General features: G+C 47.7%; 2 protein-coding genes, 1 long non-coding RNA gene and 1 other non-coding gene across 9 annotated transcripts in view; all 4 read left to right on the forward strand.

Moving 5' to 3' along the window:
* PEDS1 (plasmanylethanolamine desaturase 1) overlaps positions 1–11590 on the forward strand; it is a 22359-nt gene extending 10769 nt beyond the window's left edge. Inside the window, exons 3-6 of the mRNA XM_024750266.1 lie at positions 4822–4913; positions 6137–6281; positions 7858–8070; positions 10529–11590. Of these exons, the coding sequence (XP_024606034.1) occupies positions 4822–4913; positions 6137–6281; positions 7858–8070; positions 10529–10650 (572 nt within the window). The 3' untranslated portion in view covers positions 10651–11590. The remainder of the gene's footprint in view (positions 1–4821; positions 4914–6136; positions 6282–7857; positions 8071–10528) is intronic.
* Positions 11591–19901: 8311 nt separating this feature from the next.
* On the forward strand, positions 19902–51870 carry UBE2V1 (ubiquitin conjugating enzyme E2 V1). Of its 5 annotated transcripts, XM_024750270.1 has the most exons (5): positions 19902–19947; positions 20159–20466; positions 38808–38956; positions 48696–48821; positions 50100–51870. In XM_024750270.1, the coding sequence occupies exons 2-5, from the start codon at positions 20445–20447 to the stop codon at positions 50244–50246; spliced, it is 444 nt and encodes a 147-aa protein (XP_024606038.1). In that variant the 5' UTR covers positions 19902–19947; positions 20159–20444; the 3' UTR covers positions 50247–51870. The 5 variants fall into 5 exon arrangements, with proteins under 5 accessions (XP_024606038.1, XP_024606036.1, XP_024606035.1 ...); XM_024750271.1 differs by lacking the exons at positions 19902–19947; positions 20159–20466 and adding an exon at positions 20642–20776 and having other exon boundaries at positions 50100–51868; XM_024750268.1 differs by lacking the exons at positions 19902–19947; positions 48696–48821 and having other exon boundaries at positions 20326–20466; positions 50100–51868.
* An 873-nt stretch (positions 51871–52743) lies between these two features.
* LOC112403102 (uncharacterized) overlaps positions 52744–70281 on the forward strand; it is a 23189-nt gene continuing 5651 nt past the window's right edge. Inside the window, exons 1-3 of one of the 2 annotated variants that reach the window (XR_003003842.1) lie at positions 52744–52802; positions 54146–54240; positions 68706–69203. This is a non-coding gene — a long non-coding RNA (uncharacterized LOC112403102). Of the gene's footprint in view, positions 54241–68705; positions 69204–70281 lie in introns of both variants that reach the window. The other variant, XR_003003841.1, reaches the window with a different exon arrangement.
* On the forward strand, positions 69489–69561 carry TRNAG-UCC (transfer RNA glycine (anticodon UCC)). Its single transcript has one exon. It is a non-coding gene; the product is annotated as a tRNA-Gly (tRNA).

Consider the following 70281-nt stretch of genomic DNA (forward strand, 5'->3'; position numbering starts at 1 on the left):
CTAAAGCCCACATCCCTCCCTGCTCAGCAGCCTGACAAGGCCAGGGGCTTGAGGCTCAGAGAGAGGAATAATATTTAACTACTAACTGTAGCTACATTCGGGGAGCACTTGCTATGTCCCAAGGATTAGCCCACTGTTATTAACTGACTGCAGTTAAGTAAGTACCATTAATGTCCCCATTTCCCAGATGTGGACGTGAAGGCTCAGCATCGTCATGAATGGCCCTCGCCTTGGTCTCTGGCCACTCGCCAGCAGCCCTGACCACGCAGCCCTCACCCTTCAGGTCTCTTTTCCTCCTCTGGCACGTGGGGTGTGGTGGGGCCTATCACAATGGACGTGATGTGAGATGATACACGTTTTTTTTTTGTTTGTTTGTTTGTTTTGCCACATCTAGTGGCACGCAGGGTCCTAGTTCCCCGACCAGGGATCGAACACGTGCCCCCTGCAGCGGGGGCACGCAGTCCTAACCACTGGACCTCCGGGGAAGTCCCGATACACGTTTTTTTTAAATGGACTTTATTTTTTAGGACAGCTTTAGATTTATGGAAGACGAGCAGATAGTACATCGAGTTCCCATATATGCCCTGCCCCCAATTTCCCTTATTATTAACATCTTATCTTACTGTCATACGTTTGTTACAATTAATACACCAATATGGATACATTATTATGAACTAAAGTCCATAGTTTATTCAGATGTCCTTAGTTTTTAGCTAATGTGCTTTTTCTGTTCCAGGATCCCATGCAGGATTCCACATCACGTTTAGTTGTCACGTCCCTTGAGGCTCCTTAGCTGTGAGAGTTTCTCAGGTTTTCCCTGTTTTCAGTGATCTGAACAGTTTGGAGGAGTGCTCGTAGGATGCCCATCTGCTGGAATTCGTCTGGTATTTTTCTTAGTGGGTTATGTGTCTTGGGGAGGAAGCGCTCAGAGGTCAAGTGCCATTTTCATCACCTCGTAGCAAGGGTATGTACCGTCAGCATGACTTATCCCCATGATGTTGACCTTGACCACCTGGCCCAAGTGGTATTTGTCAGGTTTCTCCCCCACCCCCGCCCCGCTTCTGTACTGTATTCCCCTTGGAGAGAAGTCACTGTGTACAGCCCATATTTAATCTGTGGGGAGTTATACACCTGATGATGCACTTTTTAACACCTTTGACAAAGCACCCAGCACACAGGAAGCACCCCAATGTTAACCGTGATCACAAAACGTTTTTCTAATATTGTTTTTATTATCACTGTTATCATCTGTAAGGATTAAATGCTTAGGACGATTAAGGAGATAAGATGTATAACCAGCTTAGGACTGGCCTGGGTACAGTTTAGGGATTAAGGGAGATAAAACGTTTAAGGTTCTGGCACAGAGCCTGGTAACTATAAATGCTCAATAAATGTCCAGTAAAAATAAATAAATAAATGGATGGATGGATGGATAGATAGATAGCTGACATCTCTACCCTAAGAAGATGAGGGCATAGATCTTCACACAGGCTTGTGAATGCATGTTCACAGGAGCCTGAGTCATACCAGCCCCAACCTGGAAACAACCTAGTCATCCAAGAGCAAAACGGACAAATGTCCTGTGGTACATCCAGATGGTGGAATACTACTCGGCAATAAAAAGGATGAACTCCTGAGACACACAACCACATGGATGACTCTAGAAGCATTATGCCAGGGAAGGAAGCTAGACCCAAAAAAGCACATACCATGAGAATCAATTTGTATAAAGTTCTAGAATTGGCCAAACCAAAGTATAATTATGGGAAGCGGATTGGTGGTTGCATGGAACAGGGGTGGGGAGGCACTAGGGGGACTGCTGGGGGGCTGCGTTCTCCTGAAGGCAGCATTTAGGGGCAGGATTAGTCCAAGCTGTTGGGACAGGGGCTCAAGAGGCACCTTAGCTGACCCTTCGCTGTGCAAGTGAAGATGCTGAGGCCCAGAGGGGGCAAAGGGCTTGCCCAGGGTCACACAGCAATATGGTAGCAAGAGATGAGGCCCCCGACCCTTGATCTAGCTCCCCCTTAGCTCTTGGCCACAGTGCCTCTAGTCCCTCCTGGTAGACGCAAGGCAGTGTGTCCACAGCATCCTGTGTAGTTTGCAGTAGGAGCTCTATTAATGCCCCTGGACCTACTGAGGTACGGATTAAGGGCGTGAAAGCATGCTGGTTTTGGAGGCTGGTAGACTCACCTCTTCCCATCCCATGGCTGCCACTTCCAAGCCATGGGACCAGGGGTGATGCTTCAACCTCCCTGAGCCCCTTTCCTCATCAGAGAAGTGGGGAAAATAAATGAGGCTGTCACCTCAGATGGTGACAAGTGCTGTGAAAGAAGTAAAGCAGGGAGATGTGACCGAGAGCACCTGCCTGGGAGGAGGGCTTCGCCAGGGGGTTGGTGATGTTTGCTCTGAGCTAGAAGGCTGAAGCGGAGCCAGCCACTCGGGGATCTTCAGGGAGAGGGTGGGGTGCCAGGTAGAGGAACAGCAAGTGCAAACGCCCTAGGCTTCGCCAGATTCCCCAACCCCTTCCCCAGCCCAGGTCCACCCTCCCAGCACCGTCACTAAGGAGCATGACTCCCTAGCCCTGGGCGGGGCCTTGTGTGCACTGGCCTTTGAGCCCTGCCAAGCCCTCCCCTCTCCCCAGCCCAGCCACCCATGCAGTGTCACCCCCTTCCCCGCCCTGTCCTTCGGCTTCTGCATGCCAGGAGGTGCTGTATGTCTCCACGTGGCGGCCCACTTGTCACCAGGAACTTGCAATGTATGCAGCTGTATCTCCCCTGCCCCCCGCCATCCCTCCCATGTTTGGCATATGTGGGGTGGATGCTCCAGGGCCTCTGGAAAGCCTTCATTCACAGCCACCCATGACTCGGGCCCACACACCAGAGCTGCACGTCCACAGTGACCCACACACTCACTCTTGCTCCCTCGCGCATGAGTCCTGCTCTCCAGGGAGGCATCTAGGGGATTTTCTTAGCCTTCACAGTACCTCAGGGCCCTGGCCCCCCGTCACCAAGGGGCTATGGGACCTAGCAGAATTCGAATAACCTTTAAATGGCCCAGCTGGCCCTTGGACAACCAGTTCACACCGAGAAACAGTCTGGGAGGGGAGGAGGGGGGTTGCCTGAAGTCACGTGACCCAGTGGGCTGCATTTACCAGCACTTAAAACTACATTTGTTTTGTGTATTTGTTTACAACTTCCTCCCCCCACCCCCACCCCCATATCTCTGTCCCAACGACATGAGCTCAATGTCTGATGCACCTCTGGCTCTAGAGCTTGGCACACAGTAAGTCCTCACAGAATGTCGCTTGATTGAATGACTGAATGACAACAATAATAATATGTATTGAGGGCTCACTATGTGCCCCACACTGTACTTAATGCTTCACATTGATTCATTCAACAAATGTTTACTTACTGAACCATATTATGTGTGAGTAATTGGAATGTAGCCAATGTAAATGCAAGACTAAAATCCCTGTCTTTGTGGAGCTGATATTCTTGTAGGGGAGACAGTAAACAAACAGAAATGAAGTCCAAGGTGATAGGTGCTTGGAAAAGAAGATAGGTGCTAGGAAATGCTGGAAGATGGGAATGGTTACAATTTTAGATCAGGTGTCCCCGGAGGACCTTTGAGGCAAAGATCTGAAGGAAGTGAGGGAGTGAGCTGTGTTACCTCTTGGGAAAGAATGTTCCAGCAGAGTGAAGAGCAAATGCAGAGACCCAGAGGCATGTAGGGGTATGTAAGGGAAGGGGAATATGCCAGTAGGGCTGAGACACAGAGGGAGGGGAGCGTGATGGGGGTGGCACTGGTGTGTTACCTTGGGCAGCTTGCTGGCCACTCCACCTCGGTTTCCGCATGTGGACAGTATCGTGGTGCATCCTTCTGTGTTACATTTGGACCCCAAAGCAGGTTAAGAGCCCAGATCTGCCACTTGCCATCTATGCGACCTCAGTCTAGTTATTTCTGTTCTCCAAGCCTCAGTTTCCGCCCCTATAAAGTAAGAGTAAAAATGGTACCAACTTCTAACAGATTGTGAGAATTCGTTAAGATCAAGCATGTAAAGCACTTGTGTCTGGCACTGAGAAAGTGCTCGATAAATGGTAGCTGCTGTGGTTTTTTTAATCATCATCATTCGTATCCATCTAGAGGAAACTGGGGCACAGAGAGGTTGAGTAACATGCCCAGTGTCACACAGCTAGTGAGTGACAGCTGGAATGTGAGTCCAGATGTAACAGCACGTAACCTCTGTATTATACTGAACCCTCAAGTGAGCGAATGGTTTGGGGGTCTCTGAGGGGACTCCACTCCAGTTCTGAACAAATTCAGAACGAAGACAAGGAAAAGGCTGCTGGAGGGCAAATTATCACACTTACTGTTGATAAAAGTTAGGTTGCGGGGAACGTGGCTTCCATGTGGACCTAAGGTACTTCCCGACACCAAACCCCAGAAGGACATTTTCATCTGGTTACCAGCAGCACTGGGGCAGAGTGGGCTTCCCTACATGGGGCGATTGGGGGTCAGAGAGAAAGGGACAGTTGGCTCTTAATAGGGAAAGGTTGGGCTGATCTGAGCATGCCCGGTTTACTCTCTCCAGACTCACCGAGCAAATGAGGCCCCACATCTCCCTGGGGAAGAGCAAGTAAAGGGACAGATTGAGGCCAGGAATGTTATTCCTGAGACTCCATTCACAGGGAACAAAGTGTCCCAAGTAGAGAAGGGACACCTTCTGCCCCAATAAATGAGTGAGCGAGCAAGTGAGTGACTTCCTGATTTGGGGTGGGGAGTGGGCACCCCCCCAGCTCATGCTCTTCTTGTCCACAGTTGCAGGGGCTCTCATTGCTGACTTCTTGTCTGGCCTGGTGCACTGGGGAGCCGACACCTGGGGCTCCGTGGAGCTGCCCATCGTGGGGAAGGTGCGTATGTTGACCCAGTCCCGAAGCCCAGCCCATGTCCTCCAGGAGGAGGTCGGGCTGTCTGACCTTGGGTGAGTCCCCTTTCCTCTCTGAGCCTGTTTCCCTATCTGAAAGATGGCAACTGTGGTTCCAGCCTGACCCCCATGCCCCTCCTCCAAGACTAGAACAAGAATCCCCTGGGGTTTTCTGGAAGCATCAGGCGTGGGACAGAGAGCTTTGACACATGTCCACCTCACCGGAACCCCTTGAGTTTGGGGACCACGCCACATTTTATTCTCCTTTGCCTTCCCTGCCACACCTCACTGTTTCCATTGAACTTTATCTTGAGTCAGTCTGACTTTTTTGATTGTGGTAGAAAATCTGGTACAGACTTAACCAAAGGAAGGTACTGACTCATGTAATGAAAATTTTAGGAGTAGAGCCAAATTAGGGCATGGCTGGGTCCAGTGAGACGGACAGACCATATTCTTTGGACTCAGTCCCTCTCCATGTCTGTCTCCGCTGGCTCCACTCTCGTGTAGGCTTTCCCCTACAGTTCATACAGTTAAGGTGGGGAAAGTTGGCCAGGATGGCTCACAGCTGCCTAGACTTCCGTCCTCCCAGCTCAGTGCCCCCAGTAGAAGAACTCCCCTTTCCCATAGTTTCGGCCAGAGTACCATGGCTCATTCCCATTGGCCCAGCTTGGATCACACACCCATCCTTCATCCAGTCACGGTGGCCAGAGGGATGGGGTGCTCTGATTGGCCAGGCCAGGGTCCCCGTGCTTACTCTTAACTAGGGGGCGGAGGAGTCAGCCCATTGGAACAACTGGTACTAAAAGAAGGGGAGGCTGTTACCAGAAGGAGGGGCCTGGACGTTGGAAAGAAAGAAAGGGTCCTGCCTGTCACTGGGAGGGGCCTCCTCAATTGTCTTAGGGTAGGAAAGGAGGGTGGAGATTGTCTCCAAACACCCCCATAGCCCAGGTCAGGAGACTGAGGCCCACAGGGGGGCAGTACCAGCCCAAGGTCCCCACCAGGTCATTTCGACCCATCTTGCACTAAAGCTGTTAGACCCAGACCCTGAAGGCTGGGTGGGATCTGCAGCAGTGACGTGGTGGGACAGCATCTCAAAGGCAAGGAGGTGAGCCCGTGCGGAGTGTGTGCAGGAAGTCAGGGAGAGTGGCTGACCACCATAGGCGGACTGGTCGGATGGATCCCCTCTCCCGCCCCCCCTACCCCACCCAGGCTTTCATCCGGCCATTCCGGGAGCATCACATTGACCCGACAGCCATTACGCGGCACGACTTCATCGAGACCAATGGGGACAACTGCCTGGTGACGCTGCTACCACTGTTAAACATGGCCTACAAGTTCCGCACCCAGAGCCCAGGTAAGAGTGCCCCCTGGTGGGCCTTCAGGGAGCCATTGGGGACAGGCACACACGCACCCCTCTCATGAGCCTCCTGTAGCTTGTGTGTGTGTTTGCCCCTCACTGTGTTAGAAAAATTTTTAGTTAGTTTCCATCATGTAAAATTGGGATATTTGACATAAAGATCTGTGTTTCCAGCTTCTCTTGAACAATCCGATCTGGCCACCCTGGGTCTTTGTTCCCACTTGGCTGTACTGGGCCAGAGCTGAGCCGCAGGGGCACCCCCTTAGACAGAGATGCACGCTTTCTACTTTGCCACAGTCCCCACTACTCCCTGCTGTCCAATGCCTGGCCTGCCTTGCTCATTTGAATTACCTCCCTGGCCCTGAGGGCTTCTGGTTTTGCTGTCTGGGCTTAGTGGAAAGAGTATATGTAGCCTGCCAACCCAGTCCTGAGTTCAGACCTCTGCCCTGACTACTATCTGGGGGAGGAAACTTGTGCCAGAGCAAGTCACTTCACCTCTCTGAACCTCAGCGACCTCGTCTGTCAGGTGGGGGATGAGTCCTTCCCCTGTGCCAAATCCTGTTCTAACCAGTTGACACGGTGCTGATCTTTAGAGCAGCCCCGCTGCGGGGAGATGTGATGAATGTCTGTGGTGTTGGGGGTGCTGCCCCGCCCACCTCCTCTTCCCCAGTGGGGACACCCGTCCCCCAGCTGCTGTGAGCATCCAGCTGCCCCTTCTGAGAACTGCCAGGGCAGGTCCCGCCTCTTCCCTTGGGATAAGCCTGAAGCCAGTGACAAAAAAAAAAGCCTGCGAAAGCGAGCCCCCTGGCCTCTGAGTGGGACCAACTCTATGGAGTCATTAATATTTCAGACCCCCACCCCCACCCCAGGATCAGGCTGAGACAAGACTCCCCCCACCCCAAAAAAAAGACTCCCCCCACCCCATCTTTGCTTAACTCTTCCCCTGCCCTGTCCTGCTTTCCTCACTCCCTCAGATGTTTTTCCAGAAGAGAGGATTTCCCGCCCCCCGCCACCCCCACCAGTCAGATAACTCATGTGCACATGAATCCTTGTCTCAGGCTCTGCTTCTAGGGAATCTGGACAAAGACTTACTCTCATTTCGTTGTTGAGGAGCTTGAGACTCAAAGAGGTAGAGTCGTTGACCCAAGTTCATACAGTTAAGAAATGTCAGAGCAGGGGGGAATTCCCTGGTGGTCCAGGGGTTAGGACTCCGCGCTTTCACTGCCGAGGGCCCAGGTTCAATCCCTGGTCGGGGAACTAAGATCCCACAAGCCGCGTGGCATGACCGAAAAAGAAAAAGAAATGTCAGAGTAGGGATCTGCACCCAGCTCTGCCTCATTCCAGAGCCCGCATTCTTAACTATTACCTATGCTTATTCCATTCTGCCCACTGAGCAGAAGAGGAGACTGAGGCCCAGAGGGGAGTCTGAGCTTGCCTGTGTCCACTTGGGAGGTTGGAAAGAGGCCTGGGTGCTATCCTGGGAAGGGAGCTGGGCCAGGCTGGCAGTGGGCCCCCACCCTGTGGACAGCTCTATGGGGCCTATGGTCACCACCCCCCTCTACCCATGCTGCAGAAGTCCTGGAGCAGCTGTACCCCTGGGAATGCTTCGTCTTCTGCCTGATCATCTTCGGTACCTTCACCAACCAGATCCACAAGTGGTCACACACGTACTTTGGGCTGCCGCGCTGGGTCGTCCTCCTGCAGGACTGGCATGTCATCCTGCCTCGTAAACACCATCGCATCCACCACGTCTCACCCCACGAGACCTACTTCTGCATCACCACAGGTGCGGCTATAGGGTAGCGTGGAATGGGCTGCCCCCACTCTGACTGCAGCTCCATCCTTAGGATCAAGGGGCACAGGTCACAGTGGGAGGTGGTGCAGTCCTGCAGGAACATTCTCTCAGAACACACGTTTCTTGAGCATCTACTACGTGCCAGGCACTCTTCTAGGTGCCAAGGACACAGCAGTAAACCAGACAGACACACACACACACACACACATACCCCCTTCATGGAGTTGTGATTCCAACCACCCATCCATCCAGCAGATATTTATTGAGCACCTACTATGTGCCATAGCACTGAACAAAACAGGCAAAAATCCCTACCTTTATAGCATTCACATTCTAAGAGGGGACATTCCAAGCACTAAAAAACAAGTACTATATCTGATTGTCCTAACTGCTATGGAGGAAAATAATGCAGAGGGTAGGAGAGGGAAATGGGGAGCTTCACCCTTTAAATAGGGTGGTCAGGGAAGGCCTCGCTGAGAAGGTGACATTTGAACTGAGGAAGAGAGTCATGCAGATCTGGAGGAAGAGCTCTCCAGGCAGCAGGAGCAGTAGGTGAAGGGCCTTGGAGGCAGGAACCACATGCCTGGTTTGTTTGAGGAGCAGCAAGGTGGCTAGTGTGGCTTCAGTGAGAGGCGTGAGGGGTAGAAGGGTCGGAGAGATGGCAGAGTCCAGGTGTGAGAAATGCTGTGAGGGCAAACAAAGCAGGGTGAAGGGCAGAGAGTCATGGGGGAAGGGGGCATAGCTGTTGATAAAGGAGATCAGAAATCTGGAAAAAGGGGGGTTCCATGCAGATAAATAGGGACAGATCAGTCCAGGCAGAGGGAACAGCAAGTACACAGAGGCCCTGCGGCAGGAACAGGTGACCCAGGAGTAGTAAGGAGGCCCACATGCTGTTGGTAGTTAATGGGCCAGTGCCAAAGAGGTGAGATGAGGTGAGGCGACCAGGTTTTCCAGGGGCAGCTGGGTATCTTTTTAAGGTTAAGTATACCACACGTGCTGTTAAGTCAGACCAACTTGGGTGTAGCCTTCAGCTCCTCCATATGTGACTTGCGGAGGCTTACGAGCCTCCCTGGTTATTGTTTTTCTCATTCACGAATAAGATGGGGCTACAGCTACCTCCTTCACATACCAGCTCCCAGGGCTGGGGTGTGAGTGGTAAGGTGGCAGATGCAAAGTGCTTGGCACATAGTAGGTACCCAGTAAGCTACAGCTACTGGTTTGGGGGCAGGGGTTGGGGTGTTTGGTTTGGTTTTGGGGGGGTTTTGTTTTGTTTTTGTTTCTTGGGGACTTTTGCCTTTCTGGAAGCAGAACTGAGAGCCACAAAAAAACATTTTTTGTACACCCTAAAGTCATGCTTTCTAGGAGCAGTTGGAGGGGTTAGAATTTAGGCTGTTGTGGAGATCATTTAACTGCTCAACCAGAACTGGGATCAGTCTTGGCTTGGCCATATACTAATTGGGAAACTCTCTTCCAAGGCTCAGTCTTCTTTTTTTTTTTTTAATTAATTAATTAATTTTAATTTTGGCCGTGTTGGGTCTTCGTTGCTTCGTGTGGGCTTTCTCTAGTTGCGGGCAAGCGGGGGTTACTCTGTTGTGGTGCGCAGGCTTCTCTTGTTGCGGAGCACGGGCTGTAGGTGCGCGGGCTTCAGTAGTTGTGGCTCATGGGCTCTAGAGTGCAGGCTCAGTAGCTGTGGCGCACGGGCTTAGTTGCTCCACGGCATGTTCATCTTCCCAGACCAGGGCTCGAACCTGTGTCCCGTGCATTGGCAGGCAGATTCCTAACCACGGCGCCACCAGGGAAGTCCCCAAGACTCAGTCTTCTCATGTGGAAAGTGGGACTAACAATAGTATGTACTTCAAGGTTCAGGTGGTAGACTGTAATACAGATTAAATAAGATTATGAGCACTGTTCATTGAGCACCTACCATATGCCAGGCATCATCCTAGGCAGTGGGATCAACAGTGAAACAACATGGGGTTCTACTGTTTGGAGCTGACATTCTAGTTGGGAGTTGGAGATAAAAACCAACACAAAACAGGGAGGCGACGAATTAATGAGATTGGTTACAGGTTATCATAAAAGCTGTAAAGAAATAAGAAAGGGTGACGTGACAGGACAGGAGCACTGCTAAGCGGTAGTCAGGGAAGGCTTCCTGGAAGAGGTAGCATTAGAGCCAAATGATAAGAAACATTGCCTCCATGCCTGGCATATAGTAAGCACTCAATAAGAAGGTGAATGAGGGGATGAAAGCATATCTGAGCAGCCTCTAAACCCATTGGTGGGAAGCCCCTGTCCCAAAATTCCTCGTTCAGTCCTTGTCCCCTGCACCCTGCAGACTTACTCTGTTCCTCCCCTGCCCGAGGCAGGGCCAGCTCTCTCTCTACGTCCTCTCACTACTGCTCTCCCATTCAACCCCTCCGCACACCCCCCTGCCCTGTTTCCACTGCAGGCTGGCTCAACTACCCTCTCGAGAAGATGGGCTTCTGGAGACGCCTAGAGGACATTATCCAGGGCCTGACAGGCGAGAAGCCTCGGGCAGACGACATGAAATGGGCACAGAAGATCAAATAACTCCTCCGGGCCACCACCTCGTTGCCAACCTTACCCAGCTCCCCCAAACCGAAGCCATCTGCCAAATTCCAGCCTCCTTGCGCTGGCCCATCCAGGTGGAGAGGACAACTCCTGGGCTGGGCCCGGGCACCCCCAGCCCACCCCTTGTGACACAGAATACTTGAGCCACTGATTTTTTTCATTTCCTTTTTTTCGTTTTCTTTCCTTGACCCCTCCCCAGCCACCTGAACTGCTCTGTCTGCCAAACCTGACTCTGCAAAAAAAAAAGAAAAGAAAAAGAGCCCCACCCTGCCAGCCATCCCTTGGGTTGAGGAGAAGTTCACCAACTCCCCACACTCCCACCACCCCTTGCCCCACTGGGCAGCCCTTCAGTGTGGCTGGTATTGGGGCACTGAGTCGTCTGTTCCTCTTTGCCCTCAGTGGTCTAGGAGCCCCCAGGCACACCTAAATGTCCCTGGAGCATTACCCTGCCATGGACCTGCAGACTGACCCCCAAGGCCTGGGTGGATAGACAGCCCCAGTCACCACCTTCAGCCTAGCTTGTCCACCCAAGGATGGCAAAGTGCAGCAAGGGTCTGGGGGCAGCTGGCCAGACGAGGCTGGAATTTCCTGATCAAGTCTGGATCCCCCTTCTTCCCCACCCCTCCCCCATCTGCCAATGTGATTTCAGCCAGAGCTGATGTTTCTAATCAGAGGATGTCTTCGAAGGGCACAGCCCCTGCAAAGGGTCTTTGTCATTTGGAAGGGGACACAGTGTCCTCTCTGGCCGGGGGTATGTCAGAGAAGGAAGAGTGGGGCTTTTTTGTTTCGGTTATTTTTTTTTTTAACGGTGCTTGCTTGTTTAATGTAAATAATAGAAAGCCTTAATATCTTTTCTGTAACACGGAGTAATATTTTAATGTCATGTTTTGGATGTACATAATATATTTATAACAAAGCAGCAAGAGTCTACTTAACCTCGCTGCCTCGTATTTCCTGGTTGCCTGGGGGAAGGGAAGTAAGGAGCCTGGAGGGTGAGGGCCCACCCCTACCCTATTCCCAGCTTCCCTTGCAACGCTGGGCTAAGGATGAGGTCTTTGTCATCTAAGACAGTGAATCACTGTCGACATCTGCTCCAAACACTTTTGGAAGGGACCCGTGATTTGATGAGGAATGGTCTTCATGCAGAAAATCATGGTGATAGAGTAACAAAGGCTGATCCTTATGGGTGAATTCCTTTGGCAAATGTTTATCGGCACCTAATGTGTGCCAGGCTCTGGCCTGGATACCGGGGCATGGAAGTGAACAAACAAGGATTTACCCTGATGGAGCTGACCTCCTGGGGAGAGAGACAATAAACTTAAATAAATGCACATGGACATTCAGACGGTGATTTGTAAAGAAAATTAAACATCTTGGGATTATATCAGAAAGGCAGGGTGAGGCTGCTTTGGCAGGGTGGTCAGGGAGGGCCTCTCTGAGGAGATGACATCTGAGCTGAGACCTGGAGGAGGAGATGGAAACAAATGGGGAAAGAACTGGAGGGAAAGCCTTCCTGGCTGGACAAGTGCAAAGGCCCCGAGGCAGGAACAATCCTGGGGTTTGTAAGAGAGTGTGGCTGGATGGGAGTGAGCAAGGGGAAAGTGGAAGATGAGGTTTGAAAAATAGGAACTAGTTGTATGGAACCTCACAGACAGGCAAGTCGGGAGACTGGACATTTTAAACAAGTATCTCATTCATTCATTGAACAAATATGAGGCATTTCCTATGTGCCAGGCACTGGGATTCAGTAGTGAACACAACAGATTTACAATCAATATCTAGTCTGGGCTAGATAGTTGCTATAATAGTAACCAGGAAAAACAAAAACTTGTTGGGGACAGAGAAATGATAAAAGACTCTTTAGAGCAGTCCCAGATAAAGTTTTTTTTTAATGTGACCCATAACTTCATTTTAAAGTTTGCTCGCCACTAGACTTGATTTTTAACTGTCTGAGGGGACCACAAAAGGAAGGGGTATTAGAATTCTTCAACTCTAAATGACAGAAACCATAACTTAAGCAAAAAATTAATAGCTAAAGTAATTTTATGAACTCATATAACTGAAAAGGTCAGAGGTGTTTCTGACTTAAGGTTTGGCAGGACGCAGGGGCTCACGTGACTCATCAGAACCTGGTCTCTCTGTCTAGCTCTGTTTTTCTCTGAGTTGAGACTTGACATTGGACCAGCTCAGCTCCTCAGTAGAAAAAGTCTCCCTTCCCAGCAGCTGCAGCAAAAGCCCCAGGGCAGGCTCTTATTGGCCTGGATTGGGTCATGTGCCTGTCCCTGAACCAACTCTGTGGTGGTAGTGAAGTGTTCTGATTGGCCACGGCTGAAATATCCACCTGGAGTTGCAGAAGTGGGATCAACACTTCCCAAGTCACAGGATGAGAGGAGGGAGGGATGGTTCCCAAAAGAAAAGGTGCAGTGGGTGGGGCAGACAGCCAAAATCAGTACCAGGTAAGCAGCCTTGGGGCTGCAGGGTTTGCTTTCCTATTCCCAGGCTCTGCTGGGGGTATATTTCTAGGCCCTACCAATGTTTTAGTTCCCCCAGAAGCCAGCAAGAACAAACAGCGTGAGTCCAGAGAGGTGAAGTGACTTGTCCAAGACCACACAGCTAGTGAGGCAGAGCCAGGCCTCACACTCAGACCATCTTGCTGCTCCTGAATCCCAAGGACTGGAGAAATACTTTTCAAAACCAGAGGGACACATGTTTGGGGTCAGGTCTGGGAAAGTTGGGGTCATTTGTGAGATGGGAAGATTCCAAAAAGTCCCTATTGAGGGCCGGGGAGCAGGAAATGCTAATACCTACTGAACACTTACTACAGGCCAGATGCGGAGAGCTCCGTGCGTGGGTCCCCTTAAGCAGTCCCTGCAGCTCTGAGAGGTGAGTACACTTAGCCCCATTTTTTCCAAATGAGGAAACAGGCACAGAGGTCAAATAACATACCAAACGTCACACAGATGGTAGGTAGCAGGGCTGGAATCTGAGCCCTGATCTAACGCTGAGCTCTAGCAAGCTTTCACACGCACCTGCAGCCCCAGTGGAGGGAGGGAGGTGAGGAGGCAGGTGGCCAGTGAGAAACGTGTCTCCTATGAGAAAGCAGCAACACATCAGGATGAGAAACAGCAGCTAACACTGAGGACTGAGATGCCCTGGAGACATCAGGCCCCAGAGGGCAGCTGCTACTCAGATCAGTTGAGTAAAGAGGAGCCAGAAAATCCAGATTTGTTCAATGCTGGCTCCGTTCTTTAAACATACCGTGGGCAAAACAGAACAGGTATATAGGCCAGTTTCTGCCCGTAACTTCCCAGCTGGTGCAGGGACGGCCTGATTTGGGGCGGATTTGTGCTGCTATCTGGTGGTGGAGTGGGGCAGGTGGCAGTGCAGAGCAAATACATGGGTTTCCAGCTCCACTGGGAAACGTCACGCATCGCCCCCCCCCTTTGCTGACTTGTCCTTAGAGGGGGTCTGGGCAGGGCGCCTGCTCCCAACATTAACCCCACCCTCTTCTGATAAATCTAAAAATTTCAAGCTAACCTTTCAAACATGATTTTGTAATAGGTAATGCATGCACAAGGTAAGGAATAATAAACAATACAGGGGTCAGCTGACTGGCCAGTAGACCAGATCTGTCCCACCTGTTTTTCTACTGTCCCCCATTAGCATTTTCTTTTTAATAGTGGGGGGAATAAAGAATATTTCCTAACACACGACATTCAAATTCAGTGTCAATCGTAAAGTTTTACTGACACACAGCCATTCATTTGCATATTGTCTATGGCTGCTTTTTCAATACAGCAGCAGAGTCGAGACCAAACGACTCACAAAACCTAAACTATTTACTATCTGGCCCTTTACAGAAAAAAATTTACCAACTCCAGGTCTAGAGTGCTCCCCATGCATGTTCCCCCAAGCCCTCATTTCTCTTCCCCATCATTTTGATAAGACCCTTGCAAGTCGCTTACATAGGCACAGAGTCATGTCTGTCCCCCCTCTTTTCACACAATAGGTAGAATGTTATATACACAGTTCTGCACCTTGCCTTTTTTCATTTAATATGTTTTGGGGATAGTATATATCAATGCTTCCTTATTACTTTATACAGCTGTATAACATTCCAACTTCAGGATGGACCTTTCTTTTTTAACTCATCGCTCGTTGAATTTTGAGATAATTTTCGTTTTGGGGTAATACAAACTGCTGTTTTGTGCATCAGAGAACTTAAGTGTTTGCTCATAAGGGCCAGTAGACCTGAGGGGTCAATTTCTGGGGATCGAATTGCTAGGTCAGGGATGTCTGTGTGCTGCATTTTGATAGCTCATGCCAAAGTTGCCTTCCACCAAGGCCGTGCCCATTTAAACTCTCAGAACTTTTGAGAGTGCCAGTTGCCTCACACCCTTGCCAACAAAGAGTGTTATCGAGTGTTTTGTTCTTTGCCAATCTGATAGGTGGTTTTAATTTGCATTTCTCTTACTGTATTTCATTGAATCTAAGATATCATTGATTGTACCATCCATCCTGATTTCAGAGATGTTTGAATATAAAAATTTGCGTCTTAGAATCACGGAAATACAATATGTTGAGTGAGATTGGGTATCTTATCACATTTCCTTTCTCTGTACATGTTCTTTTCTGATTTTGCGGGGGAGGCAGGACAGTAATGGTTAAGAGCTTACGGTTCAAATCCCAGCTCTGCCACTTACAAGCATGTGACTTTGGGCAAGTTACTTAATCTTTCTGTGTCTCAGTTTCCTCATCCGTGAGATGGGAACCTAACTCATAGGGTCATTGTGAAGATTAAATGAATTAATATACGCAAAACACTATGTTCCTGGAACATACTAAATGCTCCATACACGTTTGCTATGATTATCATCTTTCCTTTGGGATCTCTTTTTCTTAATGAGTTGCAAGGGCTCTTTATAAATTAAGGAAACATCCTTTTGGTTTTCCCCCCATCCCAGACCCCTGGTTTTTACTCCTTTTTCATTGACCACAAAACAGATGATACAAAATTCAGACATTATAGAAATAAATTGTATAGGAAGAAGCCAATGGAAATGACCCAGATGTCCATCAATATAGGAATAAATTAATTGTACCATTACCCCCCACCTACCCACTCCTATCCCTTTTTGGTTGTGTATTTTAGCAACTACATCAAACATTAAATATCTTAATGCTATACTTCAGACACACCCCAGGGGGGCATAACTCCATGTATGTGCCATGAAATGCCACGAATAAATGTGTCACACATCCCATCCACCACAGACCCCTCCCCAGGGATTCTCTGTCTTCTGGGTGCCCATGACCCTTCCCGTCAACAGTTCCTCAGCTTTACTTTCTGTAGTTTGTATTATAAAAACTATAGCATGAATTTGGGGTTTTTTCTTAACTATGAATTGGAAATATAAACATAAAACTTTATAATGTTATCCACAACCTCGCTACTCAAAGTGTGGTCTGTGCCTCAGCATCGGCGTCCCCTAGGAGGCTGTGGGAAATGCAGGATCTCAAGCACCCCTCACCCCTACAGAATCAGAATCTGCATTTAAACAAAACTGCTAGTGACTTACCTGCACATTAGAGTTTGAGAAGTATTGCTCTAAAAAATGATATTGTAGGTCTTGTAAAGTATATTGCATTTTTTACATTTTCAATATACTTTTTCAAGTTATTCATGCCTTTCACATCTCAGAGATTCCAGAACTCCCCGGATGTTTTCCCACCTTGTTGAGAACAGTGTTCTTGAGTGAATGCTGTGAACAGTCCAAGTCCATATATCTCTTTCCTGGAACACTGTGCCAGCTTCCTTGGCTGTAGATAACAACTTACTTTTAAGAGCAGTTTAAGCAGTAATGACGTTTATTATCACGTCTTAAGAAGCTTACAGGTAGGCAGCCCTGGGATTTGTTCAACTGCTCAACTACATCATCCAGGTCCTATCTAGCTCTTGCCATCTTTCTGTGCTGTCATCTTTGGTGTGTTGGCTTTTCAGCCTCAGGCTTGTGCCTCATGGTATCTATATGCTTGCCACAGCTCCAACCATCATAACCTCATATATAGGAAGGAGGAAAGGGGACAAAAAAGGCTTTCTCCCCAGCTATTTTCAGAAGAGGGAAACTTTCCAAACACCTCCTCCCCAACTCCACTGGCCAGAAAGAACTAGATCACAGGCACACCCCTGGACCAACCACTGACAAAAGGGAATGGCAGTGCCTGTGATTGGCTTGGATTCACACCTGGACGTTCAGCCTACTAAGCAAAATCAGGCTTCTGTGAGCACGGAAGGTCATGACTGGACTGGCAGTCAGTAGTGTCCAACACACCTCCCCTCTGGACCCCTCACCTCCAGTCTTGCTGCCGCCCAATTCAATTTCCTTGAGGCAGCAGGCTGCACTTTGTAAAAACGCAAACCCGCCTACGTTTTGCTTCAAACTTTCAAGGCTTCAGCTCCCTCACCACACAGGAAACATCAAGTGCCCCAGAGTTAAAAGAACTGGATTACAAACCTGAATTTACTCCTTTCTTGTGTGACCCTAGGAAGGCCATCTTACTCCACCGAGTCTCAGTTTCCACATCTGACAAATGTGGAGATAACAACAGCTACTTTGCAAGGGTCATTGAGGAAATAATAATATTGTAGTAATAATGGCAGCAGCTAATACTTATATAGCACTCGCTCTGTGTCAAGCCATTTTCTAAATTCTTTAGTTCTATTAGCCATTTTAATCTTCCCACGAATCCGATAAAACAGGACTCACATCCGCGACAGCTGAAGCTACCAGCTCAAGGGCAGAGAGGGAATGGGGCGCAGGGGCCAGAGGAATCCCGCTCTGGGGGCTGGTGGCGACCACCGGGGAGGGGGCGGAGCCTCTCCGAGAGCGCTTTAGTACGGGGAGGACTACAACTCCCAGCAGGCTCCGCAACCCCGCTGGCCTATAATTACCAGCATGCCTCGGGCTGCCGTGCTTAATCTAGTCTTCCTGCGAGGCGCTCTGTGTAGAAATTCGCTTTATCGTCAATTTGCTTGACAGAAATTCCTCAGGGGAACCACGGAATCTACGCAAGTAAACATTTATGAGCATCTTGGATAAGAGGCTTGTGTTTTAATCGTCACTCCTCCACCTGTTATCTCTGAGTCTGTTTTCTCACCTCTAAATTGGGGATATTCCTAGGAGTTGTGGTACAGAGTTGTGAAGATTAAAAGGTGGATATGACAGCTTGGTAAATGTCAGCTCTTCTAGTGTCCCCTTCTCTCTCGGTGCCAAAGCGTTTATCAACGCATTTTATCCCCACAGCAACCCTATGAGGTTGATACCGTCATCCCCCTTTTCAGAAGGGGAAATTGATGCCAGGGGGGGTTCAAGTCCCTTGCCTCAAGTCACACAGCAAAGTGAGTGGTGAAGGAGGACTCGAACCCAGAAAATTTCACGCCAGAGGTGAGTCCACCTTAGGAGCCCAAATGCTTCCCACTTGCTGTATGACTTTTTACAGTGACCCAAAGTCCAGGGCAAATCTCTTCTGTGCTCTTCAAGGTAAACTTGAATCACGTGATACACGGAATAATGTCAAGATGATTCCATGTGGCCAGTGCTGGGAAGAAGATACACGTGGCACTTGGAGCGTCAATTATGGCTGAATTTGACCTGGTGGGAGAAATCAAGGAAAGTTTCCCTGAGCGGGCAATGACTGGGCACAGCACAGGCAATGGCCGTGAGGAGGGAGAGGACATGTGTTTCAGAGGCCTTGAAAAGGGCCAGTGTAACTGGAGAGGTACAGCAAGTCTCAGAGGTGCAGGCAGTGCCAGGGAAGGGGGAAAGTGAGGCACCCAGGGTGCAGATTTTAGGGAGGCTCGCATTTGAAGGGTGGTGCAAGTGCAGAGCCTGGATCGGAGAGTGAAAGCCTCCTTAAATTTGGCGCCCTAGACCCCTCACTGACCCCATCCTAGTCCTGGCCTAGGTGCAGGGCATTGTGGGTAGGGTGGTTAACCATCCTGGTTTGCCCTGGAGATTCCTGGTTGTTGTCCCAGCAAGGTCATACTAGGCCCCCTTTCAATCTGCTGATTGTCATTGTTGGATGATAATTCTTTGGTCACTCAATTTGTAGAGTCTGTATTTTATCCCATGGGAATGGGGAGCTACTGAAAGGTTTAGGTGAATGGAACATGGGGGCAAGAATGGAGGCTACTGGGATCATCCAAGTGGGAGACAAGTGGATGGAGTAGAGAGATGCTTAGGAGGCATTCTGTAAGAACAAGGTGATGAATTGGATGCACTGGGTGAAGGCTTCCAGCTTCCTTGTTCCTCTGTATTGAAAGTCCTGGTCATTTCTCAGCCAGTGTTCAGCTGTGTTGCCTTGAGGCAATCCTTTCACCTCTCTCAGCCTGTTTCCATATCCATATAAGAGCTTCTCAGACCATTTGTCATAGAGGAGTCACTTCTTGGATTTAACATTTGCAAGTATATGTTTCCAGGGCCTTTGCACATGCCATTCCCTCTACCTCCTTCTCATCATTCAGGTCGCTGTTGAAATGTGACTTCCATAGGAGGCCCTCCCTGACCACTTCTTCTCTGGTTTACTCTCTATCCTATTATAGTTATGTTTTCCCCTATTTGTTTATTTGCTTCCTATCTCCGACTAAAATCTAAGCCCATGAGAGCAGGAGCTTGCTTCTTCAGGGATGTATATCCATCCCCAGCACCTATGACAGCATCTGGCACATAGTAGATGCTTAGTAAATATTTGTTCGATGGAATGAATGGATTGAGTGAAAGAGTGAACGAATGAATGAATGAGTGAATGCTTTCCCTGCCACCTTAATGCCCCAAATCATTTAGCTGCCCTTCTACAAGCCCCTTCTGGCCTGGGAGCATCGATCTTGGAAGCAAGACATCTGGCTTGGGTTCAAATTCTGACTCAGTCATTTAACAGCTGAGTGTAGATAAATGGCTTAACCCCCCTCGCCTTCATGTTTCACTTTAAGCCCGACCTGGTAGAGATGTTGTTGTGAGGATCCAACTAGATAGGAAAATGCCCCAGGCAAAATAGGTGCTTTTTATTCATTTATTTTTGCAGTACGCGGGCCTCTCACTATTGTGGCCTCTCCTGTTGCGGAGCACAGGCTCCGGACGCGCAGGCTCAGCGGCCATGGCTCACGGGCCCAGCCGCTCCGCGGCATGTGGGATCTTCGCGGACCGGGGCACGAACCCGTGTCCCCTGCATCGGCAGGCGGATTCTCAACCACTGCGCCACCACGGAAGCCCGAAATAGGTGATTTTTAAAAATATTATAAACTTGCATCTATTTATTTATTTATATTTATTGAAGTATAGTTGACTTACAATATTGTGTTAGTTTCAGGTGTACAGCATAGTGATTCAGGTTTTCGGTTTTTGGTGGGGATTTTTTTGCAGATTATATTCCATTATAGGTTGTGACAATAGGCGCTTTTTAAAAGCTTTCTTTTCTTTTTCTTTCACAGTCACACCCTTCCAAGTCTGATCCCCCTTGCCCTCCCCACCAAGCACCTCAATACCTCCCTCGCACCAGAGCCTGCAGGGCCTTGCAGGTTGCTGGGCCCTCACGCACGCAAACATTTCCTCTCTCTAAAAGGGCAGGAAAAAATACCTTCCCGGCAACGGGTCGCGCAGTCAGCGGAGCGGGCGTCAGCGGAGGCGTCTGCGTGTGCGCACACGCATGCGCGGAAGAGCCCGGAGAACGGGTGGGGGGTGAAGAAGGGGCCGGCCTTTGAGCGACAGCGACGCAAGATGGCAGCCACCACGGGCTCGGGTGAGCGGGGGCGCCGGACCCGGCCGGCCGAGGGGGCATGGGCTCGGGCCGGGGGCCGGGGACCCGCGAAGGCCCTTGCTGCGGGGCCAGGGCCTCTGCGATGCCTCTGTCCCCTGGGCCCCGTGGCGGCGACTCAGGCGGCCTGAGTGGGGAGGAGGAGCAGGCGGTGGCCGGAAGCACGGGCGGGGGCCTGAGGGGCCTGTGGGGCCTGTGGGCGGCGCGGCGAGGCCCAGAGGCTCCCCCGGGCGGCGTGAGGGCCCTGCTGAGAGGAAGGGCCGGGTCCCGCGGCGCAGCGGAGCGGCCAGAGCGGGTGAGGGGCGAGCCCAGAGGCACTGCCGAGGAGATCGGGGCTGGCGGCTCTTTAGGGGAGATCGAGGGGTCCCCTTGAGAACGAGGAGGCGCCCCAAAATGGATGGAAGTCCTTTATTTGGGTGCTGGGTGTCCGGGTGGGGGGAGGAGCCTTGGGATGTCCGTTTGGCGGGGACTTCGGAGAAGCCCCTCAGGATGGATGAGGGAAGAAAACAGCATCCTGAGGGGTGACTGAGAGGATCCCCCATTGGTAAAGGGCAGGGCTTCAGTGTTAGTTTGGGGGATGGGGTTAGCTGAGGAAATTTTTATGTTGATTAGAAAGGAAGAGTCTTGGGGTGGCTACTTTGGGGGGAATGAAGGGCATCTCCATAGGATACGTGAGAAGAGGAAAGGGATTTCTCAGATTCCAGAGGGATTTGGTTGGAGCAGCTGAAAGTGAAATGACCCCATCGTTACCAGGCCCCTAGTTTTGGAGATAGATGTTAGGTTTTAGGAGGCAAGCTCCGAGTAGGGCGGTTAGTGGAAGCTTGCGATATTGGGTGAAGAACAGATGAGTTGGGAGCCCTGGAGGTGTCTGTCTGGGGAAGGGAGCCCCATGCAGTGGGTGAGAGTGGGAAAAGGTCAGGTTTCAGAGATGTTCTTTTTAGAGAAGAAAAATCTCCTTTGTTGGGTGAGGAAAGCGTACCCTAGGAGTGTCTGTTTTATGGAGACTGTCTCTCTCCCACTCTTTCGGGTGTTGGTAACATATGGGAGTTCAGCTCAGAAGTTCCCCAGTGGCTGGATGGGTTATGGGGAGAGGAACAAATAAAATGGGAAGTTTTGGGTGACTGGAGAAGAAAGCTGAGGTACGAGAGGGAAGGAGGGGGCTACGCTGTGGGCCAGGGGGAGTTCTTCCAGGCCCTGGTAGGTAAAGGGAAGGAGCATTGGTTTTGAGACTGGATTCAGTGTCCCTAAGATGCACCAGAGGATCAAATCCTGAAGGATCTGTTTCAGAGCTAACACTCACAGCTGGGCATCAGGGGGTGGACTCAGGTGGCCTTCTGGAAGAGGCAGGGTGATGATTGTCTGGGGAAGGTCCCGCAGAGGGGCTCATGAGGCAAGAGAGTCGGATTCTGGGAGTGCAGAATTTGGGAGTAACAGAGTGTCCCCCTTTTGGTGAGGAGGGTGTCCCCTGAGGTGCCTGGCAGTGAAATTGGCCAGTGAAGTCCTCCCAGATGAGGTGACAGTGGGTGACGGCTGATGGAGGAAACGAACAGGCCCACCTGCCTGGGTGCTGAAATCCTCCAGCTGTTCAAGGCCGCAGCAGCACTGTTAGGAGAGGGTTGGTGACCCAAAGCGAGCAGGGTGAGGGGAGTCTGTCTTTCCAGGATGTTACTCCTCTAGTATCCCAAGGGGCCATCTTTGTTTGATTGTTAGAGTGGGAATTGAAGGAATTGGAAGTAGGGGATCTGACTGAAGTCACCTACCCCAAGCTGCCTTTTACACTCGAAGCAGTGGGGTCTTCCTGGAGGATGAGGAAACCACACATCTTTTTCCTAGGTTTGGTTTCAGTTGGAACAGTGCTGAGTCAGTTCATTTACAAAGAGACTGCTACAGACATTCTCAGAAGAGAGAGGCTGAGTCAGGCCAGACTGCTGTGGGAAACGTCTCATGAGAATAACACCCCTGCCAGGTTGCTCTGAGCTGGGGGTACACTGTGCCTGCAGCAGCCAGCGTTGTGATGGCTTTGCAGCTCAGCCCCTTGGCAATCACTTGAGATTGGCTACCTGTAATCCGGTTTAACAGCTCCTTAATTCTAACTTCTTGAAGCCCTGCCAGTTGAAGAGTGCTTCATAAATGCTGTGGTGGTCAGATAAACCATCGTCAGCTGCTGTCTAGTGGCATGCAAGAGCACTTGGCATGGTTTAGATAACATGGAAGAGGTTTTGAGGTGCCTTAAAATGGGCTTCCCAGGGGCTTCCCTGGTGGTGCAGTGGTTGGGAGTCTGCCTGCCGATGCAGGGGGCGCGGGTTCGTGCCCCGGTCCGGGAGGATCCCGTATGCCGCGGTGCGGCTGGGCCCGTGAGCCATGGCCACTGGGCCTGCGCGTCCGGAGCCTGTGCTTCGCAACGGGAGAGGCCACAACAGTGAGAGGCCTGCGTACCGCAAAAAAAAAAAATAAAAAAAGGGCTTCCCAGAACTCCTTTGTCTGTTTATTCAGCAGGTATTTATTAAGAATTTGCTGTGAATAGTGAACAAGATGGACATAACCCCTGTCCTTGAGGAGCTTCTATTCAAGTCAGAAGCCCATTAAAGGAGTAAATAATTAAGATTTCAGATAACAGTAAACGCTATGAAAGAAATTGTGTGATGTAGTATCTGGAGAGGTGGTCAGGGAAGGCTTCTCCAAGGGGGGGTATTTGAACTGAGACAAATGATGGAAGGCGCCAACAGTGTGTGTCACAGGCAGGGGATGGGGAGGCTGAGTGGAAAGGCCCTGTGGCAGGACTGAGCTTGGCATGTTGAAAGTACAAGCTAAAGTCCTCCGTGTGCAAGGGAGGCTTGTTAAAGAGATGAGTTGGAGAGAGAGATGAGTTTGGATTTTATTCAGTGTGGAAGAAAGCCATTGAACAAGTACCTGGTCTGAAGTAAATGTTCAGTAAATGTTTGTTGAATGAATGAATGAGAGTCTTAAAAAGAGAGGAATGACAAGATCTGACCATTGCTCCCAGGCAGTAAGAGGAGTGCAGAGTGCTAAGGGAGGGAGCAGAAAGATCATATTTGGGTTAAACTAAAATGAGTGTACAGGCCTCTCTGCTTTCTAACCCTGAGAAGTCTTTCAGGTGTGGTCAGGGGCCCTGAGGCCTTCCTTAGGTTTAGAACAAACCTCTTGATTAATCTGTGCCCCTGGTTGCCAGGAAACAGCTGTGAAGCCTTTGAGTTCCTGTAAGGGCTGAACTTAGTTTTTTGTGGTCACTGCTTTCAACACTTGGTGACAGCAGCTTCCCACCTCCTTTGCTTCTGCAGTGTGTGATTTCCCCATAGATCTTAGAGGGGTGGAACTGTGGAAAACCCACTGGAATCCTCAGGATGCTTGTGTTGTGACAGGTGACTTCCTCCTGCCTTGGCCAGGATTGCAGGGCCTCAAAGAGTAGCCCTTGGCTACCAGATCTTTCCTCTCACCCAGCATCCCACAGGCTGCCCTGACAGTAAACCAGAAACGGAGTGCCAGCAAAGTAAGCCCTTTACATTTTAAATTCGCATACGTTGGAGTGGCCGCATACACTCACTCCTCTTATGAACATTTAACCAGATGGGCAGTGGAGGTTAGTAGTCTTCCATTCCATTCAAGGGAGTTGCCTAGAAAGAGCTGGAGCTGGCAGATGAGAACCGGTAGTCTCTTAGCTGGTCTCGTTCCCGTGTGTCTCACTGTGTGAGCATCTTCTTGTGCCAGTTGTAGCTAAGTGCCTTTTGTACAACATGGGCCCTGCTTTCGTGAGAACGTCTTCATGTTGTACGCAGCTGAAGAAACAGCAGTCTGCTCTAGTGATCGAGGGGAAACGCTTTGTTGGGCCACTACAATCTGTTGTTCCTCTTATGGATTGCCAGGGTCAATTTGATGATCATGATTTTCCCTTTCACAATAACTTTAAAACCACCCTCTTCCCCCCACCATATTCTCTTCCTCCCTCCCTCTCTCTCAGCTGAAGTGTAGCTCTACAGTAGTTTGATAAATGTAGAATAGAGAATATAAAGTCAGAAATCTTTTTTCTTTCTTTCTTTCTTTTTTTTTAAAGAGTAGACACCTTTATTTATTTATTTTGGGCTGCGTTGGGTCTTTGTTGCTGCGCTGGGCTTTCTCTAGTTGCAGTGCTCGGGCTTCTCATTGCAGTGGCTTCTCTCGTTGCAGAGCATGGGCTCTAGGCGCACGGGCTTCAGTAGTTGCAGCATGTGGGCTCAGTAGTTGCAGCATGCGGGCTCAGTAGTTGCAACTCACGGGCTCTAGAGTGCAGGCTCAGTAGTTGTGGCTCACGGGCTTAGTTACTCCGCAGCATGTGGGATCTTCCCGGACTAGAGATCGAACCCTGCATTGGCAGGCGGATTCTTAACCACTGCGCCACCAGGGAAGTCCCAGGAATCCTCTCTTTCATTCTGAAAGGCCCTAGGGAAGTATAGAGCAGCACATTTGGTGAAGTAGAGATGTTAACACTGTTACTTTTATATTACGTAAAGTGGTTTAGAGGTTTCCTAGTACTTCGACTTAACCTGCTATGTCATCTCATCCAACTCTCCACAACCTAGTGAGCTCACCAGGGGAAGTATTGGCCCCCCAATATTCCTGAAGGAGATTGATGGCTGCCTGAGGAGTGGTGACACTCAGATTAGAGCCCAGGGGCTTTTGACTCCAGTTCCTTCCCCAACCTGCTCCAGTGCCTTAGGAAGGAAATGGAAAGGCATGGATTCAGGCATGTGCTCTTCCTCAGTCTTGGCGTATTTAATCTTGATGAGAGAACAGGCTTTAATGAGAAGCGTCTGCCACCTGTAGCAGGAACTCTTTTTATAGCATCCCTGGCCACATTTTACCCATTCTGGGTAATGTACTGTCTAATGAGAGTGAAGGCCACTTCTTGCTCTTGCTTATACTTTACACTCAATAACTCAACACTCGGGCTTAGGGCCCCCTCATGTCATGTACAAAGTCAGTCCTTGTCTTCATTGACATGCAAGCCCTTCAGACTTCTTCTTAAGCTGCACTTCTAAGGCTAACTATGGGTAGACACTGTATTAAATACATCATCTTGTTTCTGACAGCAGCGTTTTGAAGCAGGTATCTATTGTGAAGGTGAGGAAACTGAGGCCCAGAGAGGAGAAATGACTTGCCTGAAGCTCAGAGCCAGTGACTTGCAAACCAGGGTACAGAACTGGGACAGCTCTGCTCCAGGACATATGCCTTTGTCCATATTAGCATTTTTCCAGCCCCCCGTTGCCTGTTCTCCAGCTAGGCATCTCAAGTTCCTTCAGCCATTGGCAGGTCTGTTGACATTCCTGCCTTGGCGGATTAGTTCTTTCATGGGTGGATAGTAATGACACCAAGTATGATTCTTTCTTCATTGTCACGTTCACCCCATACAAGTTCAGTAGGTGTAACCCCAGAATAGATACCAAATCCTCCTCCTCTCCATCGGCATTATTGTCGTTCTTGTCCTACCAGTACCACCTTTCGCTTGCCTAAAAGACTTCAAAAGCCTCCTGCTTCCAGTCTTGCCCTTTTCTAATCCATTCTCTGTAGAGGAGGCAGAATGGTTTTTTACAGACAAGAAAACAGAAACTGCCACTCTCTGCAGAAAGCCCTTCCTGCTGCACTTAGAATAAAATCCATCTCTTTCCCATGGCCCACAAGGGCCTCCATGGCCTTGGCCTTGCCTACCCCTGAGCTCACGTGATGTGCACACCTGTGCCCTTGCTCTTCCCCTTTTAGGAATGCTCTGCCTGCCTGTGACTGCCTGCTTCTCCTTCTTCAGGTCTCAGCTCTCCAGAAAGTCCATCCCTGCCCACCCCTTTCAATATCGTCTTCTCACTCATTATCACATCTCTGTTCTGTTCTAAAGTGCATAACCTTATCTGAAGGTTCCTTGTTTGTTTTTCCACATTTCTGTGCCTTTGCAGTAGGGCAGGAATAATCCTTGTTCTCTGCTATGTCCCTAGCACCCACATAGTCCCTGACATAGAGTAGGTGCTCAATAAATATTGAATGTTGCAATGAATTAATCCAGGTTCTCATCTTGATGTAGCCAAATATATAAATTTGACATATTTGGAGAAACATTATATCTGATAGGGCAGAAGCAAAAGTGCCTGTTCAGCTTTTCAAAAAGGAAAGCTCTTGTCCTGATTAGTTGGCATTTATAGACGGACTTCAGCATAGAATTTACTCTTTCTCTCCTTCCCTGACTGTCCTGAGGCACTTACCACACCCTATTCTTTGTCTCCACCCCTTTCAGATAAAATTTGATCTTTGGCCTTGGTCACCCTAGCAGCAGAGAAACACAGGGTCTTGCATCTTGTCACCAGCTGTTTGTTGTCACATTGTCTAGACTGTAAAGAATGATAGATTGCCGCTGTTTTTTCTCCCAGATCAGTGATTCTCAAACTAGTATATATTAGTATCACCTGGGGGGCTTGTTAGATTGCTGGGCTCCACCCTCAGTTTCAGATTTGATAGTTCTATGGTGTAATGTATTGTAGTGTTCTGGTGTGTGGCCTGAGAATTTACATTTCTAGCCGGTACCCAGGTGATGTGTAGGCTGCAGGTCTGGGGACCATACTTGGAGAATCATTGTTGTGTAGAAGGAGAGAAGAAATATGCTCCTCTGGACAGGCCCTAACCAGGCACCCAGACTGCACTGCACTTGCCAGTTGCTCAGAAACAAAAGTTACCTGCCCCTGACTTCATGCCCACTTTTCGAGAACGTTTAATCCAGGTGCATCACCTTCCAGGCCTCCTTATTTTCAGAATGGTAGCAGCACCAGACTCCTAGCTCAGTTCACTGTCTTCCCTGAATGGGCAACCAGACCAGTTTCAACTAGCAGCTTTCTTTCCCGGAGAGACCTGTGAGGCTCTGCCATTTTAAATCAAGACCCAGGCCAGGCCAGGGTTTTCCAAGATTGGCATGCTGTAATAGCCACTGCTTTGTGACAATGCTTTTCCCAAAAAGATGTTTTAAAGGGCTTCAAAATCCTTTTTGTACCACAGATATTTTAATATGTTGCTGTGTTTCAAATTACTGCATTAAATGTTTTACTAGGACATGGTGTAAAACCCTATCAAATATTCATACTTTTTTAACCTGGTTGTCATATTTTCTTTGTAATATCCTGCAGCTGCTGACTTTTCAGTTTATATTTAGCCAGGAGAAAAACTGGCTGACTTTTGATACTGACACAAATCCAGGAAAAATCCTTCTGGAAAAAAGAATTCTGAAGTAACAGGAACAAATGTTTTCTTTTTAAAAATCTTGGGTTACTGCGTTATTTTAGCACCTTGGTAGAGTTATCTTAACATTTTCATAGCTAACCTTTTAATAGTTATAGTTTATTAAGATTAACAAGAGTCCATTTTTACATCCTCTATTGCCTCTTGAAGCTGTTCCTTCAGCTGCCTTTTAGGTGTCAGATTAACACACAAATTTTAGGAACCTTAAAATTTAGCTTGATTCAATGGATTAAAGTGCCATAGGAAGAAAATATGTTAGAGTATCACTGAGTTTTTTTGATCTGTTATGCTTCTGGTTTTTGACATATCTGGATTTAATTTTTAATATATTCACTGAAGTCTTTTGTTTAACGTGTCATGATTTTGAGCTTATTCTCTCCATTTGGGATGGAATGAAGTCCTCCCTGTGACTGATACACGTACAAGGTCTGCAGGAGCTCTGAACTCCACCAATATTTGGATTTATGTCCCTGGGGTAGCCCCTGAGGTTCTAGAACAAGGGTTATTTGGAGTCAAATGTTCTTGCTTTGTAGAAAATATTGGAGTTAGGCCATTTGGAGTTAAATGCTCTTGCTTTGTAGAAAATATTGATGTATTAACTTTGTATGCAGTTTCTAAATGGTTTGAAATATCAGTAACATGCTTTCATATATATTTTATGAAACAAAGTTCAATTTGTAATGAAGAATCCTTGACTTGTGTGGTGTGGGGAAAAAAAACAGTTTTCCCGCATTAAAAAAAAGTTTCTCTAAAAGTCTTGATCACACTTCATTAAAAAATAAAACTACTTATCAAATTTTAATTATCTCAAAACAAAGAACCTTATCTTTGTTAAGGTATCTCAGTTATATGGTATTTTGGCCACAGTAGACCATATGAGAGGTTACAGTAGGAAAGGAAGAGGTACTGCCTTTTCTTCAATCAGGAAACATTTATTGAGTACCATTACATGCCAGGTAGCATGCCAGATTCTGGGGAGGTAGAATTGAATGAGTCACAACTCTAACTTGAGAAGCTCCAAGAGTGAGTCAGACAACAAAAAAAGAAAGAAAATGAAATTTAAAGAAGAAGAAAAGGTACAGCACAGACATTGTGTGAACGTAAAGGAGCATGGGGCTGGGGGTAAGGGGGCTCTTAGAGGACCTCCGCAGACTGCCCAGCTCCGAGTTGAAGATTTGTGTTTCTTCTTAAGATCATCATGTTTAAAATTTAATGTATAACTTTTCTTGGGCTATTTGAAATCCATACTAAGCCCCTTTGATAATCTTTTTAATATTAGACTCCCTTTTAATAGTGCTATGAATGTTTCCCTGCTGTATTTCCAGAAATAAACCAGAGTTAGAATTTTGTGACATTGAGCATTATTCATTCTGAAATAACATCCCTAGCTAACACCTGGCCACCATTCATTTATTCAGCAAGCGTTTGAGTGCATGCTTTGGCAAAGCACTCTTTGACGTATTGGAAATTCAGCAGTGAACAAAACAGATGAAGTTTTATTCTCAGGGAGTTTATGTTCACATGGGAGAGACAGACAGTAAACAACTAATGAAGTGGAAGAGAATACACTTAAAATGTCAAGTGGTAATGATGCTGTGAAGAAAAATAAAGCAAGATAAGGGAATGGGAAGTTGGAGCTTAGATGAAGAATAAGGGAGCCAGCCAGCCAGCCAGCCAGCCAGCCATTCCCAGCTCGGGGACAGAGAATTCTGGGGTGAGGCAACATCAGGTGCAAAAGCAAAGTCAGGTTGCCTCTTCAGGAACTTCAAAAAGGATGGTATGGCTGAAGGAGGGTGAGGAGCAAGGGAAAGGGTGGCAGGAAATGATGTTGGAGAAACAGGTAGGGCTCTGTAGGTGAGGTAAGGAGTTTGGATGCTAGTTGTAAGGGAAGGCCAGTGGAGGGTTTTGAGAAGGGGAGTGATGGGATCTAACTTAACAGTGGTTGCAGTGGGAATGGTGAAGATGATTGTATTGGGGATATATTTGGAAATGGGTTAGGTATGGGGTATAAGAGAAAGATCTCTTATCGTAACTCCAAGATTTCTAGCCAGAGAAATCTGTTTGTGCTATATACTGAGATCAAAGAGTGGGTACTTTTTGTTTTTTGAGGAGTGCAAGGGAGTTTTGTTTGGAATTGTTTTAAGTTGGAGAGGCCTATGAGGCATATAAACAGAGATGTGTAGAAGGCAGTTAGTTGGAAATATAAACTGGAGAGTTATTAAGCTTCCTTGGTCTGGGTAAAATCACTTGGGGAGTAGATAGGAAAGCAGCGGTCAGTGGGCTGTGCCCTGAGGCCTGGCAGCCAGTGTTTGGAAGTCAAGGGGGTGAGGCCGATAAACTAGTGAGGTAGGAAGAGAGCCTGAGGCTAAGGGAAGAGAGTTACAGGAGGGAGTTATGGGTGCTGCTGAGAGCTCCAGGAACTTGAGGTAGGGGCTGAGAACTAACCACAGAATTTGGCTAGAGGGTGCTGCTTGGTGCCCCTGACAAGAGCAGTTTGGGTGAGTGACTAGCTAGAAAAGCCTGATTGGAGTAGGTGCAAGTAGAGTGAAGAATTGCAAACAAGGGGTCTAGACAGCCCTTTTGAGATTTTTTGCTAAAAATGAACAAAGAAATGAGTTGGTAGCTAGAAGGGGATATGGGATCAAGTGAGGGTTTTTGTATTTTATACTACGGTGGATAGGACAGTGCTGATGAAGGTGATTCAGCCTCTGTCCCAGGTATTACACAAAGTGCTTTTATAGGTTTTACCTCATTGCTTCTTCCTCACCACTTGTAGAGGTAAAGAGTATCAGGATCCCTGTTACTCTGAGGGTCAAGGATAACTTGGCGTAGTCACCCAGCTAGATTGCTGGAAAGTTGCAGAGCATGGATTTGAGCCTAGGTTCCTGGTCTTAACCCTCTGCTGAGAGATTATAGAATTTTCTCTAAATTATATTCTGACTCTTATTTGTGGGAGGTAACTTCGCCATTCCTCTGACCAGCCTTTTTAAAATAGAGTAGTCGGGACTTCCCTGGCGGTCCAGTGGTTAAGACTTCACCTTCCAGTGCAGGGAGTGCGGGTTCGGTCCCTGGTCGGGGAGCTAAGATCCCACATGGCTTGCGGCCAAAAAAACCAAAACATAAAACAGAAGCAGTATAGTAACAAATTCAATAAAGACTTTTAAAATGGTCCACATCAAAAAAAAAATCTTAAAAAAAAATAATAAAAATAGAGTGGTCAACTAGGTATCCTTACATTTGTGATTCTACTTCCGTGGCATCTAAAGATCGTTTATGTGAGTATACACATACGGGGAAGCATGGGTTGACTTTGTGTTTATCTTTTATAAAATGGAGTGTACATACCTTTTTATCCTTTGCTCAGTTTTTTTATTTTTCAACGAATATTTATCTAAAGACTACCATGTAGAGGCCAGTTGTTTTAATGTTTTTTTTATAAAAATGGGAACTATCACCACAGTCATGCAAATTAATATGTGCTGCCTTAAATCTCTTTAACATCCCACCTACCTCAGCTTGTAAGAAGTTTGATAACTTGTTCCGTTGTCACAAGTATTTGCTCTAAGCAAATGCTTCTGGCTTTGTATCCTGAGATGTTAGTAGTAACACATCCCTAACCTGGCCTCTAATCCTTCAGCCCATCCTGAACATTACCTGGGAGATTTGCCTTATTTCTTGCCCTGCTCAGAGCCTTTTGCAGCTCCCCACTAATTACCCTCAGGATAAAGTCCTCTTAGTAACATGGCCCCACCTCTTTAGCTTTCATCACATTCAGAGGGGTCTATGACCCCCTCAAAGATTAAGAAACGTTGCCCTATGATTATATTTCTCTCATACATTCTAATACTGTTTTGTTTTATTGAACTTTGTATGTGTATCTTGTTTCCATAGTGAGACTTTATACTCTGACTGGGAAGCTCCTGTTTTTATTTCTTTCATAGCCCCAATAAGGTCTAGCATGGTGTTGGATAAGTGTCTGATAACTATTGTACTGAAAGAAAGTGTGTGTACATATATATTACTAACAAATTTATGGGTAGGGAAATTTTGACAAACAGGTAACAAGCGTAGCTAACATTTAAAAAAATTGCAGTCCTGAAATGTGTGGATTTTGCTTGTAAAGGTGGAATGAGCTCAGTTTTACACATATTAAACATGGTGAACCCTAGATAGTTCCTTACTAGATAGAGTTCAGTATACCAGCTAACCAGATGGTTCCTTACTAGATAGAGTTCAGCTACCCAGGTGCTAATCAGCCACTTCTATTTAAATATCAAAAAAAGCTAAATGAATCACTGCATAATTTGTAAATTTTTGGAGTTCCTGATTTCTGCTAGCTGTAGTTATTCCCCAGACTTCACTTTTAATCAATTTTTGAGTGAAAATAAAAGTTTATGGCTTAGGAAAAATGAATTAAAAAGTAACAGTCCTCTTTAAAAGCTATCCAGGGACTTCCCTGGTGGCGCAGTGGTTAAGAATCTGCCTGCCAGTGCAGGGGACATGGGTTCGATCCCTGGTCCAGGAAGATCCCACATGCCATGGAGCAACTAAGCCCATGCACCACAACTACTGAACCTGTGTGCTGCAACTACTGAAGCCTGTGTGCCTAGAGCCTGTGCTCCACAACAAGAGAAGCCACCACAATGAGAAACCTGCGCACCGCAACGAAGAGTAGCCCCCGCTCACCGCAACTAGAGAAAGCCCACGTGCAGCAACAAAGACCCAATGAAGCCAAAAATAATAATAAATAAACAAATAAATAATTTTTAAAAATAAAATGAAAAAAATAAAAGCTATCCACTTTGTGGACTTAAATTCTTCGAGATTTTGCTAAATAAAGGTTAACTGAGTACTTAACTGCCCAATGCCAGATTACAACGTTTATCAACCTTTACTTACCCTTACCCTCAGAGGGTTTAAAATATCCTCTGAGCTAAACCTAGGATATTAGGGCTTAAAGGGATTTTTGAGAACAATCAGGTGACCTCGGATGTTGCAAAGTGGTGTCCCATAAGCAGAATCTGACCCATAGACATTTGACCAGGGCAAAGGCGTGACTGTCCCCTTTAGAGAGGATGTGTATTCTCCAGCTCACCTCAGTTCTTAACACTTCCTGTTGTTTTGAGCCAGACATTAAAGAAATCTGCAAAGCCATACCACTCTTCTCACTAGTTTAATTCTGTTCTTTGGAAAATATAGTTATATGTTATTTATCTTAGCACGTAATGGTTGGTTGTGGTTAGTTGTAAATGAATTAAGTATTTTTATAATTTCTCAGTTGTAATTTTCTAATTTGGTCAATATCAATAGCTATAACCCACATAAACAAAGGCTCTTTGAAGTCTTCAATAATTTTTAAGAGTGTAAAAGGGTCTTGAGACCAAAAAAGCTGAGAACTGCTATTCAAATGGAATAAATGCTTATCATAATTAATCAGTATATAGTACAATTATTCTGATATTCATATGTATATTCCAACTCCTGCTTGGAATATTTCTAGACTGCCTAATAGATGCTGGCCAATCCAGAGTTTTTCATTTATTAAGCTGTTTTGATGCCTATTTTATAATTGAATCAAATTGAATCATCCTGTAATGTCAGTACAGAAGTAACAACGAAAAGCTGACTTTGTCCTCTGTGGTGCTCATTTACTGTTCCAAATACTAACCTAAAATAAGTTTAAGTGACTCATTTGTTGTTGTGCAGTTGTGTATATGAGCTTTGCATGCTTTGTTTTTAAGTAATTAAATGTCTCTAATCCAATGGAAATACCTGTTGGAAGTGCAAGATTCATTACTAATATAATATTTTCCCCTACTTCAGAAGTAAAAAAATCAAGCGTCAGAAAGATATGTTGAATTCACTACCTGTTTTGAAACTAATAGCAGTGAGCTTGTGATATTTGGATTAAGGGGGACTTCCCTGGTGGTCCAGCAGTTAAGACCCTGCTTCCAGTGCAGGGGGCGCGGGTTCGTTGCCTGGTCGGGAAACTATGATCCCACTTGCCGCGAAGTGTGGCCAAAAAATTAAATTAAAAAAAAAGATTTCCTAATCAGACCTGGTTGTTAGATGAAGAGGGAACATTTCCACCTATAAGGATGTTCTTTGCTAAAGTTTACAAGAGGAACAGTTACACCTGAAATAATTAATCCAACCTGATTTAAAGATCTGACACAGGGCTTCCCTGGTGGCGCAGTGGTTGAGAGTCCGCCTGCCGATGCAGGGGACACATTCACTGCTGGGACCCCGGGTTCAATCCCTGGTCGGGGAACTAAGATCCTGTAAACCGAGGAGCAGCAAAAAAAGAAAAGAAAAGGAAAAAAAAGCACATTTTTTATCTTGCCAAAGAGAGCAACTTGAAATAGAGGTCACATGTATAACTTCATTCAAGAGTGAAGGACTGGGCTTCCCTGGTGGCGCAGTGGTTGAGAGTCCGCCTGCCGATGCGGGGGACACAGGTTCATGCCCCGGTCCGGGAGGATCACACGTGCCGCGGAGCGGCTGGGCCCATGGGCCATGGCCGCTGAGCCTGCGCGTCCGGAGCCTGTGCTCCGCAACGGGAGAGGCCACAGCAGTGAGAGACCTGCGTACCGCAAAAAACAAAACAAAACAAAAAAAACAGTGAAGGGCTGGGCTTCCCTGGTGGCGCAGTGGTTGAGACTCTGCCTACTAATGCAGGGGACACTGGTTCGAGCCCTGGTCTGGGAGGATCCCACATGCCGCGGAGCAACTAGGCCCGTGAGCCACAACTACTGAGCCTGCGCTCTGCAAAAAGAGAGGCCGCGATAGTGAGAGGCCCGCGCGCCGCGATGAAAAGTGGCCCCCTCTTGCCACAACTAGAGAAAGCCCTCGCACAGAAACGAAGACCCAACACAACAAAAATAAATTAATTAATAAACTCCTACCCCCAACATCTTCTTAAAAAAAAAAAAAGTGAAGGGCTTAGCCATGGGAGCTATTGTACTTTGCTGTTGATCATTTGACTTGAACAAGTTTTGGTAACACTAAAGAACACAGACCACTTAAAGTTAGTCACTTAGGGAATACTATGAAGTGAGATTCCCACTCTCAGAGAATCCTTGATCCTTATTTCAATCAGGTGTCACATAACTGAAGCCCTAGAGAAGGTGAGGAAGCATGACTGATGTAACTTATCTGGGGAAGAGTGTTCCAGGCAAAGCGAATAGCAAGTGCAGTTTGGTTGACATGGTTCCTAAGTGTTGTGTTGATCAAATGACACAATCATGGTTGTTTGTTTGTTTTTTTAACATCTTTGTTGGAGTATAATTGCTTTACAATGGTGTGTTAGATTCTGCTTTATAACAAAGTGAATCAGTTATACATACATCCCCATATCTCTTTCCTCTTGGGTCTCCCTGCCTCCCACCCTCCCTATCCCACTCCTCTAGGTGGTCACAAAGCACCGGGAGCTGATCTCCCTGTGCTACGCTGCTGCTTCCCACTAACTATCTATTTTACGTGGTAGTGTATATATGTCCATGCCACTCTCTCACTTTGTCCCAGCTTACCCTTCCCCCTCCCCCTCCCCATATCCTCAAGTCCATTCTCTAGTAGGTCTGCTCTTTATTCCCATCTTGCCCCTAGGTTCTTCATGACCTTTTTTTTTTCTTAGATTCCATATATATGTGTTGGCATACAGTATTTGTTTTTCTCTTTCTGACTTAACTTCACTCTGTATGACAGACTCTAACAACCCAATCCAAAAACGGGCAGAAGACCTAAATAGACATTTCTCCAAAGAAGATATACAGATTGCCAACAAACACATGAAAGAATGCTCAACATCATTAATCATTAGAGAAATGCAAATCAAAACTATAATGAGATATTATCTCACACTGGTCAGAAAGGCCATCATCAAAAAATCTACAAACAATAAATGCTGGAGAGGGTGTGGAGATAAGGGAACCCTCTTGCGCTGTTGGTGGGAATGTAAATTGATACAGCCACTATGGAGAACAGTATGGAGGTTCTTTAAAAAACTAAAAAAACTATCCCACCCAGCAATCCCGCTACTGGGCATATAGTCAGAGAAAACCATAATTCAAACAGTCATGTACCACAGTGTTCATTGCAGCTCTGTAAATAGCCAGGACATGGAAGCAACCGAAGTGTCCATCAACAGATGAATGGATAAAGATGTGGCACATATATACAATGGAATATTACTCAGCCATAAAAAGAAATGAAGTTGAGTTATTTGTAGTGAGGTGGATGGACCTAGAGTCTGTTATACAGAGTGAAGTAAATCACAATCGTGGTTTTTTAAAAAAATCGGAAAATATGGAAAGGGGGGGTTGGAACCACCCATAATCCTTGCACCTAGAGATAACCAGGTTGCACCTAGCGATAATCTAGCCAGGTTTCTTAAGATGTCACTTAACATCTATATTAGTTTACTAGGGCTGCCATAACAGAATACCACAGACTGGGTAGCTTAAACAATGGACATTCAGAATTCTGGAGGCTAGAAGTCCAAGATCAGGGTATCAGCAGGTTTGATTTCTTTTGGCTTGCAGGTGGTTGCCTTCTCACTGGGTCCTCACATGGTCTTTACTCCATACAGATGTGCATACCTGTTGTTTCCTTGTGCATCTAAGTTTCCTCTTCTAGTAAGGACACCAGTCATATTGGATTAGGGCCCACCCTAATGGCCTCATTTTAACTTAATCACCTCTTTAAAGGCTCTGTTTCCAAATATAGTCACATTCTGAGATGCTGGGACTTAGGTCTTCAACATATGAACTTGAGGAGACACAGTTCAGCCCATTACACCATCTGTGAACAAGTACGTCAGATATCTATCAGTCTTCCTATCAGTACAATTCTGTGCTATTTGGATATTCATTTTTATTAGTGCAGACTTATAAAGTAACCAATAGTAACAGCAGTAGTAATGCACAGTGATTTTTTTTCTCCTAAGCCAAATTAGGATTATTAAAGATTTAACTCTTTCTAAACAAAAGGCATTGAATTGTCTGGTTTTTTGCTTATAATGTCACAAACAGCCTTCAGTTTCGCATTTGCTGGAGGAGACTTAATCCAGTATAAGTGAATAATCCAGTTGGCTCTTCTGTGGATAAAAAATGCCAGTGTTTTCCAAACGGACCATTCAAGAATGCTTTCAGATTTTTCCTGTTTCCTTTCAAGTACCATCTGTGCTATTTAATATTTTTCTTCAGTCGGCTGACTCTTTTGCTTATGTTTATTTTAGAAGGAAAATTTTAACATAATCATAAAGGGGAAATTAGTTTAACATTACTTGCCCTAAAAAATACATGACTGTAAAATGAAGTGTTCACTCATGTACCACCTAAATAAAGCCTGGTAGCAATAGTTGACTTCTCTTTCTCTCACACTTCATAGGCAATCTGACAGCAAATCTTACCAGCTCACACCCCTGAAATATTTAAAACTCTGCTACTTCTCACCACCTTCACTGCTATCACCCTGTTCCTTCACTGTTAACACCTGTGATCTTTTGCTGGGATTATTGCAATAGCCTTCTGGCTGTTTCTGCCCTAGCTCCCTTCACTGTACTCTTCATACAGCAGCCAGAGGGATCCTGTTAAAAACAAGTCAAAATCCTGTCATTCTTCTATTCAAAACTCCAGTGGCTTTTTAACAGTTGGAGTCCCTAATTTCCTACTTCCATCTCACTGACTTGGTTTTAGCTCACTTGGCATCTTTGCTGTTCTTTGACACTCTGGGCAAGGTTGTACTTCAGGACCTTTGCACCTGCTCTTTCCTCTGACTGGAAGACTCTCCCCTCAGCTGCCAATAAGTCATGTTCCCTATTTAAAATTGTAACTCCCCCCACCAGTACTCTCTGCTCCAGAACACCACCATCTGTCATACTACATAACTTGCATAATTTGTATTTGTTTCCTTCTAGAATGTAAGCTCCATGAGGGCAGGCATTTTTGTTTTGTTCACAGCTTATTTCTTGGTGCCTAGAAAAGTGCCTGATTTCCTCAGGTATTTATTCCAGTTGAATTAATAGTAAGATGTGTTCCACACTTTGGGAAATACTGAGATACACAGAGAACACCACCCACAGTCTTGAGTCCCTCCAGTGGGTCTTTCTTCATAATCATATGTTAAGTGCTGCTTGGCTCTGAGTCTGGCCAGTTGGAGGCTCAGTAAAGAAAGCTTGTAACTTGCCTGGATCCTGAGTTTTTTCCTGAGGAATAGTCTAAATGCCAGGGGAAGAGGTGAGTGCGGGGAGAGGTAGGCAGGACTGGTTGGGAGAATAACATCCCCATCTGGGCCCAGTACCTAGACTCTGTTCTGGAAGACACCCAGAAGCGGTGCAAGCCTCAGCCTGAACTTAGGTGCAGTGGCATGAACCTGTGAGATGTGTTCGTGTGTTTGCTTCCATGAGCTACTTTGCAGGCTTTGGGATTTTTGGAAACAGGTAAAGCAGAGAACTGCTACCCTCTTAGCTTTTCACAAGAGAGAAACTATGACTTAAATATTTGCAATTTTTCATCCTTGCCGCCTTCTGTTGACTCTGAGTTGATCAAGAGGACACTGTTGTTACATGATAGGGCCAGGGCGTCTGTTCCTCCTAAGGTAGTTTGAGACTCGTTCCAACAAATGAGCATGCCCTTAGATTCAGAAATGTAGAATAAGAACAAAACAAAAGAAATAGCCTCTTTTCTTCCAAGGCACTTTTGTTAGCACTTTAATTTTCATCTCAAACTATTGGGCCCAAATTAATCAACATTTCGGCTTGTAAACCCTTTATGAAGTTCGTCAAAGCTCCAGGGTTGGGGGTGGGGTGTCTTTCTAGGTTTGGTCATCCAGCCCTGGTGTAGTCGACACTTCACCTGTAACAAACCACGTGCCCCTTCCTTCTGGTTGTGCTGGTCAATACAGATAGCTTCGTAAGCAGCAAGCTTGAGGTACGACAACTTACAGAAGTTTTTAGCACATAAGCATCTTTATTCTAACCTAGTGATAATGAGCAGCTAGCTCTAGGCTTACAAGTTCCCCTGGAGTTGCTAGTATCTTGAATTTCTTTCCATTTATTTTAGGAGTAAAAGTCCCTCGCAATTTCCGACTGTTGGAAGAACTCGAAGAAGGCCAGAAAGGAGTAGGAGATGGCACAGTTAGCTGGGGTCTAGAAGATGACGAAGACATGACACTTACAAGATGGACAGGGATGATAATTGGGCCTCCAAGAGTAAGCGTCGAGCTACCGCTATAAATGTCAATGTCTTAAATTCACTGTGCCTCCTTTTAAAAAATATTAGCCTTATCACGGAAAAAGCTCACCAATGGTATATTTTCTGAAATGTGGCTATTCTTTTTTGACCAGTTTCAGTTTATATATTTGAACCTCCTCTGATGCTGTTTAATCCCTCTAAATGGTAAGCAAAAACCTGTTTAGTCTCATAGTGTGAATTTACATGACAATGTAGACAGTGAGGTTTGAGGTAATTGTACCCTCACGTAGTTTAGAACAAACTCCTGGGCTTATCAAATAACAAGGCTCCAGGTACAGCCAGCATTCCTGAAGACAGTGTCCAACTGAACTTCGGAAAACCTTTATGGTTGTGGTTTTTATTCATTGTTTCCCAGTCCTGCCATGCGTCTGTATCCTAATTCATTGGGCCATTCAACAAAGGGTTATTGCCTGCCTGGTCTGTTCCAGGCTCTGTTGGGCCCAAAGACCTTTGCGAAGAAGACAAAGACAGTGGGGATGGGGAACAGGACCCCTCTTTTAGAGCTCTGTGATTTTTCGAGCATTCCCAGTCTTATAATGCCCGCTAACCTTTTTTTGTGGCACATAGTAAACCCCCCAGAAATGCCCTTTAATTCTCACAAGAGCCTGTTGTAAGGTGCTTCTGTTGGGTAGCTGCATTCCATCTTACAGATGAGGAAGCCGACTTGGAAAAGTCAGGGTACTCACACAAAGTCACATAGCTGATAATTCCCAAACCTCGTCTCACTCCAGAGCCTGTGCTCCTAACCACTGTGCTATATTGTCTCCTTCCTATTTATATTTTGAGTTTTCATCTGTTCCCACTATAGAATTATCTAGTGTTAAGTAGCAATTTGATGTAGGAGTGAAGAAATAGATTCCAATAATGTGACACTTGTTTCAGACAAGCGGTAGGAGATTCTGCCTGAGTGTAGCAGGCCCTTTCCTGTGTCTGCTTGTGCTTAAGGGTGATGATGTTCGGTCATTCTTTTCACCTCGTGCAAGGCTCTGCACCAGCCTCTGGGAGATAGAAAGACACATGGGATGTGGCCCTGTCTGAAAAAAGGAAGAGTGTGGTGCTCGCTCAGTGTTAGGACTCTTAGATTGTCATAAACACTCATGATGAATGACTGGCTTTGATATTTAATGTTACTTTTTGAATCATTTTTGTGACCCTGTAGTTTTGTTTGGGGGGTTTAAAAAAATATTCAATCTGTTTTTACTCATTTCTTGATCTTTTTTTAATCTATGAAAATCGGGGTTTTCTGAATCTATTAAATACTGGGAAAAACCTTGATCTAGAAGGCTTGTTTCTTCATAAAGATCATTTCTTGCTGTCTCTGAAAGTCCACTGTATAGTGATGGCTTCCTTCACTGCATTCTTATCTTCCTAAGAATGGTTTAGGTTTTTTGAAGATGAGAACTATTCTTCCCTTCTCTTTACTCTCCAGAGCACCTAGAAATGACTCAGAATGGGGTAGATGTTCAACAGATTTGTTAACAGACTGATCTTTAGGTTCTAACAAACTAAGAATGAACCAGCGTACAACATTGTGAATGCACTAAATACCACTGAATTATATACTTAAACAAACAAATGAATAAATAAAATGAACACTAAGTTCTGTTGAAAATATGCTGTTCCACCTAAAACATCTTGGGTTACCCTGAGTTTCAGTTTACCTCTTTCCAAAGGGGACTAGCTTTTAATGAGTAGCTACAGTATGCAAGATACTTTCCATATGTCCTTTACATCCTTTTTTTTTTTTAATTGAGACATAATTCACAAACCATAGAATTCACTTAACCATAGAATATACTTTTAAAGTGTACAGTTCAGTGGTTTTTATTATATTCAGAATTGTGCAACTGTCACTAATTTCAGAGCATTTTCATTACCCAAGAAAGAAACCCCATACCCTTTGGCAGTCACTCCCATTCTGCCTTCTACCCGCTCACTCCTCACCCTTGGCAATCACTGTTTACTTTCTGTATCTATGCATTTGCCTGTTTGGGACATTTCATGTAATTGGAATTAATATGTGGTCTTTTGTGACTGGCTTTTACTTAGCATGATGTTTTCAGGATTCGTTCATGTTATAGCACTTATCAGTAGTTCATTCCTTTTTATGGCTGAATAATATTCTTTTGTATGGATATACCATATTTTGTTTATCCATTAATTAATTGATGGACATTTGGATTTTTTCCACTTTTTGCATATTATGAATAATACTGCTATGAACATTTGTGTACAGGTTTTTATGTGGACAGATGTTTTCAGTTCTCTTAAGTATATACATAGGAGTGGAATTGTTGGATCATATGATAACTCTGTTTAACATTTTAACCAACTGGCAAACTGTTTTCCAAAGTGGCTGCACTGCACCACTTTACATTCCCACCAGCAATGCGTGAGGGTATCAGTTTCTCTGCTCCCTCACCAATACTTGTTATTGTGTCTTTTTACCCTTATAGTTTCTATTGCCCTGGCTCCCCAAGGTTAAAAGCAAAGTCATAAAAGGAGCTACCTGCTTCTAGGTGCTTCCTGTGACCAATCTGTTTTATGATTAACATACAGGGTATATGCTGTGCATCTGGAATATCAAGCTAATTATTAAAGCATCTAAATAGAGCTCTGAGTAACTCATGTCCCTGTTGTATTTTTGTTGTTGTATTACTCAAAATCCTCCACCAGTATTTAAAAGGCATATACCATATGATCCAGCAATTCTGCTAGGAATTTACTCAGCTTTTCTTGAATGTATTGCCCAAAAGCCTGTATGTACAAAATTATTTCATGCAGTGTTTTCAATAGTAGCAAAATATTGGAAAGCACCTCAGTATCTTTCAGTGGACCATATTATATACTGTTTAGCTTTTCAAAAGAATGAGACAGATTTATATGTGCTGAAATGGAGGATCTCCATGATATTTAAGTGAAAAAAGGTACAAAGCAGTATACAGACTGTGCTGTCACTTGGGGTGGGGGTGGGTGAGGGAAGAGGAAGAGGCCAGACATATACTTGTGCTTCGAATACTTTTGGAAAACATAAAAGAAGCTGATGACAGTAGTTGCCTTCAAAAGGGATTGCTGGCTGGGGTCAGGGTGGAAAGGAGGCTTATTTTTCACTGTATTTTTGTACTCTTTATGCTTTAATCATATGTGTGTGTTAGCTATTTGAAAAAAAAAAAAAAATATATATATATATATCTTTTTTTTGAAAGCAAGTCCTCCAAACCTGAAAGTAAAGCTTCCCATCCAAGTGCCTCTAGCAAAATTCTGGCAAACATGTGACTGTCCACAGCATTAGACGTGGAGTCTTTCTACTCTGACCGTGAGGTGGTAACACTAGCCAGGTTATAGAGCAAAGTTTCTCAGCCTTGGCACTATTGGCATATTGGGCTGGGTCATTCTTTGTTTTGGAGCTGTCCTTTGAATTAGAGGATGTTCAGCAGCATCCCTGGTGTCTCCTCACTAGATGCCAGAAGCACCTCCCCAACCCTGTTGTGACAGTCATAAATGTCTCCAGGTGTTGTCTGACTCCCACCACTTCAGGAGTGGGACAGGGACAGAAATTACCCTGGTTGAGAAGCACTGTTAATACCTCTGGGGTTCTCCAAGATAGTGTTTTTATGTGTGGGTTAGAGTGTAGGTGTGTATTTGTACACATACTTATCTAAAAGTATTGTATGCATGCTTAGGAACAAACAGAATTCCAGGAGTGTGTGAAGTAAAAGGAAAGTGATCCTTTCCCCATTTCATTATACTCCCCACAGAATAAAAACTGATCATTTGGTGTGTGGTGTGTTTCTACTGGCATTTGCTGTGGGTACACAAACAAATACATATCCTTTTTAATAAAAATGAGACCTTGCTATGCTTAATGTTTTGCAGCTTTATTTTTTTTCCCCCTTAGCAGATGGTGGACATCTTTCCATATCAGTGCATATTGATCCGTCTCTTTTTTAAAAGCTTTAAGTTACATGTCTGATAAATGAATATATTCTGGTAAAGTTTTTCAAACAGTACAGAGTAAGCAATTCACTTTGTTCCTTTTAATTCTTTATGTCAATCAGGCAGAGAAACCATACTAGGTATTTCAACAGAGAGAATTTAATATAGGAAGTTGATCAAATAGGTGTTGGACTGAAAAAAGCCAAAAAAGCACGCTGGGGGAACACAAAGATAACACAAAGCAATCAACACCGCCTGGGTCTGGGGGGATGGGTCAGGAGAGGCTGGGGCCATGGAAACCTAACACTTGAAGGACAGATACCCTCTGGTGTTAGTTCCTGTGGGGCCCAGCAGAGCTGCTTGGAGGAGCACTGAAAGGCCAGAAGCTGGAGACCAGAGACAGCTCTTGCTGCCAGGATGAGGGCCTCGTGCCAGACTGACATTGGTGGGAACAGAAAGCAAATGGGAAGAAGCAAATGCCTCCTTTCACCTTTTTATTTTCTATTAGGATTGTGTGGTCAACTCAGCAGTTTAGTCTTTAGGCTGTAGAATATTCAGGTGGCACTATGATTGAATTAGAGAAATGAATAATCAATATTGCCTTCAGAGGGACCTATGGCTCACTCAGAAGGATACCCTGACTGATGGGAAGAGAGTTTTTGTACAGAGGAAAATTGTATCTTGTCACTGTTCAGAGGGGTGTGTGCAGGTGCTGGTTAGTAAGCGCCAAGCCCACCTTTCCCTGCTCTGCTTTGGATCCTGGGGCTGGCACTCTGCAAACTACATTTTTCCTTTGTCAGCTGGCTTCCCGTTAGGCTCCACCGATCAGGACACAGGAGAGAGCCTGTAAGGCGGAGAGAAGAGACTTATTCCTTCCTGTTTGCCTCTTGTTCTGTCTGCGCCACTCTGGTAATTGCCCTTCATCCTGGCATCAACAGTGGGTTCCAGCCTCCAGCTTTTGGGGGCACCCCCAGCATCAGCCTCGCAGCACCCCCTCCTTAGAGATCTGGGTTCAACTCTGATGCCCTCTTCCTCTGAGCCTCTAGATCTGATCAACTCCAGCTTTGTTTCTTTGCCCCCCCAGCCTTCAGGGGGAACAAGGGGAATAATAAACCTTAGCTAACCCAGAAGTGATACCTGCTCCCTGCGGTTACTACCTCTGTGTTAGTTCAGGCTCCTCTTCTAAAGCTTTTTTCAGTCCAGTGATACCTGTTTAACCGATTCCCTATATTAAATACTCTGTTAAAATCCTAGTGTGGTGTCGTTTTTTCCCAGCTTTTCCTGAACTTTCAAATCCCCACTTTCCTCCCCAGATTAACTGTGAACAGTAGTTCGATGCGTCTCCTCTCACACCTCTTCCTGTACATTTACTACCTGTCCATGTCCTAAGTTGTTGAGATCTTCTCAGGCTCTACCTGGTCTCCCTTTTTCAGAGGGCCCATCCTTTATTCTAACATAGCATATGCCCACATTGCACATTAAACATACTTTTTATATAACTGTATCAGATTTGAACTGAGTAGTGGTTGACTAGTTCACCTAGTGTCATCTTTCTTTTATATATTAATTTAGATTTTGTGCTTTGCATATTTTTGCAGCCAATACCTTTTTCCTTTTCTCATATCTCATACATCTTAGAAATACATTTTAAAAGAATGAAATTTTGCCGTTTGAAACTACATGGATGGACCTGGAGGGGGTTATGCTTAGTGAAATAAGTTAGACAGAGAAAGACAAATACTGTATGGTAACACTTTTATGTGGAATCTAAAAAACAAACAAATGAATATAACAAAACCGAAATAGACTCACAGATACAGAGAACAAACTAGTGGTTACCAGTAGGGAGAGAGAAGGGAGGATGGGCAAAATAGGGGTAGGGGATTAAGAGATACAAACTACTGTGTATAAAATAAGTAAAGCTACAAGGATGTATTGTATGTACAGAGAATGTAGCCAATATTTTATAATAACTTTAAATGGCGTATAATCTATAAAAATATTGAGTCACTGTGTTGTATACCTGAAACTAATATTGTCAGTCAACTATACTGCAATATAAATAGATAAATAAGCAAACATTCATTGTATTTTATAATACTTTCAGATTTACAGAAAAGTTGCAGAGGTGGCGTAGAAAGAAAGTTCTGGTATACACCACCCTACCCCAGTTTCCCTTACTGTTAACATATTAGTACAGTACATTTGTTACAACCAATGAACCAATATTGATGCATTATTCACTGAAGTCCATAATTTATTCAGGTGTCCTTAGCTTTTACCTTATGTCTGTTTTCTGTTCTAGAATCCTATCCAATATACCACATTATGTTTTGTTGTCATGTCCTAGGCTCCTTGTGCCTGTAACAGTTTCAGGGTTTTCTTGGTTTTGTTGTCCTTGACAGTCTGGAGGAGTACTGGTCAAATATTTTGTAGACTGTCTCCCTGTTTGAATTGGTCTGATGTTTTCCTCATGATCAGGCTAGGATTATCTCACATATATATTTTAGGCCCAAGAAAAGTTTGTGATCTCTAGGCTCTGGGCATGTAGTGATCAATGGATGAAACAGCCTATGTACACATAAATATATCCAGACTTGGTGGGAGGTGTCTGTCTGCTTCTATAGGTTGTACATAATCTGCAACTTGCTGGCTATACCAAGAGCTATGTCTTGGCATCCTTTGCAGGGGTGTGTGCGTGCGTGCATGCATGCGTGTGTGTGTGTGTGTGTGTGTGTGTGTATGTCTGGGCCTCAGCCTTTGAAAAGGCTACAGAGTATCCAGTTACAGGAGTATGCCTTATTTGTTTAGTCAGTCTCTTGCAGGTGGACATTTAGATTGTCTGCAGTATCAAAAATAACTAAACCGTGCTTCACCTTTTTGTACGAGTCCGTCTGTAGGAAATTCCTAGAAATGGTCTTGCTGGTCTAAGCACTCCTGTTTCAACATGTTGATAGGCACTGCCAAATTGCCCCATGAAGCTCAAGCCATGACAACAAAGTTGTTCCATGATCAAATAATGAATCTTAAAGAGAGCAGTGTTCCTCACGGAGACAGAATGTTCTAGCAATTCTCCTTCAGGCACATTTCCTTTCTTCAATGAAACCTTTTTAGCAGGTCCTTGGAGCCCTCGTAAACAAAAGAGAAGAAAACCAGAACCTCATTTTCTATAACAGTTTTGCTTTGGGCTTTTTCGTGACCCTTCAGTGTCTCTGCTCACTTGACTTGAGGCACTTTTCACTGTGTTCCAGTGAAATTGCCAGTTGAACATAAGTGGTGAGAAATTCAATATTCCTCTTGTTCTAAGTTGGTCATAGCATGCATGTTCTTATATTAGGCTTTCATAGTGTCAAGAGTAACGTTAAGATTTAATCTATGTAATGATCAGAGTCCTATTACTAAACTGCTTACCTTCTTAACCATTTTGATGCTGTTGTTAATAGAGTGATCAGTGACCTCTTATCAACACTGATAAGCCAAAAACCATGCTGGCAGGTGAATAAATCGGCGCATCAGAGCCTCCAAAATGTAGTGTCAAATATTTTAACAGACTTTGTGATTTTGGTAATTACTGTGAGCCCCCAGGGACTTTTTTATGTAAGAAATTGTCTTTGAGTTGTGTGACAAAGCCAGTGAGCAGGAATGCAGGACACACCCAGAGATGAATTTGGGATCCATGCAGTCAACAGATATTTATTGAGTGTGAGACTGTGTTAGGCTCTGAGGCTGGACCTTTTACCATATTTTCCATAAATCTGTACAGAAACCGTGCCACTCTCCGCTTCCTGCTTGTTATGTTTACTGAGTGAGTTTTTCTTTCTCTGAGGAAACTCCTTAATTGCAACAAGGTGTTCCTTTTATAAAAGCGTAAAGAGCAACATTCATTCATTCAACAAACAGCTGAATATCAGTTCAGTTGAGACCCCTGCCCTCCTTGTTATGAGTTTAGTGAGGGGTGTCAGACACAGGACGAGGAGTCAGTCTTCAGATGAGGGGTCAGGAGGACGCTGAGAGGAGTGACCTGCAGTGTGCGGTGGGGCAGCTGGTATCAGGGCCCCAAGGAGAGAGGACCTGGGGCTGGATGAGGAGGGAGAAGAATAAACGGAGAGAAAGGCAGGGGTGCACAGGGTCCGATCCAGGAACTGGGGCTTCCTTTCTTAGGTCACCAGGAAACCATTGGAGGGGTTAAGCCACAGGAACGGTTTCTGGTTTTGAAAGGTCAGTCAGGCTGCTGTGTGGGGAGCAGATGCTAGGGGAGCAAGGGAGAAGGCAGAGACTTGGGGTGATTCAGATGAGGTGCAGTGGTGGAGGAAAGTGGGTAGGTGTGGGATCTCTTCTGGAGGTAGAAGCTGAGACCATTTGACGATTGGGAGGTAAGGGGTGAGGAAGAGGGGAGTCGTGGCTGGCTGCTAGGTTTTTGCTTTAACTGCTGGATGGTGCTGCTACTTATGAGGGAAGAAGAGAGGGGGGCATCTTGAGGGTGGGTGGAAATCCAGAATTGATTTTTGATTTTGTTATAGGCTGGGGTCCCTGTTAAGTGGATGTGAAAAGTTTCTATGAGTATATTAAGACTGCCTTCTGAATTTTAAAATATTAATATATGTCCCAGTTTTTAAATTAGGGACGGGCCACTATTTAGACACAATGTTTTCAAGCATTTAAATCACATCTTCTTTAATTTATTCCCCCCAAAGACCGCTAGATGTCACTGTTTACACAAGAGCAATTTCTCATGCAGTATGCAGTGAGGAAGGGGCACTGGTGCCTGAGAGGGGAACCCAGAGAAGGGTGGTCCTTGCCCTCAAGGGGGCCAGTCTGATGGGGAGCTGTCACCCCCTGGTGTGGTCTTCAGACACGCAAATGGTGATAATGCAACTTCATATAAGACAGAAAACTTGTGAAGTAGCCTTCCGTTTCATATGATGTTTGAACTGGGTCTTGAAGGTTGTGAAGTAGTTCAGGTGCGGGCACGGCACTCTAGGCAGAAGGAACAGCCTGGGAAAATCAGCACGTTCTGCTGTTCACTGGGTGGAAGTTAAAGGGAAAAGTTCATTGGCTTTAGGGGATCGGACCTTTCCAGTGTTTCTCAACAGAGGCACAGTTGGCATTTGGAGAAGGACTATTTTTTTCCGGTGCAGGTCTGGCATCCTTGGCTCCCCACCTCACATACTGAATGCCAGTAATCTCTCAGGTCATCGTAAAAACAGCAGGGAGAGATGATGGCACCTACAGCTGAGATCCCTTTCACAGAGCACAACCCCAAAGTGGTGATGAAGTGGGAAGCGACTCTCCTGTCTCTCCCCCACCCCCACCTTGTGCTTCATTTTGAAGTTCTCTCAAGAGTTACCTGTTCTGTGTTTTGTACATGGTGGTATTTAATGCACTGGCTGATGATCCCCGCATGAGTAGACATCTGGTGTGACTTCCCAGAATGAAGAATGCCTCTGACAAACCATTTCCCAGAGCGTAGAAAAAATCACATAAAAACAAGTCCATCTGATTGGGCTTAATAATACTAGCATGAAACTTCAGTGATAACTAGCTTAAGTGTTCCGCCTTCTTTATATTCCCCCCCAGGCCAGGATTCATATACACCAGTGTAAGGACTAATTACTGCTAACTTATCAAATAACAAGTAGACTTTGTGTAATGGAAGCAGATGCACCAGTTCTGCAGTCAGGAATAAATGAGGTTTCAGAAGTTCTACCTTTTTGAATTCTTTGTAATTGCCTGACATGGCTGTACCCTTTTTTTTTCCAGACAATTTATGAAAACCGAATATACAGCCTTAAAATAGAATGTGGACCTAAATACCCAGAAGCACCCCCCTTTGTAAGATTTGTAACAAAAATTAATATGAATGGAGTTAATAGTTCTAATGGAGTGGTAAGTTGTTTTTCCTGCCCCTACTTGTTCTCTGGGGTTCTCTGAAAAATGCTTTGCACTTTAATATTATCAGGGGCATTTTGGGCCGGAGTCCATATGTTAATTGGTTATTTGATGATAAAATACAGTGCAGTATGAACATGTGCAGATTTGGGGTGAGGGCCTGTTTCCCAATTGTGTTTAACTACAACTTACGTGGCATTTACTCTGGCCTGTATTTCTCAGCACTATGCCGGTCACTTTGAGATAAGAGCTCATTCAGTCCTCCTGATATACACCCAAGAGGTAGAGAGGTGAGGAAACCGAGGTGAAAGGTCTTGCCCAAGGTCACACTTTTACCTCATGGGCCTTATTTGGGGACGACATACTATTTTTTTCCTCTAATGGTCTTGCTTTTTAAACTTATTTTTGCCACCATTTGCACTGCCATAAATGGAAACCAGTCTCATTTGTCATAAGAAGGCAGTAACAGCAATGATAAATATTACAAAAACAAAAGAAAGTTGGTAAATTCTTCCTCCATATGTTGCTTGCCAAAGGTTTTTGAGCCTCTGAGGCCTGCTCTCTTGTTCAGAGGGGAGATCAGCAAGTATTAAAGGGTGCTGCATATTAGCATTGCATGAGCTAGTAAGCCTTCTGTTTTGAGGTATTCAGAAGACTTGAAAGAAAATTGAAAAGAGATGAGCCTTGTTACTGTGTTCAGTGTTTAGTGTTGTCTTTGAGTTCCACCTGAAGTCCTGAACCCAGGACTCAACTCACACTTTGGGAAATTTCTTGGGGAATGCTACACTAACTTGAGAGGGTATGACTCTGAGGAAGGCCCTTGTCATCAGAGCCTGGGTCCTCGCCACCCGTTGCTTGTGCTCTCCCTACTGCCCTGTACCTCTTCATCGTCCACGACCCGGGCGTAACGTTGAGAGAGGACAGGCCCTGAGCGGTAGCAGCAGCCAGCCCAGGGGCAGCTCAGGTCGTTGTTTCAGAGCCGGTTGGGTTGAGTCTCACCAAGTGTGAGTGCCATTTCTCTAAAGGTGGCTTTACTTATTCATAATTTCCTTCTCCCACACAGTGAGGGTTTGGGACACAAAAAGGGAAAAACAGACTAACTGGAGGGAGGGAATCCTGTGGGTATTCTGCATGTCAGATACCACTGTGTGATCAGCATGTTCAACTTGAAAAATGCATTTTACTCACGTTTCTGCTGTAGCTTAGCTCCAGCATACAACTTTTCTTTTGTTTGAGAGCCTGACAGTACTTTGTTCTTTGTTTGCCTTTCTGTAGGTGGACCCAAGAGCCATATCAGTGCTAGCAAAATGGCAGAATTCATATAGCATCAAAGTTGTCCTGCAAGAGCTTCGGCGCCTAATGATGTCTAAAGAAAATATGAAACTCCCTCAGCCTCCTGAAGGACAGTGTTACAGCAATTAATCAAAAAGAAAAACCACAGGCCCTCCCCTACCCCCCATTCGATTTAAGCAGTCTTCATTTTCCACAGTAGTAAATTTTCTAGATACGTCTTGTAGACCTCAAAGTACTGGAAAGGAAGCTCCCATTCAAAGGCAGTTTATCTTAAGATACTGTAAATGATACTAATTTTTTGTCCATTTGAAATATATAAGTTGTGCTATAACAAATCATCCTGTCAAGTGTAACCACTGTCCACATAGTTGAACTTCTGGGATCAAGAAAGTATATTTAAATTGATCCCCATCATAACCGGTGGGGCACATCTAACTCAACTGTGAAAAGACACACCACGCAATCACCTTGCTGCTGATTTACATGGCCTGGGGTCTCTGCCTTCTCCCCTTCCCCTCCCCCTGCCTCCTCCCTCCCTGCAACAGCCCTCCAGCTTGGGGTGGCTTCTTAGAGTAGATGTAAGGGTTTCAGGTCACAGCCTGTGGGACTCCTGCTGGGTGTGGGGGATGCTTCGTCTGCACCCCTGGTTTCTTTCTTTAAGTCTTAAATGCTGCCCCCCTTCCAAGCCACCATCCTCTTCCCACTCTCCACTACCACCCTTGGCCGAAGCATAGATTGTAACCCCCTCGGCTCCCCTCTGAAATTGGCCTTTGGTGAGGAATTCAGGGCTTTCCCCATATCTTCTCCCTCCACCTTAATCGAGGGGTGCTGCTTTGTCCTTCCTCCTCCTCAAGTCCCTTTTTGCACCATCACCACCCAACACTTTCCATGACACTTCCTTGCTTTGGCCAGAAGCCATCAGGTAAGGTTGGAAAGCATATCTGACCTCCCTCATTTAGTTTTGGAACCACACTTACTTACTCTCCACCAGCCTGGGAAATGAATATTGGGTTCTCAGCCCTGCCACCCTCTGCTGTCATCATCAGCTGATACGTTTACTTAGCTCAGGTTTTGATAAGGTGAACAGAACAGTCACCAGGGTCACAGACCTGCCAGCTCTCAAAGTCCTTGGTGGTTAAACTTGGAGAAAGGCCACAGAAGACACTTGTAAGCACACATGATCCCTCTGAATGAATTTTCTTTTCCTGTAATTGCTTTAGCTTTTAAAAATTGAAGAAGTTTTAAACAGGGCTCTCATTTGGTCATCCTTGCAATCCATTTGGGTCTAGTTTGGAATCTGACAACTGGAACAAAAAGAACCATGAACTCGGTGCACACTTTGGTTTCGGTGCTGCTGCTTCTCTCGGTCCTCAGCAGGGATAAGAAAGAACTCGGTGTGCACGGCAGATCCCCGGAATTCCTGGCCAATGGCTGCGTTTTTCCACTTTTCTGTTCAGGACCACTAAATGCTGAGATGTTGGACACCTACCGAAATAAGAGCAATTCATTGTGTTCTAAGACTTTTTTTTTTTTAATTTAGTGTTTGTGGTGTAAAACCACCTTTTAAAGCAGCAACTATCAAGTCTGCAAAGCAACTGATGTTTCCATTAATCTTTTTCTGGGGAAAACCTTAGTTCTAAGGATTTAACATCCTGTAAGTAAAGTTTAACATAACAGTATTCCATAGCTAGACTTTTTATTGTCAGACCATTGCCTGATTTTAATATAATAAAAAGTGTGCGTTAATATTTAAGAAGCTGTGCTCTTCCTCTTGGCATATAATTTATTCAGTAATAGAATTTAATGTCTTTGGGATTCAATTTGACCTCCTAAAGCAGGGGTCGGCAAACGTTTCCTATGATGGGCCCAAGTCAGTAAATATTTAGACTTTTTATCTTTATTTATTTCTTTTGGCCATGCCGCACGGCTTGTGGGATCTTAGTTCCCCGACCAGGGATTGAACCCAGGCCCTCGACAGTGAGAGCGCGGAGTCCTAACCACTGGACCGCCAGGGAATTCCCAAATAGTTAGGCTTTATTGTCCAAGAGGCAAAATCAAAGAAATTACGTGAGTATTTATGTAACGAGAGAAAACAAATTTCCACAATTTTTTGGATGAAATTCAAAACATCATAATTGAGTACAGTTTTTATAATGTTACAAGTATACTAAGAAGAATGAAATGCTTTTTTTTAGGGGATAACATTTAATTGGGATTCAAAGTATTCCCTGTTATCAAATCTATTGCAAATGTTCATCTATGAAAATCTTTCTTCATTTGAGGGGCCGTACGAAACCAGGCAGTGGGCCAGATTTGGCCCATAGACCATAGTTTGCCAACCCCTGCCATAAAAGATTGAGTGAAAAAAAGGGTTGTGGTTTCCCGTCTTTCCTTTGATTTAAGTAGCTTTGTGGGGGGCTTCCCTGGTGGCGCAGTGGTTGAGAATCTGCCTGCCAATGCAGGGGACACGGGTTCGAGCCCTGGTCTGGGAAGATCCCACATGCCGCGGAGCAACTAGGCCCGTGAGCCACAACTACTGATCCTGCACGTCTGGAGCTTGTGCTCCGCAACAAGAGAGGCCGCGACAGTGAGAGGCCTGCGCACCGCGATGAAGAGTGGCCCCCACTCGCCGCAACTAGAGAAAGCCCTTGCGTGGAAATGAAGACCAAACACAGCCAAAAATAAGTAAATTAATTAATTAATTTTAAAAAAATTATAAGTAGCTTTGTGGGACCCTAGCTGCTAAGTCTCCACTAGTACCTACTTAGTGGCTGGAGGTAGTTGTCTTCTGGTTGGAAAAGAAAATAGAATTTTCCCCTGTGTTTCTAGTGTTTGAAACAAGAGTTTTGATCTGATTGACAGTTTGTCTACCCTCTCCTGTGTGAGGAGTGGGAACATGTCGCGGCTGTTTTTACTTAGGATTTGCACTTCTGCTGTGGTCCCAGCCACCAGTAGGCACCACCTTGGTGTCCTGTGCCAGGAGCCGGGTCGTCCCTTGTGGCCGTTGGGGCTGGACCTGACTTCATGGAGGGTATCGGGTTGTTCCTAACACGCCACCCTCCAGAAAGTGCTGCCAGGATTTCTGCCAAATGGTCCTTAGGAATCCGTCCTCTGGGGCGGGTCGCTGCCTTTCAAGCTCCCCTGAAAGGGGATCGGGACGGAGACATCTGTGGGCTCTTCACCCTCAGTCAGTTCTCTCAAGGGAGAAAGAAGACGGGAGATTCTAGAATTATTTCAAAGTTCTACTGGAAAGCCCCAAAGCAGAGTCAGGGCGGCAGCTCTTCTGTGCAGTGACTTCCAGAGAGGAAACAAGTCCCATCTGAAATCCGAGACTCTGCACCTGTTACCCTCTTAGCGAGCTACAGGGAACTGGGCCTAGAGCTTCAGGAACTCAACCAGAACCTTCTGTGACAACCGTTTGAACCTTTGGTCTGTGGGTATGTCCCACAGTCGTGTGATTTGCTCCTTATCTTTGCTGGTGCGTTCACAGGTGGTCTTAAGTTTACAGCCTAAACCTAGGGCAGAGAAGAAGCGCTCGTCTGAGGTGCAGAGAGAGCACTTCTTTCGCCGGGTGGCCACTGATCCCCAGCTCCTGCCAGGTCTTTGCTCTTGAGAGAAAATACTTCCACTGTTCCTTTTCACTGTGCAGAACTGCACGGAGCGGAGAGGTCTTCACAGTGACCTGACAATGCTGGGGGGAAGCACCCCCCTTCTGATTGACCTACAGCAAACCAGCAAGGGGTCTCCACTGCCACGTGACCTCTGACCACGACCTTGTGGTGAGGGCAGTGCCCTTGAGCTGCTTCTCTGCTGAGAAAGTTCTTAGGCCCTTCAAGTGGAGGTGCCACCGCTGCCTCCAGTTGTGCTGTAGCAACGTGGATTGTGTTGAGTCAACGGCATGGGCCCTGCGGAGCGTCTGCTCCTCTGTCTGGCTACCAGCCAGTCCCTGCCTGTCCTCTTGCCCTTCCCCCCCATGGCAAATGGACACTCAGTCACGTTCCCTTTCCTTGCCTTTGCCTGATCCACAGAACCCCGTGAAGGACTTGGGACATGGTGTCAAGGACTTCAGCAGAGGAGAACATTCTAAGGAAGGGCAGCATGTGAAAGCATCTCTTCTTTCCACGTGAGAAATGAGATACTGGGGTGGGCTCTATGGGCAGCACATGGCTCTGAGCTATAGGGGTGACACCTGGGCGTACCTCAAAGGCTTTCTCATGGCGATTACATAAAGTTGGCTGCTGTGTTTTAGAGCTGTTGGTACGTTGGCTGCAGGTGGCCTTGAAAGAGGGGACGTCTTTGCACTTAGTGCCAGCCTCGCTGCTGCTGGCCCTGGCACCGTGAACAGGAAGGCACTGTCCATATCTTTGGGGTTCCGGCACATGTCTGATGAAGGTGCTCCTCGGTGCTGTGGATGTGGGCTGAGTGAATGCCGGATCTTTTTTTTTTTAATTGGAGTATAGTTGATTTACAGTATTATTAATATATTAATTTTAGGTATAATCTTTCTGATACAGATTTTTATGTGAAGTCTCCCAACATTAGTGTGTCAAACTGATACACTTTTTTCATTCCCATGTAGAACAGTACATCGCAGCTTGCAGGTCACAGTTGAGGCCTCCAAACATAAGGCTCCATCACCAGCTGTATCTTGTCCTCCCAAGGTTGTCATCTTGGTGGCCTTTGACCTCTGGGAGGCCTGCAGTCCTGGAAGCTTTGCCCAGGGACGTGCAGTGGGTCCCCAGAGCGTGGGCAGCACTACCTGTGGCCCAGGTGGAAGGTGCCAAGTAACACTGGGCTGCCGCCGGATCCCCGGGAAACAGACCCACATTTCATTGAGTCTGAGATGCCGTCCGCTGTGAGATGCACCATTATTTTATGTACTACCAAGAAAAAAAATGCTGCCAATCACAAGGGTAAGACGCTACTGATCATAAGGAACGTCCCAGTTCCAGAAACGTTCAGGCGTAAAAGTGTCCATTTTAGGTTTGGTGAGAAGTAGGGTGTCTTGTCAGTTGTGATAAGGACAGGGGTGGCAGCCACCCAGGCAGTGAAGGACAGAGACCACACCCCATCCCCTGCTAAAAAAATTAACCTGCCCCTTACACTATGAGGAGAAATCTGAGCTGGAGACCCCGTTTTAATTTTTACTAAAGAGAGACTACATGAACCTAGACTGTATTTCAAACAACACAAGGGAATAGAATGGAAGATGAAGTTCCCGCCGCTTCTGACCCATCCTCTCAAGGTGAAGCCCTGAGTATTTGGGTCCCTCTGACATCAAGCACGCATGTGCAAGCCGTGCCCCCCTCCCCCTCTCCTCACCCACTGTATTTTGTTGTTGTTGTTAATGTAACTGGGAATGTGGCCTCCACTTTGCTCTTGCTCCAGACCTTTTCCTCTCTAACAGAACCTCTCAAGGCCCCTGCAGAGCCGCATCTAGGGAACCGCCCTGTAGTTCTGAAACAGCTGCTGAGCACCCAGTACACAGTGTGCCAGCCCCAGTGACCAGGGCCTTACTGGTGACGCTGAGGTCGCCTCTGACGTTTTGCTGCTGCACACCAGCCTCAGGGCACGTGCGCCTACATCAGTGGAGCAAAGTCCCAGAAGTGGACTTCTCCATCCAAGGACGTGGGCATTTTTAATTTTGTCATTTTCAAGTTGCCTCCTCCCACCAACAGTGTAGGACAGGTTACTTCTCCCTTTATGCTCACACTTCTTCGCCAGCCCATCTTTGAGCTGAACACGCTATTTCAGTTTCATGTGCATTTTCTTATGTGTGAGGCTGTCTTTTCTTGAGTTGAAAAGTCCTTTTTTCCCTCTCATCTTTGTTACTTTTCCCTCCTGATTTGTAAGGGTGCCTTCCATAAAGGAGTTCTCGCTGCCCGAGACGGTCATTTGAAGCATACACAGATGGCTCTTGTGTGGCTTGGCAGGGTCAGCCGATGGGTGGCCACCTTCACCGGCCACCGAGGACCCTGTGGTACAGTAGCTCAGATCAGAAACCCTTCCCTGTGGTCAGTTGGGGACGTTTTCAGTCCCTCCTCGAGGCCTGTCCACTCCAGCGTCCCATGGATGAGTAGGGTTGAAGATAGGCACCTGGCCAGCAGAGTGGCTTCCTGACACCACCCAGAGCTGCCTGGGTGACGTTGGTGTGTGTTCTGTGTTCTGATGTGTACTGCCCCCAGCAGGGCTTTGAAAAGTGCAGACCATGTGCCAACTAAGTTGGCCAGTGCGCTAAGTTGATACTTGATACTTGATACTTGCTTCCAAAAGCCAGTTCTCATGTCTACCACCATCTTCCTGGCCCAAGTCCCCGTCACCTCCCAGGGCTCTCAGTTCTGTCCCCATCCCCCACAGGCCACTTCCCACACCTAGGATGTCTTCCCTCTCGGCTCTGTGGGGCTGACTCCCATCACTCGGAATGCAGGTCATGCGTATCCTCCTGAGAGAGGCTGGGCCCCATCTAAAGTAGCCACGCCGTCTCTCTGTCCTCACTGCCTGTGTTTTGTTCCTGGCAATTATTAATATCTAACAAGCTGATTTATTGGGTTAGTTATTCCTCTTTCCCTCACTGGAATGGGCGTCATGCAGGTAGCTGCCTCATCTGGCTTATCCACGGCTCTGTCTCCAGTGCCGAGGGCAGTGCCTGGGACGAAGTCAGAATGTGTTCAGTGAGCACGTGAATTATTCTCCAGAGCGGGGCCTCGGCCTTCCTCTCCAGGCCATTGGCAGTGATGAGGGAAGGGTCCCGGTGGGCCACCATGTACTAAGTGGACTGTGGGGTAGACAAACAGGTGGAATGGCTAAGGAGCGTGGCAGTTTGAAGACACGAGTGAGGGAACGGAAGTGAGATCTTCACGGAATCTCTCTAACTCAGGGGATCTCAGCGCATGACCCGGAGTCAAGTGCGCCAACCCCAGCTCCGCCTACAGGCTGTGTGGCCCTGAGCAGTTTCCTTAGCCTCTCTGTATCCACTTCATAGGATTTTTTTTTTTTTGGCCGCGCCCCGCAGCAGGCGGGGTCTTAATTCCCCTCACGGAGGAGTCCCAACCACTGGACCGCCAGGGAACTCCCAGCAGGATTGTTCTAATAATTACATGAGGTCTTACGCGTAGTGAGATTCTCACAGTCCTTGGCACACAGCAAACCCTTTAAGCTACCGTTAAATCACCCCGTTCCACCGAAGTGAAACTCCCCAGGTCTCCCGGCGCCGGGGTTCTCGGTTTGGGCTCAGGTCTGCGCGCCCGCTCTGCGCCAGCAGAGGGCGCTCGCGCGCTGCAGACTAATGCGCCGGTTTGGAGGGGTTGGGCACGGCTGGAGTGGAAGAGGGAACAGATGTGACCTCTGGGCAAGGAGGCACCACTTCTGAGCTGGCGCTCAGGCGTCTGGGTGTGTGCATTTGGCGCAGAGGGAGCCTGCAAGAGACCCGGGGAGGGGGTGCACGACCACCGCCCAACCCCATACCTACCTGGAGGACCCAGTGTACCCGCGTTACCAGCCCACAGTTTACCCAGATTGAGCTACGGTCCAGAAGGCCGTCGCCAATGGCGCCCAGCCTGGGTGTTCATGGTGGGGTCCTGCAGCTATGCCAAGGCGGTCTCTGGCTTCAGGGGTCGCCAACAAATGCTTCAGGGGCCTGATGAGGGCTGCTACAAACTGGGAAACTGAACTTTTTGCCTCAGGAAGGAGGGCTCAGGATGGCCACATCTTTCAGTTTTTTGAGAGAAAAGCCAGACATCAAGATTTAGTAAAATATCTTGGGCTTCCCTGGTGGCGTAGTAGTTGAGAGTCCGCCTACCGATGCAGGGGATGTGGGTTCGTGCGGTCAGGGAAGATCCCACATGCCGCGGAGCGGCTGGGCCCGTGAGCCATGGCCGCTGAGCCTGCACGTCCGGAGCCTGTGCTCCACAACGGGAGAGGCCACAACAGTGAGAGGCCCGCGTACCGCAAAAAAAAAGATTTAGTAAAATATCTCAATTTTTGTGGTGTCAATGGATTAAAGGCTTTTTAAATTTTAATCACCAGTTACTACCTCCAAGCTACCTTTTAACTCTCCCTTGGAGAAAGGCATTTTGAGGAAAAACCACGTCCCCTCCTTTCTTCGCCTGCCCACCCTATCCTCCTCCTTCAGGCCTCAGTTTACAGGTCACCTCCTACATCTGGGTTAGGAGCCAAACCTTATCCCCGAGCTTTCCCAGTGGAACTTTCATCCACTGATTTGTTCGTTCATTCATTTATTCAACAAACATTTATTGAACATTTTCTATGTGCTGATCTCTGTACTGGAGTCACAGCAGAGAACAAAACAAACCAAAAGTCCCTGTCTTTTGAGCTAACATTGGAATAGAAGAGACAAAGTGAATTCGCAATGTCATTTCAAAGCATGAAGCACGTACCTGAAGTACCCCAGTAAGAGCATGGGATGGGAAGGCAGCAATGGGCAGGGAGGGCCTTTCTGAGGAGGTAACTCCAAATGTGCAGAGGAGCTTCTGTGCCCAGAACCTGGCAGGGTGGACAGTTCCTGGTGAAGGGAACCACAAGAGCAAGGGCCCTGGGGTGGGAAGATACATGTCACCCCAGGATGGATCAGTGAACACATGGATGTGCTGTGCCAGGCCCTGTGCCGGGCACTGGGGAGGCAACAGCTGATGAATGAATGAACAGACCCAGGGCTTGCCCAAATCCAGCTGCCTCTGCTCTGGTGTCAGCAGCTTGGTCACAGGCCTCTCCCCATACACTCTGGCCTCATACACAGCCTGGCTGGAAATTTTCCAGTCCCATCTCTGGCTGGAAAGGCCCTTGCACAGCCCCAGGTATCACCCCCCCAATCTGGCTTGAGCCCACTTTTTTTGTGGCCTAAACACTGGGCCAGAGTCCACGTGGCTTATCCAGGGGTGTGGGGTGGAGAGGGAAGCTGAGCTGATATCTGACTTCCCTGGGCCGGGGTGGGCAGGATGTCCCAGGAACATCAGGCCTTTCCAGAGGAAGGCAGTGATCTGGGGGCTACAGAAGCCCCCACCCCACTTTTGCCCTGGGCCGGGGTCCAGCCCGGATGAAATGAGATCTTCCTTAAAGGGTGGCAAGGTTGGCACATCCGGTCATGAACAGCACACAGAGCGAGGATACATCTGTCTTGTCTGTCTGACTCTTGCTCGTCCAACAAGTATTGTGAGGGCATCCTCTGTGCCAGGCACTGGGGCTGCAGAAATGGACAGGACAGAAAATCTCTGCCGTCATTCCAGGCATGGGAGACAGAGAGTAAAGTAATAATGAATAAAGAAGATAATTTCACAACTGGATCAGGACAATAAGAACAGTACAGTGATGGAATTCCCTGGGGGTCCAGTGGTCAGGACTCAGCACTTTCACTGCCGGGCCTGGGTTCAATCTCTGGTTGGGGAACTAAGATCCCACAAGCCGAGTGGCGTGGCCAAAAGAAAAGAACAGTACAGTGAGCTGATGTGGTAGAGAGGAGAAAGGGTGGGAGCTGCTTTACATGGGTGGTCAGAGATGACCTCTAAGGAATGACATCTGAGCTGAGTGCTCACTGGAGAAAGAATTGGCAGAGGGAGCAGCTGGTGCAAAGGTCCTGAGGCGGGCATGAGCTCAGTGGGAGAAAGGAACATCAAGGAAGCCACTGTGGCTGGAGCAGAGTATGTAAGTGTGTCGGCTGTAGGATTGAGGAGGATGAGATGGAGGCAGACCCCTCAGACCCTCGAGGACAGCTGTGATGGGAAGAATGATAGTGGCCTCCGCATAGGGTGATGTGAGGGTTAAATGAGACAGTACAAGAAAGTGTCTAAAACACAATATAGCGATTATTATTACTATTATTATCAATCACCAACATCCTCCCTAGGTCTGGGCCTTGGGACCATCCTAAGAAGGGCTGTCCAATCTTTCAGGTTCCATCTGTGGCTTGTAGCATAGCGGTCGCCGCTGTTGGCCCAGTTGCCCCCACCAGGGCCTAGGGGATGGGAATGAACACTGCCTGGCACGAAGTGATGGCTCAGCCAGCTCCAGGAGTCCCTGAGGGGCACCCCAGCCTAGAGCAGTGGTCTCCCCTCCCAAGGAGTCATACCCTGCTACCATGCCCCAGCCATTCACAATTGGGGGGCATCTCCCCCAGCTTGGTCTAAATCCTAGTACCCCTGGGTCACCCTGAGCTGATGATTTGACTTTTCTGAGCCTCAGGCAGGGCCACCACCTGCCCAGGCCAGCCCTGCACCCCACCCTCAGCCCCCGCAGTGGCTCCGGCGCCCAAGCCATGGGTTCTTTGGAATGTGATTATTTTTCTTCCCAGATAATTCAGGCCAGAAGACGGGGCTGGCCACTTCCGGCCACACTGTTCTCACTGCCTTCCTGACCTTTCTCACTCCACAAACTTGACACTGTGGTCAGAAGCCTAAAGCCAGACCCAGGAGCCCCCATGCCTCCCCCTCTTGCCCAGGCCCCTGATCATCACCCAGCTCTGGGAATCTGACTGTAAACACCCAGGACCCCCAGCTGCCCCTTTCTCACAAACCCCACCTGAGAACATGCTTACCCAGCCATGGATGTCAGGGAGCGTTGCACTCTACAGTTTACAGGGTGATTTCAAACCATAGAGCTCCCTGGAGCTTCCCAGTTAACCCAGGGACACTTCAGCATCCACCCTTCCACATTTATTCATTCAACAAGTATTTAATGAGCACCTACTGTGGGCCCAGTGGATACAGCAGGGAGAAGAACAGGCAGAAACACCTGCCCTCATGAAATTGACATTCTGGGTGTGGTAATGGTGTATGGAGCAGGGAGAAACAATAAACAAGTGAAAATTCAATTATGTAGAATATTGGTTGGTGATCAATTCTATGGAGGAAACTAAAGCAGGGTGGGGAGTGCTGGTGATAGGAGTAAGGCAGGGAAGCCCTGATATTTGAGAAGGTGGTATTTGAATACAGACTTGAAAAAGGTAAGGAATTGAATCATGTGGACAGCGGGGTGCGGGGCGGGAAGAATCTTTCTGGCAGAGGAAACAGCCAGTGCAAAGGCCCTGAGGCAGAAACATGCCTTATTTATTGGAGAAACAGCCAGGAGGCCAGTGCAGCTATAACAGAGTGAGTGAGGGGGAGGAGGGAGAGGATGAGGTCCAGGAGACAAGGCACAGATCGTGCAGGGCATTGTAAAGATTCACCTTTTCCTCTGAGGGAGATGGGAGCTGTGTAGAGGAGAAACAGATGTGACTCAGGTTTTCACGAAGTTCCTCTTGCTGCAGGCCGTGGGGCAAGGGTGGAACAGGGGACCAGGGAAGAGATGGAGACAGACCCCAGGTAGGGAGGTAGGGAGGAGAGGATGGGACCACCCTGGGCATTCCCAGGAGAGCAAGTAAGAAGTGGGTGGATGCTGACACTGTGTGTCATTGATTAGAGGATGTGTGTTTTTTTCACATGGTGTCTCCACTGACCCCACCCTTCCCAAAGGCCCTGAGGTGGTAGGAGATGCTAACAATGCTGGGTGACCTTGGGCTGTTTGCTGGCCCCTGAGCCTCAGTCCCCTCAGCCTGACCACAGGCCATGACTCAGAGCCCTGAGTCCCCCCCCCCGAAAAAACCCAGCCCCAGGAGGAATACTTTAACCTCCCTGCTCACTCCCAGCCCAGGACCGGATCCATTAGGCTGACGTCCTGTGACATTTTTACCCAAGGCCAGTGCTTCCTGTGAAACTATAGATATGTGACCCTCAAGCCTGGCAGAGCAGTGACCCTGGGGGGGCTCTGAGCAAGGCCCAGGGAGGCAGACACCAGCCAGGCAGGGCTGGATCTGCAAGGGCTGTGTGTGGTGGTCTCCACACCCAACACAGCTCTGTTCAGATTAATCACAAAAGCAGCACCCGTGACTGGACACTTGGTACAGCCAAGCACCTTCCTGGCCCGAGTTCCTGGAGGCCAGCACAGCCCTGGTGCGGGAGGAGGGCGGTGGGCAGGGACCCTGAGGCTCAGAGAGGGATGCCATTGGCCCAAGACACACAGCTGGTAAGTGGATGATGGGGGCTCGAATGGGCATCTGAGCAACTCAGGATTATCTGCTCCACGGCCGGGCTGCAAGTCAGTTGCAGCTGCTACAGTCCTGACCCCTGGGGGGCCCTAGAGAAGGGTGCAGGGGTCCTTGAATCTGAGGAGCAGTCAAGAATGCCGTGTGTGTGTGTGTGTGTGTGTGTGTGTGTGTGTGTGTGTGTGGATGTAGGAAAAGAAATCCAGAAAGAAACACTCCAGTATTCTAACACCCTCACTCCAGCCAGTTCTGGACAAGGGGCTGCCCCCTCCCTGGGACACTTGGCAGTGTCTGGAGACATTTTGGTTGTCACAACTGTAGGGGTGCTACTGGCATCCGATGGGTAGGGACCAGCGGTGCTAACCATCCTACAGGGCACAGAGCACCCCCAGAGCAGACAGCCAGCCAGCCAGTCCACAATGTCAGCGGTACCAGGGAGGAGAAACACTGGCTCCAGCCTGTGTGAACAATGGGGGTGGCGGGTGTATTTCTTCCCTTTAGCTTGTCCTATTTTTTAAAGAGAAGTGATTAAGAGTATGAGTATGCAGCCAGGACTGGGGTTTATATCGCATCTCCCCAGCTGTGTACCCCTGGGCAAGTGTCCTTATCTTCCTGATCACTAGCTGTGCTGTGGGAGCACACCCACCTCCAGCGGCTGTGGGAAGATTCAGTGCGACGATGTCTGTGAAGGGGCTGGCTCAGTAGACCCTCAATTCGGGAGAAGTTAATGTTTGTGTCGTTAGGAAAAAATAATAATAATATGCCCAAGGGCTGGGCCAGCATGTCATATAAAGTCACTCGGGTCGCCCTGACCCAACGCTTTGAGGGAAGGATTGTTTTTTATCCCTTATTTGGCAAATGAAGAAATTGAGGGGGATTCCCTGGTGGTGCAGTGGTTAAGAATCCGCCTGCCAACACAGGGGACAGAGATTCGATCCCTGGTCCGGGAAGATCCCACATGCCGTGGAGCAACCAAGCCCACGTGCCACAACTACTGAGCCCGCGAACCACAACTACTGAGCTCGTGGGCCACAACTACTGAAGCCTGCGCACCTAGAGCCCGTGCTCCGCAACAAGAGAAGCCACCACAGTGAGAAGCCTGTATACTGCAACAAAGAGTAGACCCCGCTCGTCGCAACTAGAGAAAGCCCACGTGCAGCAACAAAGACCCAACGCAGCCAAAAATAAATAAATAAATAAATAAAAAGACATGGAGGTACAGAGAGGTTAGGCAATTTGCCTGATGTCACACAGTAAGGGGCAGAGCAGGGACTGGAACGCTCGCTTCGAGACCCAAGTCCCCACCTGTCAACCACTGGCTCTCTCACTGCCTCTAACATCAAGTAAACGGGCTTTTTCAGTTGGGTTTTCCCAATTGTCTTCTCTAAAGCTTGGGATGATTAAGTCTTCGTTGGAATTCAGATCACTGCTAAAATGACAGGTGCCCCTTGTATTTGGCCACTACCCTCCTGCCTGGGCCCTAGACACCCTGCTTTATGGTGGATCCCAAGAGAAGGGCCAAGACCCCTGGGGATTTCACGCCCCCTCCTGTCCTGAGCCGACTTCAAAACCCTCCTTGTTGTGAGCCCTGCTTTGATTTCAGGCATTTTATGGGCATGAAATCCAAGCCTTGGTCCTTCTGAAGATACGGTGTTCCTCGGGGGTGGGGTGGTCTTATAGGGCCATTGGACAGGCCACGGGGCAGGGCTTGGGCTTTGAAAGGATCTGAGGGAAAGTCTAATCACCCCTTTAGGATCTGGGGCCATGTTCTGGGAGAACAGGACCACAAGCGCACTCCTCTTAGCAAGCACCTGTGGGCCAGGTGCCCTGCCAGCCCGGGGCAGGCTTCATCTCATGCACTCTCCATAGCAGTTTCCACGAAGCCCGTGATATTCCCCCCAAGTACAGATGGGGAAACTGAGGCTCAAGGAAGAGCAGCCACTCAACCATCACTCAGCACAGAGCCAGGTTCTAGGCTCCTTCCTTTGCATCTCGCCACCTCCCTCATTCCAGAGGCCACAGTGAGAGGGACTAAGGGCAGACAGGTGGACAAATTCCCTCCCAACGTCCTAGGCTTTGAGCTCTAATGGACGGTGCTGAGAGTTCCTTGGGTGGACAGTCTGCGGAATATCCAGAAAGTGGGGACAAGCGCTGGCTGCAGCGTATCTGAAAGGCATCAGCATCATGGGTGGTGAGGTGCCCAGAACCTCAGCCCCCGGTGTCCAAGCTGGGTGTGGACATGAGTTTCTGGGGATGGGGTGGGGGTGGCACCTGCAGAACCTGATTTCCTTGTCACTTTAGCTGGACGACTTCAACATCTCCTCACACCCACCCCCTCACTGGCTGGACGGCCTCTAGCTCCCTCCACCCCGAAATCCAAGCAGGTACCCCAGTCTGCAAAGCCAGTCATAAGGGATGAGGGCAAACAGCCATCTGGCCACACCCGACTGGCCCTGGACCACCCACCAGAGCTGAGCTGCTCACGGCTCATTCTTCTGTTCCTGTTCCATACGAGGAACCTGTATGTATTTTCTGCAGCTGCCGTAACAAATTGCTACAAACTTGGTGGCTTGAAACAAGAGGAATGTATTCTCCCATGGTTCTGGAAAATTCCAAAATCAACGTGTCAGCAGGGCCATACCCCCTCTGAAGGCTCTAGGAAAGAATCTTCCCCTGCTGTTCCAGCTCACGGGGGCTCCTGGCGTTCCTTGGCCTGCAGACGCAGCCCTCCAGTCTTGGCCTCCATCTTCACGTGGCCTTCTGTGTGTCTGTGTCCTCTTCTCATAAGGACACAAGTTGCTGGCTTAAGGGCCCCCCAGTCCAGTATGATCTCATTTTAAGATCCCGGACTAATGATATCTGCAAAGATCCTGTTTCCAAATATGGTCACATACTGAGCTTCTGGGTAGACGTGAATTTGGGGGGGGACACATTATTCAAGTCACTACAAGCACCTACTGTGTGCTCCAGGCCCTGGGGACAGAGTAGTGAACCAGACAGGGCAGGCTCAGCCCTCATGGAGTTCCAGTTCAGAGGTGGGCTGGGGAGGGACAGAAACAGATAATTACAGAAATGATGGTGCAGTAAACTCCACCAGGAAATGTTGGACTCGGGACACGCATGGCCAGAGGTGGAGCCTTCGGCTGGGCTGGGGCCAGACCATCAGCCTCCCCCTAGCCGACTCGCTGCATCCCCCAGGTCTGTGCAGTGGCCTTCCTCCCCACTCTTAGTCCCCTCATACTCGACCTGGGGCCTCAGCTCAGGACTCACCTCCTGGGAGCCTCCTCGACCCCACAGGGGCCCACTCTGGGCACCCAAGGCCCCCTAAATTTCTGCCCAGCATCAGTAGATGGTAGGGTTGTATTTTTTTAACTTGGGATTCTTCAAGTCTATTTATTTACAAAAAGAATGCTTTCTGTAAACAAATAATAATAATAATTGAAAGCATTGATAGAAAAATGCAGTGACTTTCTCCCCTCCATAAGTCCACTGTCTGGAAATTATCTGGTAGATGCACTCAGCATAGTCAATGGTACACAGTAGGTGCTCCATAATGTTTGAATACATGGATGGCCAGTACTAGGCCCTGGAGACAGTGAGATGATTAAGTGGCCGCCCCTGGGGTACAATCTCTATGCTGCCCAGTCTAGAGTGGGCACACAGGTGGTGCTCCATGAATGCTGGTGGTGGCTGGGGAGTTGCCTGTGGGGTCTCCTCCATCTTTGCTGCTGTCCCTGGTGAGGGGGCCCCTTAGTGCAATCAGGGTGAAGTATGGCTGCAGGGATGTGGGAAATTCCAGCCCATGGCCTCAGGGAATTTCCTTCTGGGCCTCCAATCCTCCAGGGGCCAGCTTTCAGCATCCGGGTCTTCTGTCCACAGCCGCTGCCCAGACATCAGGAACTTGCAAGGTAGGGTCCACTGGTTAATCCATGAGCACTTATTGAGCACCTACTGTGAGCTGGAGGTCATGTTACCTGCTCAGTGGTAAATAAGACCAGCCCTGTCTCTCCCTCATGGAGCTTGTGTTCTAGGTTGGGGGACAGACACAGACAAATCAGTAAGATATCGGGACCCAGTGCCAGGGAGAAAGAAGGCAGAAGGGTTCAGGGAGTGGCAGATATTAAATAAGGAAATCAGGGCAGCCTCCTGGAAGAGGTGACATTCGACAGAGAGTCAGAAGGGGAGGAGGGAAAGTTAGATGTCTGGGAAAGAACATTTGGGAAAAGCAGAGGAAAGGCCTGTGGTGTGAGGTTGTCTTCAGGTCCAAGGAAGAGGGAGGAACTGATGTGGCAGAAGCCAAGGGAGGAGGGAAGGGAGGAGATGGAGCATGTCCCATGGGGCTTTGTGGCCGCTGAGAGGATGCTGGCTGTTCTCTAGATGAGGTGGGTGGGAGCCATGGAAGGTAAGAGCACAGAACAGACCTGATTTGGATCTCACACAGGGTCCTCATCCTCAGCCCTATGAATGTTGAGGTCAGATCGTTCTCAGTCGTGGGACTGTCCAGGCACTGGAGGATGGTTTGGCAGCCCCTCTGGCCTCCACCCTCCAGATGCCAGTAGCATCCCCTCTGTCGGTTGTGACAACCAAAATGTCCCCAGACATGACCACACGTCCCCCAGGGGTGGGGGGCAAATCGCCCTGTTAGCCTGCAAGGAGAGATTATCAGGGAGCGAGGCAGGAAGTGAGGAGACCTGTGAGGAAAGGTCTGCGACAGTCCGGCCTGGGAAGCTGGTGGTGGGTGTTGGGGAGAAGCCATTGGTTCTGGATCTAGTTTGAAGTAGGAGCAGACAGGAGGTGCTGACAGGTTGGATGGCGGTTTTCTGGCTGAGCCACTGGGTCCAGGAAGCCCGGAGGCGGGCTTCCTGTGTGATCTGTGTGTGATCTGTGTCGTGTGGGAATGGAGCTGGGTCTGGACGTGTGGGTCCTGGGAGTCATTGGGCTGTGGGCCTTGGTGGAGCAGGAATAAAATACCAGAGCTCACTGAGGGGGAGGGTCAATGAGAAAGTCCTGGATTTGGGGAGTTCCCTGGTGGTCCAGTGGTTAGGACTCTGTCCTTCCACTGCAGGGGGCACGGGTTCGATCCCCGGTCAGGGAACTAAGATCCCACGTGCCTTGAGGTGCAGCCCCCCCCCAAAAAATTCCGAATATAAAGAAAGTCCTGGATTTGGCTGCACAGGTGCGGGGAGAACTTGTCACGGCCTCCCCTTAGGAAGCGTGGTATGCTGGGCCGCCCCTTACCCACATGATCTCATCTGATTCTCACAGCAGCCTTTCAAGGCTGGAGCCCTTGGTAGCCCCAGTTACAGATGAGAATGCAGGGGCCCAGAGAGGCTGATTGACTTGCCTGAGGTTACACAGCAAGTCAGGCATAGGGATGGAGAGGAAGCCAGCCCACCCCGATGCCCAAACCCTGGTCCGCATCCAGCCCCTGGTGGCGGGCTGGGTGGGGGTGGGGGTGGTTGTCAAGGGGAGGGAGGCTTTATTTTCTAACTTCGCGGTTTTCTTTATTTTCTAAAGTTTCTGCAGTGAGCATGTTTGTCTTTTGCATTCAAAAGGAAATAAAACCAAGAAAGGGGTGTTTTGACTTGTCTCTTTTTAGGAGACATTCCTTGTGAGGTTGTTCCCCTGCTCACCCCACAGAACAGCTGACTGGCTCTGGGTCTCAGTTTCCTGTCGGCAGCATCGCTGGTGGGCTGACACAAGGAAACAAACTTCAGGGAGGGCAAATTAGCGCGACTCTCAAGAGAGTAAATAGGACTCCTCTGAGATTCTCCTAAGAGCTGATCATCTAGAAAATACTTGCCTGAAAAAAAAAAAAAGGAAGTACTTGCCTAAGTCCCCAAAGACATGGATGGGGGTGGGGTCCACCCCAGCATGGTCTGTGGTAGCAAAAACAGGCAACAACCTAAAAGTTCATCAAGGGGAGCCTGGAGAATAAGCTGAGGTGCCTTCCCAGGATGGAATACTACGCAGCTGTGAAAAAGAACAAGGCTGCAGGGAGGTGCCCAGGATATATTGTGAAGAGCCTGGAGCTGCACAATGTGTATCTTGATACTATCTGTAAAACAAAGACAACATAGGAAAACAACACAGGAACGGGAAGAGATGTGGAGTTGTTTGTGGATTCTCAGACAATCCCTGGAAAGTACCGGAAGACACTCTTAACAGGGGCAGGGCTAAGGGTCAGAAGCAGGAAGAAGTCTTGGTTTTTTCTTTCTTTCTTCTCCTCCAGTTGTTATTATTCATTAATACAAAAGAGTTCAGGCCAACAAAGAAAACATAAAGACTAACATCCTCACCACACAACCTAAGAAAGACACTATGGAGAGAACTGCGCCCCGGTAACCCCTCCCAGTTACTTTCCTCCCGGCTCACAGGAACTGCTGTTCTGAACCTGCAACTTATCCTTCCCACGAGTGTCTTCACTTTGCTATGCACTTAGCACCCCTTGAATTTTAACCGAGTTTTGTACTTTGTTTTCCGTGTGGGTTACCTTTCCCCTCAGGGATATAGAAAATTAATTTCAAAGAAGTTTTCTTGCATTGTCACCCCTCCAGATTGCTCCTGGAGCTTCAGTTTCCTGGAACAGAGGGCTGCACCCCTCGTCTGGGCCCCCATAGGCCCTGAGCAGAGCAGAGGAGCTGGCGGTGGAGCAGATCAAGTCCTGGGCACAGCAGCTCTAGCTCGCTCGCCGGGCTTCTGCAGGCCCGGGGCGTGGAGCCAGCAGGCTGGAGCCAGGCGGCCTCCCGGGCCTCCTCACAGCCGCTTTTGATAAAGCCCCTCTGTGCACAGGGTGGGGGGGCCAGGCCGGCTGGAGCCAGCTCACATCTGGAGGCCAGCACAGGCCTGGGGCAGCCGGCGCGGCTGACAGTGGCGCCACCCCGAGCCACACGCCCGGCACTGGGTAAACAGCCCCGCGCCCACCCAGCAGCTCACCTTTCGCCCACAAGGCTGCCTTTCTTCTCGGACCCAGGACGAGGCCACCACGAACATTCCTCCCGGCACAGGGCAGAACGGGCCGCTGACCTCGAGGCTGGGCCGAAATCTGAATCCAGGTACCAGGCGATGGAGGCGGGCGTGGGGGCTGTGGGAAAGCACCTACTATGTGCGGGGCATTGAGCTCATTTCAGGCTCACTGCTGCCCTGGGAGGGGAAACAGGTGGCTGAGAGTGTGTGCACTGGAGCCAGAAGACCTGGGTTCAAATCCCACCTCCAGCTGTGTGACCTTGGGCAAGGCACTCAACCTCTCTGAGCCTCTGTTTTGTCCTCTGTAAAATGGAAATTATAATAGTCCCTCCCTCAGCAGGTTATGGGAATATTAAAGAAGTTACCCTGGGAATTCCCTAGTGGTCCAGTGGTTAGGACTCTGCACTTCCATTGCAGGGGGCCCAGGTTCGATCCCTGGTCAGGGAACTAAGATCCTGCATGGCACGGCCAAAAAATTAAATTAAATTTTATAAAAAGGAAGTTACCCTCAGTCAATTGCTCAGAAGAGTTCCTGGATTATAAATACTTGATACTACTATGACTTCTCAGTCACTCATTCAACAAAGCTGAACTCAGGGTGTTCTGTGCTGGGTACGAGGGTTAAGATGGTAAAAAATGGGGGATTCAGCCCTCACTCAAGGAGCTGCATCCCTGCTTAGCTGACGAGGCTACTGCCCAGCCACCCAAGGGACATCCAGGGCCAGCCTGGGCTCCAGGCCAGGGCTCCACACTCCTTTCCCTAGGGATCACAACCCATTACCTGCCTGGGGGCAGCAGGCCGGGGTCCTCGCCTCATGTGCCAAGAGGTTGGTGAGTGGGGGCAGGAAGCAGCCACATTACCTGACTTCAGACCAGGTGAAGCCTCTCCAGTCACACCAAGTTCTGCATTTTCCTGGCGGCGAGGCCCTCACCATGTCCTGTTGCCTCCATGACGGGGCAGGAACAACAACACAGCTACCTCCTGACCCTCCGTGCCCTCATCTGCCAGAGGGGCGATAGCACAGGTACCAGTCATGGCGTGGCGCTGGGGAGGCTCTGTGAGTGAGACCACGGGAAGGGAACAAAGCCTGGCACAAAGGAAGAGGTCTGAGTGGAAGCCAGGGTGGCTTCCTAGAGGAGGCCATCGTGCTCCCGGGGGTGGGGGTG

The sequence above is a fragment of the Neophocaena asiaeorientalis genome, unplaced genomic scaffold (assembly GCF_003031525.2).
Source record: "Neophocaena asiaeorientalis asiaeorientalis breed wild unplaced genomic scaffold, Neophocaena_asiaeorientalis_V1.1 scaffold606, whole genome shotgun sequence".
Lineage (NCBI taxonomy): Eukaryota > Metazoa > Chordata > Mammalia > Artiodactyla > Phocoenidae > Neophocaena > Neophocaena asiaeorientalis.

Coding starts and splice junctions, on each gene's coding strand:
- UBE2V1 (XM_024750267.1), top strand. CDS start 20,504: ATGGGCTCGGGCCGGGGGCCGGGGACCCGCGAAGGCCCTTGCTGCGGG. Junction 20,777..48,695: donor CAGCGGAGCGGCCAGAGCGG/GTGAGGGGCGAG, acceptor TTTTTTTTCCAG/ACAATTTATGAAAACCGAAT. Junction 48,822..50,099: donor TTAATAGTTCTAATGGAGTG/GTAAGTTGTTTT, acceptor GCCTTTCTGTAG/GTGGACCCAAGAGCCATATC.